We start from the raw sequence: 72,089 nt of genomic DNA, 5'->3' as shown, positions 1-72,089 counted from the left end.
AGAACCAAGTCTTCAGGTCCCTCCCTGATGTGAAGTGGCCAATCCAGGAGAATTCAGACTGGCTCTCTGCAGTCAGACCCCCACCTCCTCCAGCCCAGGGGCCACTCTCTTCCTTTTATCTCATGTCACTCACCAACTTCTCTGCCGGGAAACATGGGCACAAACTCAGGCCTATGATAAAGAGGACTTTATTCTCTATAACTCAGTTTGCTTTCTGACCTTGAGCCTTTTCCCATCCAGCTGAGGAAAAAACAGCCTCACACTCTTCTGGGATTCCAGGAACCTCCCAAGTGCCAAGACTCTGAGCAGAGGGGCCTGGGGCTGAGGACGGAGATCTCTGGCCCTGCTCCACACTGGTTGCTGCTGACTCTCTGTATGTTCCCTTCAAGTCCTCCAGCTCTCTGCTGCTTTTCTGTCCCAAATAGGATGTGGGAATCTTTGGCAAGGTTGCCTTTGAGCCTCTGTGTAGTCACAGACCTTTTCTCTCTGGGTTTGCTTTCCTTGGGACTGACTGCATTGCCAAGCCAGGCAGGATCCTTTCTGCTTCTGGAACGCACGATCTCTCTTTTCCCCCTCTTTATTCCCACCTATGGAAAACTCTTTCCAGTCTGGGAATGACTCAAATGCTCTACCTTTAATCTCCTCCACAGTGCCCCAAACCTAGGATTCCCTGTGGGTTTAAGCTTTTGGAACAAGGAGCAGAACCACTTCCAAGCTACATCTGTTTTCTTCCTTGATACATTTCTTCTCCAAGGTAAGGGAGCCAGAGCCTTCCAGGAGAGAAGGCGCATTATAGAGAGAAAAAGGAAAAAACATATTTCAAAATATTATTTGGCCATATATTCTACAGTTAATCTTATGTATCCGTAGCCTCTGCATCTACAGATTCAATCAACCACAGATGGAAAAGTAGTTAGGTCTGTAATAGTTGCCTCTGTATTGGACACATACTAACTTCTTTCCTTGTCATTATTTCCTGAACAATACAGAATAACAACTATTCACATAGCATTACAGTGTGTAGGTGTCGTGAGCAGCTGCATGGTGCACATGTCACACCATTTTATAAGGGACTTGAGCATCTGTGGGTTTCAGTATCTACTCGGGTCCTGGAACCAACCCTCATGGATCCCGAGGGACAACTGCATTTGTATGTGGGTCTTATCTTCCCTGTATATTTTAAGTTGCAGGATTTGTTTCTCAGTTGAGTGGCATCTGAGGGTGTGTTTCCCTGACGGTTTCTGGTGGTTCTCCCTGACATCATGGCCAGTTTTGAGGAAAGCTGGAACCCATCCTGCCGGTCACAGTGGCCGTATCTCTGCTGCAAAGGCCTAATCCCTTCCCAGGGGTTGCCAACTCTTACGTTTTTGTTCACCTTTGGGGGACGCTGGATACCCCTGAACACAGTTCACCAGAGTGGATGGAATTTTTAAATAGTTTTTCACCCACTGGAAAGATTTCAGTTCAATTCATTCAAGAGAATGGTAAATATAATTAATCACATTCCTCTAAAGAGGAAGGTGAAGGGGATAGAAACTTTGATACTTTGTGTCTTCTTCCCCCAAATGCCATGGTGCTCATCCAGGATTCACCCATCTGATGCTCCTTGAGCTGACCCTAAGTCCCATCTTAAAATGTAAAAGTGCTATTTTCTGATCTCCTTAGATTACCTTGATATTTACTGAGCAGAGGAAAAACCCTGAAAGAATGAGACAGTGGGTAGGTAAGTTTGGGTGGAAGCAGGTGGAATGGGGAAAGAATAAAGCCATTACTTCCCTGGGCAAGTGGGAGGAGAAAGGAGATATGAGACTGTCTCATAAGCCCATCCAGAAGTTTATCATTTGCCTAAGATGAGCCATGCTTCTGTGGAAAGGGAAGTGTGTGAACCCATCACATTATTTTTAGTAAGTTGTCCCAGGAGACCCTTATTCACTCTCTACTCAACTGGGCAGGGAGCCCAGGGCTGTGTCTTTTTCCTGGTATTTAGCTCCCCAGGGTTTCCGCTCATCCTGCAGGCCAGAGTCCCAGGGCCAAAGTTGGTGGCCCACCACCAGGAGGCACCACTTCGATGGATTTGGAGGACTCTCCCTCGTGGCTCCAGCCACCCAGTCTCCCCACCACTCCTCTCGTCTCCACTGCCCAAGGCTGAAGGTGTTCTTCAGCTCCCAGTAACCTTAGGATCACTAATTCTTCTAAACCTTCTAGCATTTCCTGTCTAAAGAGGGGATGGTGTCATTTTGACCTCACAGCTGGGCCTAGACAAGCTATTTGGGGGCTTGTCTTCTGTTGCCTGCTGAGAAGAGAAACAGAGCAGTTGGAGAGAGTTTTATTTCTCCATCACCTCCTCAGGGGTGAGCCCTGATCTCAAAATGTGGTGACAACCAGTTATGGAGGCTCTGCTGGGACATCCTAGTGTAGGGTGAACTTACACACTTATGGCTTTATTCTTTTTTTTTTTTTTTTAGTACTGGGGAGTGAATACACTTAACCACTGAGCCACATCCCCAGCCATTTTTTTTTTTTTTTTCTTTTTTGTATTCTATTTAGAGACAGGGTCTTCCTTGAGTTATTTAAGGCCTCAGCTAAGTTGCTGAGGCTGGCTTTGAACTTGAGATTCTCCTGCTTCAGCTTCCTGAGCCACTGGGATTACAGGAGCATGCCACCACACCTGGCCTGGCTTTATTCTTTTTAGTAAAGAAGGCCATGACCCTGGTTCCAACCCATCTGAGTTTCTGCTTGATCCTTAATCTGAGTTCAATTCTGAAGGTGCCTCCAGACCTGGCAAGCAATTGTTACGATACTAGGCAGGAAACATGGCCTTTGGGAGCTCAGCTAAAATGCTGAGTTCGGATGCTGAGGGAACCACTCTACCAAGAGCTTTGTTCCTCCCTCCCCGTACCCAGTGTCCAGTCGCTGGTCTGCCACCTGGGCAGTCATTCTGTCATGTTTACTGTTTGGAAAAGAAGTTGCATTCAGTCTTCATTTGTATAATTTTGGTCTATCTTACTAAACTTTAATATTCCCAAATAAGTCTTAGGCTCTGAAAAAGTCTAATTTTACTAAATGACTAATTTTACTAAGTGACTAATTTTACTAAATGACTGAATGGCCTTGAAGTTCCTAATGCTTTGCTGTGGATTTCTTCTTGCTCCCCACTCCCTCAGGCGTGTAGGAGTACATAGTGCAAAGGAATAAAGTGGAGAGAACCCTTCTATGCTTATTACCAGAGCAGATACTCATGTGCTTTTATGGAAGAAGTATTTCCTGTCAGAACTGGACGACATAGTGGATTCCTTATGAGAGAGGATGAAAGGAATGATGATGTTGGCTGGAGCAGGAATACCAAAGCTTCTTTCTTCCCCCTGGCCAGCTGCGTGGCTCCTTTCTGCCTGCCCCTGATATGTAGACCTGCCCCTGCTGTGGCTTTCCCCTAAGACAATGCAAGGCAAGTTTCCTAATTATTATCCTGGTTTAGACTCGGTTGAGCCCATCCACAAGGTCTCTTAGGTTGCTACAGCTGTTTTAGTTTTAGACATAGTCTATGACTTTTTTAGCTAATTGTAGAGTCTCCAACTACTAATGGGGTTTTCAGTCATTAACCCCACACAGCTCCCAATTGTTATTGTAAGTGCAATAAACTATGTCAAAAGACAAAATTACAAATTATGAATTTAATTTAAGGATCTAATTGGCTGGCATTTGTTATTCAAGAAATTGGGTGATACTGAAATAGATCCCCTTTGAAATTAAAACTTCCAAATTGCTTTTTCTGGTTGTGTGTGTGTGTGTGTTTGCTTCGTTTTTGTCTTTGTGGTACGAGGATGGAACCCAGGTCTTGCATATGCTCAGCAAGTGTTCTACCATAGCTATATCCCTGACCCTTTTTCATTTTTTATTTTGAGACAGGGCTTAACTAAGCTGCTGAAGCTGACCTTGAACTTGTGATCCTCCTGTCTCAGCCTCCCCAGTCGCTGCGAATACAGGTGTGTACCACCATTCAGTTTGTTTTAAGTTTCCAACTTCCTCATACTGAGAATGTAGGCAGAGGAGCTGTGACTTGTTCCCAATCAATACAGCCTACCTAAGTCTACATATGTATATTTCCTGCTTTTTATCATACTCTGCCTCCTTTCTTTTAATAGAAACTTTCCTTGCCCCTGAGTCCTTGAAAATGGAGATGTGAGAAAGAAAAAGACCTCCTCTATCTTCCTTCCTTGAATAAAATGTTTTCCCTCACTAGTCTGACTCCTGAGTTTGAATGGAGCATAACAAGTAGTAAAGTCTTTCCTTCCTGGTTACAACATCTCATTCTGTTTGATGCCGGGCATGACAGAATGGATGGTTTTTGTAAGATGGGAACAAGGAAATAGAACCATTAAAAAGTCAAGAAAATCCTGGCTTTCTCGTAAGGATTGAGGCAGAGGGAATTTCCTTATTGTGCTGACTCAGGTAGATGGGACTTCTTCTGGCTGGTTGCTGTTCTCAGAAAAAGCCTCCTGTTTTCAGGAGGATCTGGTCTATTTGGAGATTTATCTGCTTCTCTTAGCATGAGTGCCTCCATTTTGGCTTGGTCTGGTCTCTGCAGCTAGCCTAAGAGGCTAGTCTAAAACAGTGGCATTCCATAAACTCTGCTTAACACCTAATTGAAAAGGAATTGAATTCTCTAAACCTGAAAAAGATGGCAGATGGTTTCTGTCTAACCTTGTGGTGTACACATGGCAAGTTTTTTTTTTTTGAATCCCAAACAGGATGCATTTGGGCCATAAGAAAAAAGATTAGAAATCTGGGGCGTCCTGGGAATTGGTCATGTGGTCACTTTATGTGTATTACATAGTATTTGGACAAATACATTGTTTTCCTAATCTTATTTGGCTCGGACAGATGATTGCTTGTGTTCTTTAATTCTTACTGGTTTGAAAGTGGTGCCATCCAGTGAAGGTAAAGGGGGAAAGCAGGAAAAAACGGGTTCTTATATTCTACCTATGTGTTTCAGAGATACGGGTGCTACTGATCTAAAATTAGTTGTATTGATGTGTTTTATTGTCCATGGAAATCCGTTCGGTAAATAAAACAGGTTGTGCTGAGATGGTTCGTCACGTGGTGAAACGGTTGCATCCTGGTCACTTCAGTTTTAGAGGCAGACAGCTTTGCTGGTGGGGGCTTTAGTTTACCTTGCTATTGCCCCTCATTTTGCCTTTGTGAGAGGTCATATGAGCCACCTATTACCATATAATAAACTAACCTAAAACAGAGTGGCTTAAAATGGAAAGTATTTATGATCTCAGTTTCCATGGGCTGGGCATCTGGGTGCAGCTTCTGTGGTGCGTGACTTCTGGCTGGCTGTGAGCCAGAGACTTCCCTGGGTTCTTTGGCATGTGGGATGGGCCACAGGGCAGCTCACACACAGCAGCAGGCTCCCTCCAGTGAGTCTGAGACTGAGCAAGAGAGGGCAAGAGAGAAGTCAAAGTCTTTTTGTGACTTAATCTTGGAAGCAACGTTCCATCACTTTGACATAATGTATGTGTTAGAAGTGAGTCATTGGGTCTAGCCCACAACCAAAGGGAGGAAAAGACATAGGAGCATGAGTCTGGAGATAGAGAACATTGGCTCCATCTTAGATGCTTACCTACCACAGTTAAAGAGAGATAAGTAACCATCCTGGGACAACTGGGAGCGCCGTAAAGGAGGCCACTCGGCACAGTGCTGGGACTCGGAGCAACCACTGGGGCTCCGGCGGCTGCCCAGGGGAAGAGTGGCGAGGAGAGCTGTGTGGACTCAGGACACTGGGGCCTGCCCTGAGGAGGAGGAGGAGGAACGTGGCCGCGTGGACTCGGAATGACTGCACCAGAGCTGCAGGCGGTTGCCAGAGGAGGGGCTGCGTGGCGAGCTGTTTGGACTCAGACCACTTCTGAACCCCGGGGCCTGCCCGGAGGAGTAGGAGGAGGAGGAGGAGGAGCGCGGCGGGTCGTGTGGACTCGCAGTGACTGCATTAGCGCTCCAGGCGGCTGCTCAGAGGAGAAGGCGAGTGGTGAGTTGTTTGGACTTAAAGTGACAGCTCCTGAACACAGGGGGGCTGCCTGGAGGAGAAGCGTGGTGGGACGCTTGGTCTTGAGTGGCCGCACCAGAGCTCCGGGCGGTTGCCCAGAGGACCCGTGCTGCGGGTCACGTGGACTCAGAGCCACTCAGAGCGACCGCTCTAGAACACCCGGGGGGTTATCTGGAGAAGGAGGAGGAACGGGGAGGGTCACTTCGACTCGGAGTGATTGATTGCCCAGGGCTACGGGTGGTTGGTGGGAGGAGGAGGCACACAGTGAGTTTCTTGGACTCCTAGTGACCGCACCGGAATACTGGGCGGCTGTCTGGAGGAAGAGGCGTGTGGCAGGTCTCTGGGACTCAGAGCGATTGTACGGGACCCCAGGTGGCTGCTCAGAGGAGGGGCCGCATAGCCAGGCGATTAGGTGCAGAGCAGGGTCCCAGGATCTAGGAGGCTTCTGGGTGGAAGAGCCGCACAGAGACAGGCTTAGGGCGGAGCGAAGGTTCCAGGCCTGCGGGCAGATTCTCTGAGGAGGGGCAGCCTAAGGTGATTCATCTGCAAAGGGTGAGGCTCCCAGGCCCAGGAGGTAGGGCCAGGCCCCTGGGAACTTTGCAGAGGAAGGCAGCCCAGCCCAGGCGGTAGCTGTAAATTGAGGGGAACCTCTAGGAGGGAACTGACCAGCGAGACCTCCCCACCGGGTGAGTCTTTCCTGCTGGGTGAGGTTTCCCCACAAGGACGGTAAAACCAGAGACTCAGGCCCAAACAGGCCTTGCCTCAGCCCGCAGCCTAGGTCCCCTTTGGATGACCATTGGTCAACAAGTGGAGGCACCTCTGCCCACTAGCAGGGATTATACCCCACCTGAAGGCCACCACTCCTAGAGAGGCAGCTTCCTTGTGGAGCACCGCATTATCAACTTCCTCCAAGACTTCAGCCTACTGAAGGCTAAGGGGGGATATATATAGAAATCTTCAGGGACATTGTAAGTCAATAGAGGAAATCTGCAATATCTCAGCGGTCCTCTGATACCTGAACAATATGAGAAAACAAGGAAAGAAAATGCTGCAAACAAATCTAAATGTTACATCAATAAAACCCAATGACAGCATGGCAGAAGAAATGACAGAAAAGGAGTTCAGAATGTACATAATTAAAATGATCAGAGAAGCAAATGATGAGATGAAAGAGCAAATGCAAGCATTGATTGATCGCACCAATCGACAGTTAAAAGAGCAAATACAGGAAGCAAAAGATCATTTCAATAAAGAGTTAGAGATATTGATAAAAAACCAAACAGAAATCCTTGACATGAAGGAAACAATAAACCAAATTAAGAACTCCATAGAAAGCATATCCAGTAGGATAGAACACCTGGAAGACAGAACCTCAGACATTGAAGACAAAATATTTAACCTTGAAAACAAAGTTGAACAAACAGAGAAGATGGTAAGAAATCATGAACAGAATCTCCAAGAACTATGGGATATCATGAAAAGGCCAAATTTAAGAATTATTGGGATTGAGGAAGGCCTAGAGAAACAAGCCAAAGGAATGAACAATTTATTCAATGAAATAATATCAGAAAATTTCCCAAATCTGAAGAATGAAATGGAAAATCAAGTTCAAGAGGCTTATAGGACTCCAAATACACAAAATTACAACAGACTCACACCAAGGCACATTATAATGAAATACCGAACATACAAAATAAAGACAGAATTTTAAAGGCTGTGAGAGAAAAGAACCAAATTACATTCAGGGGGAAACCAATACGGATATCAGCAGATTTTTCAATCCAGACCCTAAAAGCTAGAAGGGCCTGGAACAACATTTTTCAAGCCCTGAAAGAAAATGGATGCCAACCAAGAATCTTATACCCAGCAAAACTTACCTTCAAATTTGACGATGAAATAAAATCCTTCCATGATAAACAAAAGCTAAAAGAATTTACAAAAAGAAAGCCAGCATTACAGAACATTCTCAGCAAAATATTCCATGAGGAAGAGATGAAAAACAAAGAAGCAAATCAGCAAAGGGAGGAATTATCCTAAAGGAATTGTCAAATAAAGGAGGAAACAAGTTGTGTCAAACAAATAAATAAATAAAATTTTTTAAAATGAACCAAATGACCGGGAAACCAAATCATATCTCTATAATAACCCTGAATGTTAATGGCCTGAATTCATCAATCAAAAGACATAGACTGGCAGATTGGATTAAAAAGAAAGATCCAACAATATGTTGCCTGCAAGAGACTCACCTCATAGAAAAAGATACCCATAGACTAAAGGTGAAAGGATGGGGAAAAACATACCATGCACATGGACTCAGCAAAAAAGCTGGAGTATCCATCCTCATTTCCGATAATGTGGACTTCAAGCCAAAGTTAGTCAGAAGGGATAAAGAAGGTCATTTCATACTGCTTAAGGGAAGCATAAATCAGCAAGATATAACAATCATAAATATCTATGCCCCAAACAGTGGCTCATCCATGTATGTCAAACAAATCCTTCTCAATTTCAGAAACCAAATAGACCATAACACAATAATACTAGGTGATTTTAACACGCCTCTCTCACCACTCGACAGATCTTCCAAACAAAAATTGAACAAAGAAACCATAGATCTCAATAACACAATCAATAATTTAGACTTAACAGACATTTATAGAATATACCATCCAACCAAGAGTGAATACACTTTCTTCTCAGCAGCACATGGATCCTTCTCTAAAATAGACCATATATTATGCCACAAAGCTAATGTTAGCAAATACAAGAAGATAGAGACACTACCTTGTATTCTATCAGATCATAATGGATTGAAGTTAGAAATAAATGAAAGAGTAAAACACAGAAACTATTCCAACATCTGGAGATTAAACAATATGCTATTATATGATGAATGGATAACAGAAGATATTAGGAAGGAAATTAAAAAATTCTTAGAGGTAAATGAGAACAAAGAAACATCATATCAAAATCTCTGGGACACTATGAAAGCAGTACTTAGAGGGAAATTTATTTCATGGAGCGCATTTAATAAAAGAAGTAAAACTCAACAAATAAACGACCTAACACTACAGCTCAAAGCCCTAGAAAAAGAAGAACAGAACAGCACCAAAAGTAGTAGAAGACAGGAAATAGTTAAACTCAGAGCTGAAATCAATGAAATTGAAACAAAAGAAACAATACAAAAAATTGACAAAATAAATAGTTGGTTCTTCGAAAAAATAAACAAAATTGATAAACCTTTAGCCACACTAACAAAGAGAAGACGAGAGAAAATCCAAATCACTAAAATTCGGAATGAACAAGGAAATATCACAACAGACAGGATTGAAATACAAAACATAATTAGAAGCTATTTTGAAAATCTATACTCCAACAAAATAGAAAATTTCGAAGACATCAACAGGTTTCTAGAGACATATGAATTGCCTAAACTGAACGAGGAGGACATAAACAATTTAAATAGACCAATTTCAAGTACTGAAATAGAAGAAGTCATCAAAAGCCTACCAACAAAGAAAAGTCCAGGACCAGATGGGTTCTTAGCCGAGTTCTACAAAACCTTTAAAGAAGAGCTCATTCCAATACTTCTCAAAGTATTCCATAAAATAGAAGAGGAGGGAACCCTCCCAAACTCATTCTATGAAGCCAATATCACACTGATACCTAAACCAGACAGAGACTCATCAAGGAAAGAAAATTTCAGACCAATATCCTTAATGAACATCGATGCAAAAATTCTCAACAAAATTTTAGCAAATCGCATACAAAAACATATTAAAAAGATACTGCACCATGATCAAGTGGGTTTCATCCCAGGGATGCAAGGTTGGTTCAACATCAGGAAATCAATAAACGTAATTCATCATATTAATAGACTTAAAGTCAAGAATCACATGATTATTTCAATAGATGCAGAAAAAGCATTTGATAAAATACAGCACCCCTTCATGCTCAAAACACTAGAAAAAATAGGGATAGTGGGAACATTCCTTAACATTGTAAAGGCCATCTATGCTAAGCCCATGGCTAATATCATTCTAAATGGTGAAAAACTGAAAGCATTCCCCCTAAAAACTGGAACAAAGCAGGGATGCCCTATTTCACCATTTCTATTCAACATCGTTCTTGAGACTCTGGCCAGAGCAATTAGACAAACCAAAGAAATTAAAGGGATACGATTGGAAAAGAAGAATTCAAACTATTCCTGTTCGCTGATGACATGATTATATATTTAGAGGAACCTGGAAATTCCACCAGAAAACTCTTAGAACTCATAAGTGAATTCAGTAAAGTAGCAGGTTACAAGATCAATGCCCATAAATCCAACGCATTTTTATATATAAGTGATGAATCTTCAGAAAGAGAAATTAGGAAAACTACCCCATTCACAAAAGCCTCGAAAAAAATAAAATACTTGGGAATCAATCTCACAAAAGAGGTGAAAGACCTCTACAATGAGAACTATACAACACTAAAGAAAGAAATTAAAGAATACCTTAGAAGATGGAAAGATCTTCGATGTTCTTGGATAGGAAGAATTAATATTGTCAAAATGGCCATACTACCTAAAGTGCTATACAAATTCAATGCAATTCCAATTAAAATCCCAATGACGTACCTTACAGAAATAGAGCAAGCAATTATGAAATTCATCTGGAAGAATAAGAAACCCAGAATAGCTAAAGCAATCCTTAGCAGGAAGAGTGAAACAGGGGGTATTGCAATACCAGATCTTCAAGTCTACTACAAAGCAATAGTAACAAAAACGGCATGGTATTGGTACCAAAATACAAAGGTAGATCAATGGTACAGAATAGAGGACACGGACACAAACCCAAATAAATACAATTTTCTCATACTAGAGAAAGGTGCCAAAAATATGCAATGGAGAAAAGATAGCCTCTTCAACAAATGGTGCTGGGAGAATTGGAAATCCATATGCAACAGAATGAAACTAAACCCATATCTCTCACCATGCACGAAACTAAACTCAAAATGGATTAAGGGCCTCGGAATCAGACCAGAGATCCTGCAGATTATAGAAGAAAAAGTAGGTCCAAATCTTCACCTTGTTGGTCTAGGATCAGACTTCCTTAACAGGACTCCCATAGCACAAGAAATAAAAGCTAGAATCAACCACTGGGATAGATTCAAACTAAAAAGCTTTCTCTCAGCAAAGGAAACTATCAGCAATGCGAAGAAAGAGCCTACAGAGTGGGAGAATATCTTTGCCAATCATACTTCAGATAGAGCACTAATCTCCAGAATCTATAAAGAACTCAAAAAACTCTACTCCAAGAATTCAAATAATCCAGTCGACAAATGGGCTAAGGAAATGAATAGACACTTCACAGAAGAAGATCTACAAGCAATCAAAAAACATATGGAAAAATGTTCAACATCTCTAGTAATAAGAGAAATGCAAATCAAAACCACCCTAAGATTCCATCTTACCCCAATTAGAATGGCGATTATCAAGAATACGAGCAACAACAGGTGTTGGTGAGGATGTGGGGAGAAAGGTACACTCATACATTGCTGGTGGGGCTGCAAATTAGTGCAGCCACTCTGGAAAGCAGTGTGGAGATTCCTTAGAAAACTTGGAATGGACCCTCCATTTGACCCAGCTATCCCACTCCTTGGCCTATACCCAAAGGACTTAAAATCAGCATACTACAGAGATACAGCCACATCAATGTTCATAGCTGCTCAATTCACAATAGCCAGACTGTGGAACCAACCTAGATGCCCTTCAATTGATGAGTGGATAAAGAAACTGTGGTATATATATACAATGAAATATTACTCAGCCATAAAGAATGACAAAATTATGGCATTTGCAGGGAAATGGATGAAATTGGAGAATATCATGCTAAGTGAGATAAGCCAATCTCAAAAAGCCAAAGGACGAATGATATCGCTAATAAGTGGAGGATGACACATAATGGGGGGGAGGGAAGGGTTAGTGTTAGGGTTAGAGTTAGGGTTAGGGAAGGGGGCAAGTATGGAGGAAGGAACTACTGTATAGAGGGTAAAGAGGGGTGGGAGGGGTGGGGGGAAGGGAAAAAATAACAGAATGAATCAAACAACATTACTCTATGTAAATTTATGATTACCCAAATGGTATGCCTTTACGCCATGTACAAACAGAGAAACAACATGTATCCCATTTGTTTACAATTAAAAAAAAAAGTGAAAAAGCAGGAAAAAAAAAAAAAAGTAACCATCCTATTTGTTATCAAAATTACTATGACCTACCTAGGATACCAAATACATAAGCAAGGAAGGAAAAATGACAAATTATACTTCTTCAATACTAAAGACTTTTGTGCTTCAAAGGACAGTACCAAGAGAATGACAACCCATTAGAATGAAAGGAAATATTTGAAAATCATACAAGTGATAAGGGTGACTATCCTGAATATATAAAGAACACTTACAACTCAATAAAAAGACAGATAACCCCATTTAATAATTAAAAAAAGATTTGAAGAGGTATTTCTCTGAAGAAGATATAGGAATTGCCAATAAACACACAAAAATGTATTCAACATCATTAGTCATTAGAGAAATGCAAACCAAAACCACAATGAATACCACTTCAGATTCATTGGGATGATTTTAATTAAAAAAAAAAAAAAAAGGAAAATAACAAGTGTTTGCAAAGATGTGTGAAAAATGGAATTCTCATGAAATGGGGCCTGCCAAAGGATTGGCAGACTCGAGAAGCTGCAAAGATGGGGGAGCGAGGCAGGTCCTGACCATCTGGCCATCTGGTCTCTGGGCCCAGGGCAGGCAAGCCCCGGGAGATCGAGTGCATCTGCAGGACCATGGAAGGATCTTTATTACACAGGAACAATATTTTTTTGACATTTAGGTGCTTTTATATTCATGTCAAAACAAAATTTAAATTTAGGATATGGCAGGTATTTTTTGGTGCTGGGGATTGAACCCTGGGCCTTAGTACATGTGAGACAAGCACTCTACCAACTGACCTACATCCCAAGTGTCTGGTCCTGCTTCTTTTATCCAGTCATTTTCCTTTTTGAAAAGTGTATTTCTTTCTACCCATACCACCATGGTTTGGAATGGAAAAGACTGCTTTTATTTTTGTTCCAACTTGCCGACTTCTCCAGAAAGAAAAAAAGCAACTGACATGGGTCTTCTGCTGCAGTTTGCTTGATTATCAAGAAATATTTTGCAAGCTGAAGGCTGATGTTTAATTTGAAATAGGTGCTTAGGTGTGGTATTTATGAATTCTTTGCCTTTTGTTATAAGAAGACTAAATAAATGGCAAGCATGGATGACTTCAGGGTTTTTAAAAATGTCTTCTAGTTTCAGGCACTATATAATAAGCACAGTTGAGACTGCAGCAGTAAATTCCAAATATTTGTAATTTAAAAAGAAAGAGATGTTAAAGAGTTAAATATGTCTCTAAATCCTGGTTCATCTTGTGATGGATTTACTGGACAAAAGCAAAGGTCCAGTTTTGCATTTAACCCTGTGATGTGATAAACAAGTGTATTGACAAGATGTCAAGACTAATTTCACATCTGAACAAACAATCACAATTTATGTACAAACACACATTTTTACATGTGTAAATGCACGTTTTGGGATGAAAGGAGGAATTTTTATCCTGGAGGAGGAAGTTGTTGTTGACTTTTCAAAAGTCTTGGGACATTTGCTATTTTTAAATTTTTTCATTCTTCCACGGAAGGACCAGATTGTGCAGCAGCTAACCCTGTGCATGCATGCTTACATTTAGTGGAAAGAATGGTAAAAGCAAACAGCACAGTATGCGTCCAGCGATGGAATCTTCTTCACCTCCCTAAGATGAGAGGCTGCTGTTACTGTCGTTTTCATCTTTTTTTTTGTGGAGTCATAGAGCACATAAGACTGTTTTCCATGTGGCCATGGCCAAAAGAAAAGTAACATCTTTTAGTTAAGAAGATGTAATGAAGTCTAAAATATAATCTGCTTTCAACTTTAGACATAGAGAAATGGAAGAAAAAATTGAGAAGTTTCCGTAAAACTCATTTCTCCTAACAAAAAGCAACAAAAATATCTTATGCAGTATCACCTGATTTTTTTGGAATTTATTATATAATTCCATTTTTTATAAAAAACATAAATAACTCTTTTCCTTAAAAAAATAAAAAGCATAGACAGTGGAAAATAGCTTGATGATTCCTCAGAAAGTTAAAAATAGAATTACTACATGACCCAGCAATCTTAATCTTAGATTATATGCCCAAGAGTTGAAGTATGCATTAAAAAAAAATTGTATGAAATGTTCACAGACAACACAAATCCATCAACTGATGAACAGACAAAATGTGACAAGTCATACATCGGAATATTTCTCAGCCACACAAAGAAAAGAAGTATTGATACCTGCTGCAACAAGGATGAACCTTGAAAATATTATACTAAGCTCACGGGAGATCACATAACATACTATGCTGTTTATATGAAATACCAAGAAAAGGCCAATTCACAAAGGCAGAAAGTAAGATTGGTGGTGGCCAGAGACCAAGGGGAAGAGAGAATGGAGACTGATTACCAGTAAGTACAGGTTTGCTTTGGGGGTTGTTTTAATCTAGGTCATGTAACAAATTTCCACAGATTGGTGTTTAAACAAATGAACGCTGTTTCTCTGTTCTGGAAAGCCCAGGACCAAGGTGCTGACAGCTTCTTGTCTGGTGAGGGCCCAATTCCTGGTTTGCAAATGGCTGTCTTCATTATTCCTTCATACGGCGTAGAGCAGAGAATTCCTGTGTCTCTTCTTGTAAGAGCACTAATTCCATGTATGAGGCTCCATCCTCATGACCTACTCACCTCCCAAAAGCACCACCTCCATACTACCACGCTAGGGGTTAGGATTTCAACATATAAATATTGGGAGGACAGTCTGTAACAGGGTGACGAAAATGTTCTTGAGGTTGATAGTAGTGATGATTATGCAATATAAGAAACAGATGAGAAACCACTAAATCATATTTTTAAATGGTGAATTTATGATGTGTGAAATATATCTCAATTTAAAAATTTAAAAATTGCTATTGCCAGTACAACAAATATTTCTTGAGGGTTTAGTTGCCTTTAGGGTACCCTGCAGAGTCTAGAACAAGTGGTTCTCAATTTTGCTCCTTAAAATCACAGATGCACACCCTAGAGCAGCAAAAGCAGAATCTCTGGGGGAGCTCCAGGCTGCAGTGATTTTTAAAGCTCCCCAGGTAATTCCAATGTGCAGTCATGGGGGAGGGGGGGGGAACCACTGGCTTTGAGTGTGACCTTTCAGCAGGTTGGGTCCACTTGGGGAGCGATGCCTCTGTGCTCCCTATTCTTTCCGTGCACAGCAGTCCAGCAAAGATAGCTGAACGTCCTCAGGGACAGACACCTCCTGGAGTCAGGAGGCCGCCTTAGTATCTCCCAATTCACCCATCTTTCACTTTTATGGGTGACTCAGTAGTTCAGAAGGGCTGCATTTTATGCTTTCCTTTTTCTTTCTCATTTTGGATTAGATTGCTGTGATTCAAATGCAGGCAGAGATGTATTTATTCCATTTTGGAACAAAAATCAGATTCCGTCCAAATGTGTTGGCACCTTGCTCTGAAAAATCTAGAGTTTATAGTTTGTGAAGTTCTGAGCAGAAAATTAAGTTACAAGGAGCTAAACATGTGAGAATTTTGACCCACGCCTGTGCTAATTATCATCCGACTGTAAAACTCCAGTCTCGTTAAACATCTGAAATCCTGGCCTTGGGGAGCCTTGGCCTATGGTGTTCCGCACCCTCCTTTGCCAGAGGCTCACCAAGTTGCTTGGCCGCCACAGCCACCCCGTTTGCCAGACCTATCTGTGGTGGTGTCCAAAACCACAGTGGTCCTAACTGAATCCAGTAACCAAAATGTATTACCTTTTTAAAAATTCATTCCCAGAAGATGGAGGTGAAAAAGATGGAAATGAAGAAAGCAATAGAACTTGGAAGATCTTAAAAAGCCATAAAGAAAGAAGTGGCAATAGCAACTCTGGTGTCTAGAAGGGCCAAGCTTGTGAGAATCTAGGTAGTGATGCACCCTGGGCTCCCCTGGGCACTTGCCTCGGATGGTTAAGGGTTAGGCACAGAGCATCAGTATTGGTGCCACTCACAGCCACAGCAGTGGAAGAACACTCTAGAAGGGAGACTGAGCAGAGACTGGTGGCCGCAGGAAATGTCTGGCAAATAAGAAGACAAAAATTGTCGGGGCCTGTGGAGTGCAGGAAACCCAGACAAGGAAGGGAGGGAAGTACTGGCACGTGGAGCTGTCTTTTGATATTGGTGAGTCCAGCCACCTGCCTGGAATTAAAGTAAAATAAACAAATCTTATGTGCACACAGCTCAATAATTGTTACCCATATGCACCTGTGAAAGGTTTAGGACATTTCCATCTTCCCAGAAAATCCTCTTGTTATCCAGGTTTCTGGACCTCTCCCCTTTTCTAGAAGTATCTTCCATTCTTATGTCATTACAGATTCGTCTTGCCTTTTCTTAAACTTCTTATGAATGGAGTCATAAAGCATTTATTCACTTGTGAATGGCATGTTTTTGAGGTCTCTCCATATTGTCATGACTATTTCTTCTTATTGCTACATGGTATTTCATGGTATAAATATGTCATGTTTATCCATTCTCCTGTTAATGGACAAAACCCAAATATTGGAGGTTTTGTTTGTTTGTTTTGTTTTTTTTGCAGTACTGGAATTGAACCCAGAGGTGCTCTACCACTGAGTTACATCCTCAGCCCTTTTTCGTATTTTATTTACACACAGCGTTTTGCTGAGTTGTTTAGGGCCTTGCTAAGTTGCTGAAGCTGGCTTTGAACTTGGGATCCTCCTACCTCAGCCTCCTGAGCTGCTGGGATTTCAGGCGTGCACCCTGCCATTGGCCATCCCCAGTCCTTCTTATGTCTTATTTTGAGACAGGGTCTTGCCAAGTTCCTGAAGCTGGCCTTGAACTTGTTATCCTCCTGCTTTAGCTTCCTGAATCACTGGTATTACAGGTGTGCACCACCATGCCTATATCCCAAAAGACTGAGTTTGTGGCTACTACGAATGAAGTGGCTATGAGCGTGGGTGTCCATGCCTTTTTGTGGATATTCCCATTCATTCTCCTTGGGTATATACCTAGGAGCCAAATCACTGGGTCAAAGTAGTATATATTTAACTTCAGTAGCTACTGTCAAACAGTTTTTCAAAGTGGTTGAATAATTTCACACTTTCACCAATAATATGAATTCTAGTGGTCATTTTCGAGATGAAAAGGAAGTCAGCAACTACTTTAACCTTGACCAAGCTCCTGGCAGCATAAAATTTGCAAGTATTTGGGAGATATGGTCCCAGCAGTTTACACATGACTGATGAAAGACAAACTCTAAAACAGGTCAGAGGGCTAGCATGTTACTGTCCTGTGCCCATTAGTGACTGGAGGAAGGAAATCAAGAACTATTTTTAGGTTGGTTCCTAGCATGGACATTAGGGAATGGAAAGAAAATGGAACCTAGTAGAATAAAAGATGCCTAAATTATTTCTGATTAATGTGTTGATAAATAATAATACAAAAAATAGGCAGGGTAGGTGGTTATATGTCTCAGACTTCATCAATCAGAAGAATGTTTTGGGCAACTGGCTATGAACACAGATTCCCAAGTCCCATCAGTAGAGATTCTATTTCAACAGAATTAATTCTAATCAATAGAATGAGGATAGTGGGATGTAGTAATATGCTTTTTTTTTTTTTCCTTTCTTGTACCAGGGATTGAACCCAGAGGTGCTTAACCACTGAGACACATTTCCCAGTCCTTTTTTATTTTTTTAAATTTTGAGACAGGCTCTTGTTAAGTAGCTTAGGGCTTTGCTAAATTGCTGAGTCTGGCCTTGACTTGCAATCCTCCTGCCTCAGCCTCCTGAGCTCCCTGGGATTATAGCCGTGTGCCACCATGCCTGGAGCAGGACTATGCATTTTTTAAAGACAGACCCCAGATGATTATTATGTGATATCTTGGCAAACATCTATTAAGAAACCCTGTGTAGAGATGCAGCAGTTCTTGCTGCTGGAGATAATGGCAAAGACGGTTCTATCTTAACTGATTTTACATTTTAGCACCTTGTTGACTGGCATTACTTTTATTTTTTTAAGTCTTAAACATTTTGTTGAGTGCCCAATCACAGTTGTGGATCTAACCCAGGGCTCTGAGCATACTGGGCAATACTTTTACCACTAAGTTACATCTCCAGTCCTTTTAAACTCACAAAAATTGAGGGAAAGTTTCTGCCCTTCACTTTTGTCCTCTGCAATTCTCCTTCGCGCTTATACAGGTTAAAAAGTGGGATGCAGCTCTCCTCCTCCCTTCCTTGATGACAAGGAGGACAGTCACCGGAGGCAACCCTCGTCTCCGGATTCGAAGGGATTTTCTGGTAGGCGACTGGGTAGTTTCTATGGTTAGACCTGGAAGTGACCCACGTCACTTAACCCAAGTTCCATGACGACCCTCACTCACAAAGTTCACCCACCTGCAAAGTGGGGCAGGAAACGTACCCATGGGCACAGAAAGAAAGGAACAGGATTTGGTTAAACACATGAACGCCTCTACTACAGGGGTGAAGAAGAGACAGGGAGATATAAGCCAGCATGCTAAGTAACTCAGGGAGGGAAAGAGTACAGGAAAGACACTAACCAAGATTGGGCTTGGGCAGACGAACATCTGAAGAAACAGAGGTCTAAACTGGTGGGGTGGGGGTGGAGTTCATTCTCCTTAGAATACAGCAACTTGTTCACTAGTGAGAGTCTTTCTCCTCTGAACAATTTTTTAAACACTCAAACAACTTCTTCTTCTTCTTCTTCTTCTTCCTCTTCCTCTTCCTCTTCTTCCTCTTCCTCCTCCTCTTCTTCTTCTTCTTCTTCTTCTTCTTCTTCTTCTTCTTCCTCTTCCTCTTCCTCTTCCTCTTCCTCTTCCTCTTCTTCTTCTTCCTCTTCCTCTTCCTCTTCCTCTTCCTCTTCTTCCTCTTCCTCTTCCTCTTCCTCTTCTTCCTCTTCCTCTTCCTCTTCCTCTTCTTCTTCTTCTTCTTCTTCCTCCTCCTCCTCTTCTTCTTCTTCTTCTTCTTCTTCTTCCTCTTCCTCTTCCTCTTCCTCTTCCTCTTCTTCCTCTTCCTCTTCCTCTTCTTCTTCTTCTTCTTCTTCTTCTTCTTCTTCTTCTTCTTCTTCTTCCTCTTCCTCTTCCTCTTCCTCTTCTTCTTCTTCCTCTTCCTCTTCCTCTTCCTCTTCCTCTTCTTCCTCTTCCTCTTCCTCTTCCTCTTCTTCTTCTTCTTCTTCTTCTTCCTCTTCCTCTTCCTCTTCCTCTTCTTCTTCTTCTTCTTCTTCCTCTTCCTCTTCTTCTTCTTCTTCTTCTTCTTCTTCTTCTCCTTCTCCTCCTCCTCCTCCTCCTCCTCTTCCTCCTCCTCCTCCTCCTCCTTCTTCTTCTTCTTTTAAATAATATAGCCATTGGGAGACAAGTATCCCTTTACTGAGCCACTGCTGTTCCCTGCTTTAAGAATAAATAGCATAATTTGGCATATACCTACTATTGAGTGACTGCCCCAAAGTCACTCCTTTCTTCTCTCTTGATAAGAAAATGCCAATTTTCTTTAGAAACAATGTTTTCTAGGAAAATGGGCACAAGGAATGGGCTGCAGTTGGTCTGAGCCAACCATGGTGATTCAATTCACCCTTTGTTCATTCAACAAGTATTTAGTACGCTCCTGCTATGTGCCAGTCTGTTTTAACTGCTGGCTGTATTTTTTTTTTTTTTTTTGGCAGAGGGAGGGTAGCAGGGATTGAGCCCAGGGACACTTAACCACTGAGCCACATCCCCAGTCTTTTTTATTTTTTATTTTGAGATAGGGTCTTGCTAAGTTGCTTAAGGCCTTGCTAAATTGCTGAGTTTAAACTTGCCATCCTCCTGCCTCAGTCTCCTGAGCCGCTGGGATTACAGGTGAGTCCTCACACCACGGTGTGCTGGCTGTCTTTACCAGTTATCAACATAGAGTTGGGCCACAAGCCCACTCCAGACAAGTGAGAAGGAAGGGGAACACTGCTGGGAGCTTCTGGGAAGAAGCCTTTCCTCCTGATAAAATATGATGAGAAATTCCCTGTGAGAAAGCTGGGCTTTTTCTTCCTGTGGTTGGATTGTGTCATTTGGGATGTGATGCCTGAGAATGGCACAGTTATCTAGGAGGAAGAGGACACTCCCAGAAAAGATGACTGGGAGCTCTGGCCTACTTAACTAACCAAACCTGGAATCACACCTTTGTCATACAGGAAAATAGAAACCTGATCATCCATTTTCAATAGAATATTCAGTAACTTGCAACCAAAAGCTCCCTAACAAATGTATGTTATTTGGTTTTTCTTGTTTTTTTCTTTTTGGCTAAGAATGGGTAAATATTTTAATAAATGGATAAAGAATCTGACTTTTCCCATTTTCTTCCCAGCTCTGTTGTTTAATCTTGGAGGGATTTCCATCCCAGATATATGTGGACAAAAATCATGTTCCAAGAACTGTGTGTACTCCTTGTGGCCTGTGAGATTTTTGGAGGCCTTCCTGAAGCTTGTTCAAACAAAAACCTGGCAAACTCCGTATTCTAATTCAGAGCTTCCTGACTTCTGATTCAGTGAAACCCCAGTTAATGAATTAAGTTGGAAAGTCAATGATATTTGAAAGAAAAATGGAAATATTTGGGAATAAGCATTAATTTTGGAATAAGTAGTTCAGATAATTTTTTACTGGAATGATTTGGCCTGAGGTCACAAATATTTCATATATCACTTGACTTTTCACTAACATAATGGTGACAAAGAAGCAAAGATCTCTCTCACGCACTCTACAATTTTGGTGCTAAAACATGTTGTCTCTGATTATTACACAGTTGATCCAAAAGACATTCATTTCTGCCCAGTTCTCAAGTTGCTCATTGTTTTGACTAATTGCTATCATTTGAGTGAGAAGTATTGCACTGGTCTGGGTATCAATGGGAAATACATGGCAGAGGTAACCAAAGATAACTTTAATGAAGTACTTTACAAAGGCGTGGAGAACATTAAGGGAAACCAACAAGGGACAGTGAGGGACTGGGGCTAAGGACAGTTACCACTCCTAGACTTAGGATGGGTCATGGAGGGAGACATTACTGGAAGCTGGAGAGACCTGTGGCTGTGGAGAGGGCCTCCTGCTTGCACTGTGGCCTTGGGCAGAAGAACACAGCCACTGTTAAGCCACAACTCTGGAGGCACAAAGCCAGAGGGAAAATACTTGACATTTCTTTATGCTTATCCTATGATCTGCTGGTGCCTCTCACTGGCTAAATCCAACCAGAAGTGAGAGGGTCCGGGATCCTGGCTGACACCATCTGTAATGGCATCCTCCTTGGTCATAGGGTAGGAGGAAAAAGAATGGAGAGTGGACCTGAAAGGACAAATGGAGACTGTTTATGTGCCTCTGTTTTTCCTTGTCAATAATTTAGGGCCACTAAGCAGGTAGGCTGGGCCTAGACCCATTCTTTGATAGATAGATGCCTTTATTACTTAGGGTCAATAACAAGAAGCCCCTAAACACTGCAACTTAACTAAGATAAAATTTATTTCTGTATCCAGGTATTTCCTAGAGTAGAGCCCAGGACTGGTGTATTGACCTGATAATGCTGAATTCCTGGGTAGATTTTAGTTCTGCTGAAAAAGTATTTCCAGTTCTTTATTCTCCAGAAATAAGGGAGGATTGTACTTCTCTGCCCCCTTGGGGTTAGATATGGTCATGCAACTTGCTGTGGCCAATGAAATGTGTGTGTGACGTGTGTCACAGTAGTTAGTTGTCAGTGCAAGGCTCTCACTCTCTTTTCCCCTTGACTGAAATTTATGGGAGCACTATCAATATACAGAACAGTTATCCTAAAACTTTCCCAGAGCTTCAGCAAATTGGTGGGAGTGAGAAATAACATCATTGCTTTTAAACCACTGAGAATGGAGGTTTTTGTCTGTGCGAATAAACCTAGTATTTCCTGCCTAATACAGAGACCCAGGCTCTTTCTCTATGATTATTCTACGGTCCTAAGGCATTGCTGTCATCCACATGATCTAAGATGACTCATCACCACCTAAAAGGGTTGCATGCTAGCTCAGGATGTGGGAAGGAAGAGAAGAGCGCACACTTACTCTTTTTAGGGACATGATGCACAAATGCCACCGATTACTTCCTCAGTTACATTTAGTTTTGACTTTTTATTGCTGCATAACACATTGCCCCAGAGCTTAGCAGATTAAAACAACAAACGTTTATTACATCAAACAATTTCAGGAGCAGCATAGGGGAGTGGGTGTGGCTAAGGGGCTGCGGTTATCTGACACAGGCCAGAGGCTGTGCTTCCAATCGCACTTGCATGGTTGGCAGACAGTTCCTCACTTGCTGTCATCACGAGGCTTCCGTTCTTTGCTATGTGGGCCTCTCTGTAGGTTGCTCCGCATGGCTTCCACCAGAGCAAAACATCTCAGAGGGAGGGAGGGTGGGGTGGGCCCAGAAGAGGCCAGAGTGTTTTTTGGGAACTAATCTCAGAAATGATGCCCATAATTTCTGCTGTATTTTATTAGTCACACAGACTGTTGTGGTCTGAATATTATTTGTCCTCTCTGTAACTCACATTGAAATATGACTGCCATTGTGGTGCTGTTGGAGGTGGGGGTCTTTAAGAGGAGATTAGGTGATTGTTAAGAGGGCTTAATAACTTTCTTGTGGGACTGAGTTAATTCTGGTGGGATTGGATGGGTTGCTATGCCAGCAGGCAGTTATAAAGTAAGGCCCCCCCTCATGTTTCACTTCTGCACACGCTGGCTTGCCCCTCTGACTTCTGTCATGTTATAAAGCAGCCTTCACTAGATGTGGCTGCCCAATCTTGGACTTTCCAGTCTCCAGAATCAAGAGCCTAAATAAACTACTATTTTTTTTTTTTTTTTTTTTAAATAAATCACTCTAAGACATCTGTATAGCAACACAAAATGGATCAAGACACAGACCAAGCCTGGTGTGGTGTGGGAGGAGACTATGCAAAGTTGTGAATACTCAGAGGCAGAGATCCTTGGGGGCATCTTGGAGGCTGGCTGAAAAACCAAACCACAAGAAAAGTGAGAAAACTTAGTCTTCAGCTGGATTACCATCTCCCAGATGAAACCCAAGAAGAGAAGAAGGGCTAAGGGAACAACCAGGACTGCCTCAGCCGTCCCTTCTGGCCATTCAAACACATATTCACACTCCCTTTCTTGGAAATCAATCCAGGTTCTGTATCCTGAACACACTCTCTGCTTTGGGTTGGTAGTTCTTATGCTCCTGAGGATTCTTATTCCTAGGGTTACTATCTCCAGAAATTTACATTCGCTACTCCCAGAAGATGCCAAATTCCCATTTAGAAAGCTTTTTAAAACAGGAGTGGGAAGAAGAAGAAAGAAAATCCTTCAGCATTGCTAATCTGGAATTCTTAGGATGATTCATACGAACTGAGTCAGTTCATTATTGTATTTAAGTAGTTGGATGAGTTACCTAAGTTGAGATTCAAACCAATGTCTCTCATGTTTTTCTAAGTTTAGGGGGAAAAACTCTTATAAGAAGCCACATCGATATTTGTTTACAGGAGCACATTCCTCATACAGCAGTACTTGCACGTCTGTGATAGTGAGCTGGGATGGGAGGGTGAGGGTGAAGGAGTAGGAAGAGGTCTCTAGGAACCTTGGCTTCATCAGTCCTATGCTTGTGTAAAGAGCACAAAGGCACAGCACCAGCCTTCATAAAAAAAAAAAAAAAAACACAAAAAATCTCATTATCTCATTCTCCTGCTTTGCCAACATAAGCAGTGGCAGGTGTCCTACGTCCTTGCCTGACTAGCGAGTAGACACGTGACTCCCTTTCAGCGCTTCCATCATGGGAAAAGAATGCAGCTTCAAGTTATTTTTATTATGATCATTATTGTTAGTCACTTTGGTACGGAGTATAGGCAGAGATACATCTCAACAGTTGGTATGAGGTTTTGAAATGACAGTAATATACGTGGGACAAGATTTATACGTGGAAGGCAAAGGTTGAAAAAAAGTAGCAAAATACACCCAAGAAGGTGACAGAATCTAGTCTACCACACTTTTGTATTTACTTCAAAACAGAACACAACTTGGATTCTGTAAATGTTCTATTTGTTGATGATCATCTTTTACCTTAATATAGAAAAATATTGTTTTTCTCAATTTCCCATTGACTAAGAACAGTCTGGTGCTCTGCCCAATTGTTTTCAAGGTTTGTTGACCGCTTCTCCTGGGTTCTGAGTTATCCTCGTGGCTGATACTCCTCCTTCCATGACTTCTCTCTCTCCCTTCCTTCATTCTGCCATTAGTCAGGACTCATTTTATTTTGAATGACAAATATACACCATGAAGGGGATTCACTCGTTCATAGAGATAAGACGGCTTGGGTAGACCAAGGGAAGAATGAGAACCAGAGCCATAGGTCTCTCTCTCTCTCTCTCTCTCTCACTCTCTCTCTCTCTCTCTCTCACTCCCTCTCCCTCTTTCTCTGTCTCTCTAACTCCCATCTCTGGCTACCTCTATCCTTTCCCATTACAGAGTGGCTGGAAGATGGCTTCCAGCAATGGGTCTATCCTCAGGACTTTCCTTGTAAGAGGGCAATTAAGAACTACATCTTCAGGTCAATTGGGGAAATTCTGGTAAAGGTCTTTGATCTCTTTGATTGTCTCGTCTTTGATCAGGAGCCTGTGCATTGGTTCAGGGTCTGGCCAGCCTGATCACGTGTCTACCTATCATGGGGTGGGTTATTTAGGACACTGGAATTAACTGCTCTACCAGGATTGTGTGAAGTGGGAGGAGTTCCTGAAATGGAAAGATACCAGAAGAGAGGCAGAAAGGAACAGTTCCCAAGCCAAGCTCACCAGCCTCTCAAAGGTCCTCTTCCTGGTCAACTGCCATGTGGCTAGAGCCTGCTCCCCCTTACAGATTTTTTCCTCAGTCTTGTTCAAATGCCAAAAGTTCCCAAATATTCTTCTACCTGAGTTTCCATGGGACAAAGTACTACATTTATACTTTTTTAAAAATTGAGCATAGTCACTGAATTTTTCCCCTCTAGATCTATATTCTAGACAAACATATCAAGATGTTTTCCTAAATAAAAAAAAAACATTTTCCCCCCCTCAGGGAGAAGCTTTTCATTCTCTCAGGCAATCAAAGTCTAAAATATTGAGTATCTTCTCCTTGATCCCTGTGTACTTATACATAGAAAGTATTCCTCCCCTTCAATATGATAATCCATAATGCTATGCTAATTATGGTAATCCATAATCCATAATCCATAACAAGTGGTTACCTCTGGGTGGTGTGATTTCTGGGTAATTTTTATGGGTTTTGTTGGTTGTATGGTATGTTGCTTTTTTGATTATCTCTGTTTCTACAGTTAACAAATGAAACTGGTTCAAGGCAAGATAGGAGAAAAGGACAGCGGCCTACTTTGTGTGTACTTTTAATCAAGAAATACAAAAATGAGAACTGGAGACTATCATGCTAAGTAAATAAACCAATCTGAATGTTCTCTCTGATATGCGGTTGCTGACACACAATAAGGTTTGGGGAGGGAAGAATAGAAGTTCATTGGATTAGACAAAGGGGAATGAAGGGAAAGGAGGGGGATGAGAACAGGAAAGACAGTAGAATGAATCAGATACAACTTTCCTATGTTCATGTATGAATACATGACCAGTGTAACTACACATCATGTACACTACAGAATGGAAAGTTATACTCCCTGTGTGTATGATATGCCAAAATATACTCTACTGTCATGTATATCTAAAAAGAGCAAAAAAAAAAAAAAAGAATTGCAAAAAATGCAGCCCAGTATGCCATGGGCCCTGGGTTCAATTCCCAGCACTGCAAAAACTAAAATAAGAAGTGCAAAAATGCTCCTTCAGGGGCTGGCTATTGGCTCAGTGGTAGAGCGCTTGCCTAGCATGTGTGAGGCACTGGGTTACATTCTCAGCAACACATATAAATAAATGAATAAAATAAAGATCTATTAACATCTAAAAAATACTAAAAACAAAAAAAACAAAACAAAACAACGACAAAATACTCCTTCAAGCCCCACTCCCAGTCTTCAATTTAAGCCTCATTGGGTAGACAGTGTCATAGGACCACAACCACTTCAAGAGAGAGAGGGCTCATGTAGTTTTTCTCAGTCTAGGGAGGGTATTATCACTTTGGTGTGTGACCCTGGGTGTCCAGTAGGGACTCCAGATAAACCTTGGAGCTCTGGCTTCTCATGAAGACTTATGGATCAAAATAAGCCCGACTATGTCCTCCAGTACCTTGTAGCAATGGTAATTATTGCATCCTCACAAAGAGGTTCTTTTTTAGTAAAGTGTAACAATCTTTGCTTTATAGTTTTAAAAAAACTAAACACAAGGAGATTAGTATTGGTAACAAATTCACATCTCAAAGAACACCGAATCCCCTTTTCCTCTCAGCTTGGGCCACTCAAGGACTCTAGATCTCCCTCAAGGGATGCGAGACTTCTGCCCACAGGTTAACTCTTCTTGTCCTGGATTGTTCTTGAATCATGGAGCCAATGTGCTGGAAAGACTTCTGACCTGGGTCTTAGACTTGGTTCAGCATCTCTCTCATTGCAGTATGAGCAAATCTGTGCTCTGTCACTTGCCCCTCCCAACATGTTAGCCGGTATGTGTGAGAATGCTTCAAAAAGTTAAAAAATGCTCTCTATGAGCAGGTATTAATGTATATCCATACTTCTGCCTAGTCCCCACCTTTACCCTTCTTTTTTTCAAGAAAAAAGTCAGCATCCAGCCCTGTGGCTGGCAGATGCTCAGACCATCACTAATTAGGTTGAGGGAGGACGCCAAGATGAGGCTATTCTGTTCGGGCCCTGGCTCACTGTCTATTTGTTTAAATGTTTTAAGGTAGGGGGAGAGGAAGCTTGCCAAGGATGTTTAATCGGCTCTTGTAAACAGTTGTATTCAGAACAATCCTTAGTGTTTTTACTGCTGGGCTCTTTCTTTAAAGAATTGGAAAATTGAGCCAGCATTGTAGGTAAGAGGTCAGAAGCATTCACCAGCATTGTTCCTGGCTAGACTGATAGACGTTGTTAGTGGCCTTTCCAATATCCATCCTTCCTTCGTGTGTGTGTGTGTGTGTGTGTTTTACTAGGATTGAATGCTGGGGCACTTGAATCACCAAGTACATCCATAACCTTTTAAATTAAAAAATTTTGAGACAGAGTCTTGTTAAGTTGCCCAACCTGGCCTCAAATTTGTGATCTCTCTGCTTCAGCCTTCCAAATTACTAGGATTACAAACGTGCTCCACCATACCTAGCTCCTTCTTCTTGCTTTTTTTGTTGGTTTATTTTTGCAAGTGCCAGGGATAAACCCAGGGCCTCAGGTCCAGGAGGCAAGCACCCTCCCACTGAGCTACATCTCCAGCCCCTTTCCTTCTTAGCAACTGTATCCCAATTTCGCTCAAGTAGCAATAGGCCCAATTACAAATGTTCGCCTTCCCAGACTCCCTTGCAGGTAGGGTTGCTGTGTGACCCACTCTGGCCAATGAGATGTAGATGAAAACTGCTAGGTGGGGAGTTCCAGGCAATCTGTGTGTGTGTGTGTGTGTGTGTGTGTGTGTGTAAACCTTTTTTAAAGGGAAAGTCTTGGCTGGCATTTGCCCTTTGCTTGAGCACTTGCACTCTCCCCCTCCCCTCTCATTGAAATGCAGATTTAGCCCCAGCATCCCTGCACACTGGAGCCAAGTGCTAAAGATAGCAAAGTGAGTACAAAAGGACCCTAAACCCTTGACAACTTTAGGGAACTACTCTAACAGCCCAGGATTACCTACCTATTGACATTTTATGTAAAAATGATCAGTTAAGCAAGTACGCAAACAAAAATGCCTATTTGGTTAATCTATTCCATGCAATCTGACACCATCTGGAGAGACCATTAAGACATTGAATGTGCTACCATAGTAAATGGATGCAAATTGACAGTGGTGTCCTTTGAAACAGTGCTGCTTAAACTTTCCTTTACATACAAACCATTTGGGGAAACTTGCGGGAAGCCATCTATGTGCCATGTGTAAAATGACCAGCATTGGAGCCCCGTTTTATGGGAATTCCCAGGCAGAAAACCCCTGGTGTGCGAATGCCCATCTCAAGCTGGGACCCTGTTCTAGCTCACAGTTCAAGTTCTAATACAGCCCGGGGATTGGAGTAACTCAGTAAGAACCAAACGCCAAACAACCTGTTTACTGCAAGACCCTGCCACACTGGGAAGCAAGCACCAAAACAAGACTTCTCCCACTCTGAAACCTTTTACCTACTGATGATCCCCTTTGATCTGTATCGCTGTAAATAAAGTGAGTGCAAGTTTCTTTTTTTAAAATATTTTTAGTTGTAGATGGACACAATACCTTTATATTATTTTGTGGATTTGCATGTGGTGCTGAGGATCAAACACAATGCCTCATGCGTATGAGGCAAGCACTCTACCACTGAGTCACAACCCCGGCCTGCAAATTTCTTCGTTGTTACAGCCAGACCTTTCTGGATGGCTCAACCAGTTATGTCCATTTTAAAAATATTCTTGCCTTTTGTCTTGATATATAAATTTCATAGCTTTTATTTTGCAGCCAGCACATCCCTCCAACAGGTACCCACTCCCTGGTCCGCATGGGCTGTGAATCAGAGAACCTCAGTAGGAATGTGGAATCTGATTGCATATCTGGATTGGGGTCTGAGGTTCTGCTTATCTCACAGGCTCACCACTAATGCTGATGACTGGCCTTGGACCACACTTTGAAAAGCAAGAGCTTGGAAAATGACAACTCTCAGCTCCTGGGAGGAACTCTTCTGTTTCTCTTTGATATGTTTCTTATTAGGTTAAAAAATCTGCAAAGGACTCAGTGTATTTTCAACAAAAAGTTAAGGTTTTATTTAGAATATCATTTTAAAGACAAAAAGCAGTTCATTATATTTAGCAAAATAAACTTAACAAATGCATTAAATAAGGTAAATTCAAGACTTTTTGAGTTTTTGGAGTTGCATTTTGGTTAAAGTTTCTTCTAACCTAACTGGGTTCTTTTCAAATTAATACAGGTGTATGCCAAGGAACTGTTTTATAAAATTTGAACGACTCAAATACACCTCTGTCTTCTCACTCAATCATCAATGTTTAAATGAAACATAAGGAGAAAAACTTAGGTAAGGAGATTCAGAAGGAAATGCTTTTCCCCCTCCGTCATGTTATCTTTTCAACAGAGGCCTTGCTTGTTTTGAAATGGATGGTAAAAGCAAATTGTCATTGGGAGGTAAGGGTCAAAAGCAAACTTAGATGGCATTCACACCATCTAACATTCAACCCGGAGGGAAATGCAAGCCACACCATGTTCCCAGCCAAGCCACTGCTTTACACGGAAGCTGTGGTTAGCTTCCGGTTGTTATTTTCTTGTTATGTACACCTAACAAAACACAACATTGTGTTAAATAGCAGGATAGCTAACAAAGGAACATACAACGTTACACTGAAAAATCAAAACGGCGTGATGCAGTGGAGAATCAGCAGCTGGACCTCATGGAGGTAAGCTGCCGGTGCCTGCTACCTCCTTAGTCTGTGACAGATCTGCACTCCGAGGGCAGGCCTTCCGACTGCCGCCACTGGGCCAGGCGCTGTTTAAACCATTTCTGGAAGAAAGAAATGTGCAAAATTATCCATCACATACTGAGAAACTGAAAAGCCTGTTTAATTTCTAAAACACAGCCTTGTGGCCCAGTTGGGAAGGAGGGAAGCAAGGGATGGGCCCATGGGGATGTTTTTCACTGTGGCACCAAACTTCTGTCTCCGGACCTTTGCATAGTCATTCCCTATGTTTAGAATGGGCTGTATTCTTTATATGATGATCTCTTTGTGATGTACAGTTTCCAGCTTGCGTAGAACCTTCTTGATGAAGTCTTCCTGACCACTCTTATCAAAAGTAGGTTCTCCTTATGTATTTTAGTACTTTGTTACCTTCACAGAACTTTTAATGTTTTATTTTTATTTTTTGCTTGTGGATTCACTTTTTTTGTTTGTTTATTATTTGTTTTTGGTTCTCAGGATTGAACCAGTGGAGTTTTCTGCCACTGAGTTACTTCCCCAGCCCTTTTTATTTTTTGTTTTGAGATAGGGTCTTACAAGTTGCTGAGGCTGATCTTAAACTTGCCATCCTCCTGCCTTGGCTTGCTGAGTCACTGGGATTATGAACGTGTGACACAGTGCCTGGCTTATTCACTTTTTTTTTTAGTCTACACACTCACCCGTATCATCACCATTGCATCTTAGCCCCAACGAAGTCTCAAGAGTTAGAGATTACTCAATGTTTGTTGAATGAATAAAAGGAATTAAAGACCTTCTTTGATGCCCAGATAGATCTCTATGGTTGATCTTACTGTGGGATTTGCTCATTGATAGCTAACTAGTAAGAATTTTTTTGCATGTCTATTTTTTATTTTTACTTTTCTGTAGTTATTTTCATAGTTTATATATTTCAGTTGCTATCAATTCAAAGCAAACAATGTGTTGTTCAATTACACTACACCCAATTCAGCTCACCAATTCCCAATCATTAGTGACTCATTTGTTTTCTTTGGGCTGTCGGTATGACACTGAATACCATATCTTTATTTTTATTGATTGATTCATTATCCTTAGTGTAACTGATTTCATACCAAGTAAACCGAGTAATTAATTAGTAATAATCTGATGAATAAAATGAATGGTAACTGAGCACTAGACAACCTGGGAGCACTCAGGAATATGGGGAGTGGGTCAGCCCCATCTTTCCTGATCCAGGGCCCCTGAGCAGTGAGAGAAGGTGGAGAAGACCTAGCAGATTACTAGAACCTTCCAGTTCTGTATGACCCACATATTCATACTTCACAGAAGTGACCATGATCAGAGAAGCTCCCGGATGGGATGCTTCTAGACCTAGTACATGGGAAGACATTTTTATGTGTTATAATGCATTATGTTACACTCTCAGCCAGTAGCTGCCTTTGTTATGCAATGGAGTGGGTGAGAGGTTAGGAGAAGCATGCTGGGGAATAAAGCTGGGGTCTGAACCAGGTTGATCAGGAGGAAATTGGGATTTTAAGAAAACAAATGTGCCAGGAAATGGTGGTGCATGCCTGTCATTCCAGTTACTTGGAGGCTGAGGCAGGAGGATTACAAGTTGGAGGCCAGTCAGGCAACTTAGTGAGATCTTATCTCAAAAATGAAAAAATAAAAAGGGTTGGGAGTGTAGCTCAGTGGTAGAGCCTTTGCCTAGCAGGCATGAATGCCTGGGTTCAATCCCTAATACTGCCAACAAACAAACAAAAAAACCTTTGAAGCAGGAGTAGCGAGGAAACAGAGCAGCAAGCTGATCCACACTGGAGAGAAGTTAGCTCGATAAGGAAGTCGGTTCCCCGTGCTCTGCTCTCCTTTGTGCTTCCCAGCCGCTCACATGTCAGGGCACACTGTGAGAATGACGGTGGTGCCTGTCACACTGGTGTAAACAGGGAGCTGCCTGGGGAGGTGGCCACCCAGGGCTCTGCAGCACTGGGCTCTGCCACCAGGAAGCTCTGTTGTAACTATTTAGTTTTGAAAACTTGAAAAAAGTCCCTAAAAATAGACCATCAGTCAGCTCTTCTATAAATGAAACAAGTTTAGGGGGTTCCTACTGTCTCTTCAGAGCTCTCTGGGCCTTCCAGGGGCAAGCGGATGAAGGACAGCAAAGAAACAGAAACAGCCCAGCTCCCAGACACCAGACCTGCCATGTGCTAACAGAGGCGGTGCAGAGGGAAGCATCTAGAGGGGCTCATGCTTAGCGCTACCTGATGGCTGCTCAGGTGCAGTTTCAACCCCAGAACCAATGGGCCAGGCTCTCGGGCCAAACCAGAGAAGATCTCATCTCTGCAGAGACCTAGGGAACTGAAAGGGAGTTTAGTGTAAGCCCAAGATCAGAAGAGAGGGTGAAAACCCACAGAAGCAGAAGTGCTTCTAAGGAGCAAGTCCTGGAGGACAGGCTGTAGCACTAGAAAGGGTGAGGCCCCAGGATGGTTTAGGGCTCCGTGTCAGTGCTAAGTGGCTGAACATCACAGGGCCACACCTCAACTCCCGCTGCACTGCCACACACAGCTGCCAAGTTCAGGTGCCTATCCTTTACACTGGAGGGTGGCTGCAGAGAAAAGGAATCTAAAGTCAGAGCAGAGGCCAGCAAGGAGGAAAGGGAAGCCTTTTCTTTGGGTGTTGCTCCCTGGATGTCATATTTCGCTCCTGGGAATCACTAATCTTGAGACGAGAGCTCACATAACTTTGGTGCTTTCAACCCAAGTTCTGTGAAAGGTGGGCACATTTTCTTCTGGAATCCATATGTGTGTTCAGTTAACTCTGGGTTCTGGCCTGAGCACAACGCGACAACAGCTTCATTAATGAGGTAGCCCTGTGGGGGTTTTCGAGGCTACAAGTGCTGATTAAATAGGATTTCCAGTGACTAGAGCTGAATAAATCACAGCATTTTAAAGACTGACTAATTAAAACCTAGAGGACGAAAATCTTACTCTATCAGGACTCATTTAAGACAAAATGGTTGAGCTGGCCCCATTCAAAGGAATCACCCACATCTTTACACTATGGAGCAAAGTAGAATATTGATGGCATTACTGAAAATTGCTTCACCCTGGACCACGTTTGTGAATTTGCTGTGAATTTGCAAATTGGCATCCAAATGCTTAACCAATTGAGCCCCAGCACTGCGGGATGGGAGGATTTGCCAGAAAAGCTCAACTGATTTCTGAAGATATAGATTTTAAAATCAGATATATACAGGAAAATTTAACAAACCAGGTGCTGTCCAAAAAAAACCATTAAATCCTTCATTTGCTCCCCCCACCTCAGCTGAATCTTATTGTGTCTGAGATATCAGTGCTGATTTTCCACCTGGCTTTGTCCTTCTCGCCTTTGTTTCTGCCATCCCCTGGGAAAGATATTCAGCCCTTGCTTGCTTATAAATGCATGCCCTCATTACCCTCGCCCACTGATGGAGATTTATTTACTCTGAGTGAACAGATGATAATGAGACATTGGGATGGGAGGGGTTAGGGCAAAATAACATTGTTCCTGTCCTTTTCTCTAGCAACTAACATTTCATTCTTTTCACTGGGAGACCTTTAGAGGTCTTTATTCAACAGATAAAACATCCAACAACTAAAAACCACTGGGTTCTGGGAACAAACCCAAAACATCAAGAGGAGATAAAGAATACTGGAAACTTCTCCAAGAACCAATGCCAACTACACTGCGCTTGAATTGTATGGTTGTATGTGTGTGTGTGTGTGTGTGTGTGTGAAATAGAGAACACTAGATCATCCTAGACTCCCAGGGGGCTGATGAAAGAGCTTTCCCAGTTCCTTCTAACACTGACTTCAAAATAATAAAAAAGAGGTGTTTGGATGCTGTAAGGTTTCAAGTAACTTAAATGTAGGTGGTGTTTAGGTTATTCTCTAGAGGAGGAAAAAATCATTCTAGGATCCCTGTAAATGCAACTTAAAAAATTAAAGCACCCTTCATGTTGCTCTGAATTACTGCAGGTTCCCCCCCCAACCCCCATAGCAGAGAATTTTGTCCTCAATGGGACAGCTATAAAGAGAGCTGCAGGTTCTTTTGTGGTTGGTTCATAAGTGTGATGACTGGGTTTTCTCGCCATTGTGAGAGATGTACCTCCCTCAAACCTTGTTAGGATGTCAGTATATTACTAGACTTATCCAAGAGGAGGGGGTGGAGGAAAAAAACAAAAAAGAAGTCCACAAAACCCCTAGTCAGAGAATGTTTCCACCTTTCAGCTCCTCTTGCCCCTGTCAAAGCATCAGCAGTGAGTCATTACAGGAACTGTCTCACAAGAGTATCTAATGCATATTTTTATTGTTCTAAAGTATTACTTGTTCTAGGAAAATTAAGTACAATTCTATCTCTGGAGGTCCTTGGTACTAGGGTAGTGTGAAGATCCAGGCCTTTGTGATGAATATTATCTTGGCTTTGGACCTTGCATGGAAAAGGGCTACACTGCTGAAGAAGAGAGACAGGGATGTGGGGATACTGATCCTGCTTATATGTAGGTGCGGTGGGCCGTGGCCTCCATGGAGCTATTCCAAGGTCCCTGAAAGAACTGCTACAAATAAAAATAATTTCATGAATGTCTAAAAGTTCATCCTTAGACATTATATCTCCAAAAGATGCTTTTCTTTTTGTAGAAGACACCTTAAAAAATGTATATATTGTTTGAGGAGATTAAAGAACCATTCTCATCTACCCGTACTCATGAAGATGGTAGGGTTGGGGGGCAGAAGGATTGGGAAGATGAGACCCCATCCAGTAAGGAGTGACCAAGGACAGGTGGCCTGAGGTACCTAGGGATCTTCTTTCCTGAAACTTGCAAAACTGTCTCTTTCTGAGCTCTGTATTCCAGATGCTTCCCTGCAGGTCTAGGCAGGAAGACAGAGGCAGGCTGAGCTGTGGTAGCCGCAGGGAGGAAGAAGGTGTTGGCCCCATGGCAGGAAGAGGAAGCCAAGGGGCCCCTGCTATGGGCTGACTCATCCGCACCCACTCCATGTCAGGGCTGGGTCTACCATTTGTTGATTTGAGGATGGCAGAAGAGAGGGAGTAGAGAAAAGGCCGCCTGAGAGGGGCAGATGAATCTAATGTGCAGGTGTCTGCACTGTGGACCTCAACCACAGAAAGAAGCAGGTGTTCTTGCTTCCTGTCCCTATCCAGATTTAGTTTTAATTCCCTAATTTTAGGTGGCTCTGGAGGAATGGTTGACTATGACTATGGCCTAGAGTGATCTTTTTTAATGCATGAATTTTTTTCCAGAAAGAAATATGACTTTTCAGTCCTTCCCTCCGACTCACCCAGTTGTTTCCATCCCTCCTCTGTGGAGACAACACAGCATGGTGGTCAAGAGTCTGGATTGTGGAACCCGACTTCCAGGGTTTAAGTCCTAACTTGGCTGCCCCCTAACTGTGATCTAGGGCAAGTTCTTAACCTTTCTAAGCCTCAGTTCTCTTATCTAGATAATTGGGCTAACAGTACCTACCCTTATGGTAATGTAGAAAATAACTTAATACTTAGAGGATTCCTCCAACAACACATGGCAAGTATTATCCATTCCAAAGATCCACATATGGCTGGGGGTGTAGTTCAGTGGTAGAATAGAGTGCAAGTTTAAAATGCCTGAGGCCCTGGATTTGATACCTAGTTTGATACCTAGCATCCATCTCTCTCTCTCTCTCTCTCTCTCTCTCTCTCACACACACACACACACAAATATGAACAACAAATATTAACAAAATTATTCTGCTTTACAGATACAGGGATTGATGCTAACTTGCTGCGGGAGAATCAGATGCTGAGAAGGGGTTACCATCCCTTGTTAGTACTGTCCCCACAGAATACTACAGCCATAAAAGATGAGTTGTCTTTATGATCATTCCTCTTTTCTAAATATAGCATGGGGTTTTAAATGCTTAAACTTCAGCAGCCTGCCTCCTCAGGGGGTTCCAAGAAACATGAGTTGTTAGAGTTGGGTTACAATATAAATCACCTTCCACTTAGTTCTGGTTCTGGTTAGTCAGACAGCTGTTCCATTTGCTAGAAACAGATATGTCTGCCTTTCTACTTGATCTGTGAAGGAGAGGATTAACCATGGGCAAATTTTCCAAAGTGCCTCTGGCTTAATTAGCAGAAATCATTTTGGATTTGGGGTCCAGGGTCTTGGTCCTAGGATCCCGGGAGCATCTATTATAAGGTTTAAGTTTCAAATGAGCATGGTGAAGAGAGGACAGAATCCCTGGTGCTCTAGAAAATGGGAAGAATAAGAGTGTCTTTGCTTTAGCTTTGAGATTAGAGGCGTCAAGTGCTTTGGGTTCCCACAAGTGATGCTAGCTCAGTTCCAAGTAATTTATCATCCGTAACAAATTGTCTTTTCATGACCAAAGGGAAAATAGAAGCCAGAGTGTAGACAGGGTTAAAAAAAAAAAAAAAAAAGTCAGCTAAAGGCCCCAACACTGCATATTCAAGTGTTGCATTCTCTAATCAATTTGGGGGATAAGAGACTTCTTAAAAATATCAGAGCACTTAAGGGGATATGTGCTGCCATTCCCTGCAGCTATGATGTCAAATGTCTACATTCCTGGAAAACTTCAGAGAAAGACTCAAAACCTCAGAACCAGGGATTTTTTTTTTATCTGAGCCAGATCTGCCTGGCTAGGTACAATTTGAGTTTTGCCGCTAAGGGGAAGCCGGGCGAGCTGCAGTGGAGAGAACACGCTTAACGACCCATGCCATCCTAACAACTTCCTCTCCTCTGGGCCTCAGTTTCCTCATTTGCCAAATCTGAGGACTGAATTGAAAGCTGAATTCTAAGGTTCCTTCTAACTGTGACGTCCCCTTTGAAAATAGATGTTCCTGAAGGTCTCGAGCAACACCCTGGAGGGGAATAGCGAGCCGGGGAAATCGAAACAAGAGCAGGCGACCAATGCTGCCCCCAACCCCGAGGGAGGACAGAATTTATCCCGGGCTGTGGGAGAGACTGGAAAAGCCAGGGGACCTAAAGGTGGACGGTGCCTTCGCAGATCCGAGGGCAGCCACCACGGGCTGAGCGTACAGGGCAGACGGGGAACCCTTGGGAACCAGGGAGCTGCGCTTGCGGTGGTGGGAGCGATGCAGGAGCTGGGCTCTAAACCACCGGCCAGCGGGCGAGGGCGCGAGAATGGAGGCCACCGGGACCGCTCCGGCCTGGCAGGGCCGGCGCCCCGGGCACATGCGGCGCTCACCTGGGTCTCCTCCTCGGAAAGGCCGGCCTCGGCCGCGATGAGGCACAGCGTGGTGGGGTCCGGGTGCTTGTTGACCTTGTTGAAGTTGTACTCCAGGATCTCCACCTGGTCCTCGGTGGGGCCGCTGGCGGTCTCCGCTGACATGGTCCCGGTGCGGCTGCGGGGAAGGGGGAAGCGGCTGCCGTGAGCGGGGCCGCGGGCACGGAGCACCGCAGGGGCCGAGCTTCTTCGGGTCGCGGCTGGACCCCTGGCCCCGCTGTCCCCTCCCTCTGCCCGGCCGCACGAGTGCCCCGTGGCCACAGGCAGCAGCGGGAGCTCGCGGGCGCCCTCCCCGGGGCCGCCCTCCCCGGGAGCCCAAGGGGTCCTACGGCTGCGCGGCGCGTCCTCCTGCCTCCCCGGACTTCCCTCGGCGACTTCCCCGACCCTGCCGAGGCTGGTGCCGAGAAGATGACACCGCGCCCTCCCCTCCCGCCCTCTCCGAGGAAGAAGCGGAGGAGCGCAGAGGTGCTTTTGAAAAATCGTCTTAAGAGCTCTCTCCCGGGAGGGGGAGCTCCCCGGGGAACGAGGACAGACGCGGGGTGGGTGGGTTTCCCGAGTCCGCGGCGGCCACGCCTCCCCGCGCGGTCTGGGCGCACCCGCACTTCCTCCAGGAAAACTTCCCATACCACAGGGGCTACCTCGAAAGTGGAGATGCGCTTTTAAGATCTTTCCATTTTAGAGATGAAGACGAGTTTATAGAGGAGCGGGGATTTAGGATGGGAGACTGAGCCACCTGCGGGGCTTGCCTGGGTCACTCTGCACCCTGCAACCTCCTCCTCCAACTGTCCCGCCCGCTCTAGCGCGCGATCCGTGAGTCCCAGGACTGCAGTCGCCAGGCCAGTACCTCACAATAAATGGTAAAGAGCTCACCTCATTTACCGCCCACCCCACCCGCCTCTGTGATGACTTCCAAGATGAAGCAGGCACCCAGAAGGATCAAAGTCAACTGTCATTTAAAACCTCAGACTTCCTTTGTGATGGTAGTATAGACTCATTATAAAGTCAGGAAAATAGGTTCACGGTAAATGACATTACACCCTTCTTTTAAAGCCAATCATTACCCAGGTTTGGGACAACCTTCTTTCCATACCTAAGCAGCCTTCAAATTGGGACAAAGAAAATTGGCAGATGTGCCCCCTTTTCCAATTTAAGATGTACCCAGGTGTAGAAAGTGAGCCTATAAGATATTCTTGACTTGTCAGGATTTGTCGGTTGCTGACGGTAAAAGACAAACAGAAGTGTGGGAATCACAGAATCACGTTGGTTTGTTGTTTTAACAAACAATTGCAAAATCATCCAGCACAATCCTGAGTAGGTTTTGATGTGGTTTGTGCCTGGGGATGAGCCACACTCCACTAATCTGCCTGCATCATGCACCCAGTACTGTTACAACCTTTTCTGTGACCTGCATCTTCTTCCTAAATAAATTCATTTTCCTCTCTTCTAGGTCACCTGAAGGGACTTCAGGCAAGGCAAGAAGCTGTAACACTGTGAGCCAGTCACATTGAAATCACTTACTTCCTCACTGAGAAATCATGAGTTTTAGTGAACTGTGCTCCCCGACCCCAGCAATTCCTGTCTTAGTGCTGAGGCAGGAGGGAGTCGAGCCTCCTCAGAAACAGCACCTCCCATTTGCACCCAGTTCTCAGTTATCTTCAACACACAACTTCAGAGCTGGAAAGAGCTTCAAAATTACCTCCTGCAGGTCTCTCCTGTCACAGTCCAGAGGAATGAGATACAGGATGGCTAACTTTCCCAACACTGCCCAATTAGTGACCAGCACACTAGAAAGGAAAGCCTTAGCTTTGGATTTAGCCCATGTTTGGCTCACCCCTTCTCAGCAGGCCAGTCTGTCTTCAGTTCGGTGGGGGGAAAAAGAAAAAAGAAAAAAATCAAGAGACCAACAGTCTAAATGCAGGCGGGGGCTTGTCATTGTGAATGGGCACAAACTGTCCCATTCACTGTTTCAGCGGCCCACTGAAACCACCTACACTGCTTATTTTGACTAAAAGAGCACAGAACAGGGAGACTGCTGCCTCTAATTTTATTTCTTGCTCCAGAAAGTTTCCATCTAATTCCACTTGACACTGTCGTTGGCTCTGCCACGAGGATCTTTACTGCTTCTTTGTAGAATCCTCAGTTCAGAAATACTAGATTTCAAAACTGGATTCAGATTTAAGGGCTGTCCTGCAGATACTTCTCCCATTCTTTTTGTTCCTGGTGTTATATAACTCAAGGACTGCTCATGTACATGGGGTCAGGTGCATTTTATTTTATTAGATTTCTGTGGCTTCCTGTTAGAGGACTTTGTTTGAGGTTTCATGGGGAGGTCCTGGTTGACTTTAAAGTATGCCTTGGGTTAGTTGGCAGTAGGCCATTGGCTTTGGTTGGCGGTTAAGATCTGTGGGAGGGCCATCTGACAGCACCTACTTCTCCAAGGTACACCAAAACAAACTTGCTTAGTTTCTAGAAATGTAGGCAAAAGATCTCGACCATCAGATATATTTGTTATTTCTCTGCAAAGCTCAATCTCTATTATTTCAGCTCTTGGTGATTGACAGATGTTTGCTCTTGCTTCGTTTCTTTTCTCTTTCCCTCTTACTGCATAAATCAAACTGGGTTGAATCCCCTGGTAACCTTGGCCTTATAAAGCTTCTCAACTGTTTCCAATAAGGAAACTGTTGAGAAGTTTCTTTTAAAGTAGTCTAAACAATTTCAGAAAAAAGAACTAAAAATATTTTAAAGCTATTTAAACTTTAATCTTAGCACAGGTTTTGTTTTTGTGGTTATTCACATCTTATGAAACATTCAAAGAGTAATTTGTCCTGTGATTGTATTTTTCTTTCATGATTTGGGCAAGTCATTGCATAAATATTGTAAAGTGGTTAATGGGTACAGTAGCATACATCTTTAATCCCAGTGACTTGGGAGGCTGAGGCAGGAGGATCACAAGTTTGAGTCTAGCCCCAGTAACTTAGGCTCTATGCAACTTAGTGAAATCCTGTGACAAAATAAAAAAAAAAAAAAAAAAAAAAGGGCTGGATATGAGGCTCAGTGGTAAAGTACCTCTGGGTCGAATCCCCAGTGCCGCGGGAAAAAAAAAAAAAAGAGAGAGGTTAGGTGAAAATTGCTGGGTTTTTCCTAATTTAATTCCAATGACAGAGTAGACTGTTGTGTCAACCTGACAACCTTATTTCTACCTTTATAAACTACCTCACAGAAAGTGCTACCAGCTGGTAATCTTTGGTTACCTTTTTCGATATCTTTTCCCAGCTAGTCTGACCTTTGTCATGCCACTAATATCAAACCAAGAAACAAAGATTATCTACACCTTCAACTTCTGGTTCTAGTAGTTAAATTTTGTGTTTAAAGAGTTCTGCAGTTATATGATCATGGAAGATGTAGGCCTACTGTGAATTGTCATTGTTTTTATCAACTGACATTATTTTGCATTTCAGTGCCCATTTACAAATTGGTTATAAACTATGGTTTGAAAATAATAAGCTTCTGATTCTTTAAATATAAATAAATAAAGATTATCAACAGTAGATACTCCCCCAAACAGAGGCTTATGGTGAACCAGTCCAAAGGGAAACACACAGATGGATGGTTCTTCAGGACCTTCTCCCAATTTTCTTTCGCCTATATTTCTTTTATGTTCACTGTGAACTCCCCGTAAGCAATGGGCTCTTGAAACATTTTGTATTTTCCTAAGTGAGAAAAATGATGTGTGGCCACTTCCCCAAAGTGGTGGGTCTTTGGAAGGGAAGAGGACTTCCCACTCATCACCTACTGGCCTGATCTGGAGAACTAGGAGGGGGGTCACCCAGGCTGTCAGTGTGTCTCAGAAATCGACAAAAAGAATGACTGGAGGTTGGGGCTCCGTGGCAGAGCACTTGTCTAGCATGCCAGAGGCCCTGGGTCGATCCTCAGCACCACATAAAAAAAAAAATAAATAAAGGTACTATGTCCACCTACAACTAAAATATATTTAAAAAGAAAAGAAAAGAATGGTAGATGTTTACAAGATGTGTAAATTCCCTCTTCTTGGGAATTTACCTATATCTTTGTTTGCACTCAGCAAATCTTGTCATGTAATCCTGATACCAGGAGTTAGTAAGTAGATACTAAGATTATCTTTGGTGAACCAGGTGTTTCTAGAGATGTGTAATTGTTTTATTTTCATTGATATTCCCATTTTTTTTTTCCCCTAAAAGCACTAGTAATAAAAAAACATTGAGCAGTTAAAAAAAATAAAAAGAATGGCTGGGACTGTAGCTCAGTGATGGAACCTTGCCCAGCATGCTACACCTGTGTTCTATCCCCAGCCCTGCCCAAAAAGAAAAGAAACATTTTTTGTCAAAAGGGGGTGCAACATTGATCTGTTTCCCCAGGCCGGCACAAAGGCTGGAGGTGGAAGGTGGAACTTTGTTCTTTTGAATATAAAACTGGTGGTTCGTGTCCTTAAGTTACTAAGAGCAGGAGATGGCCAGCCTGGACAGGCTTTAGAATTACCTGTGGAAAGGTGCAAGCCCACCACAGACCTCCCCAATCAGAATCACATGTTAGGAACCCAGTATCGGAGAAATGAAAAGTATTCCAGTTCTTACAAGGTTCTGCAATTTAATCATGAAAGTCAATTATAAATGTTTAGAAATTCTTATGCCTGATACCTGCTCTGATGTTGTATATCATTAATGTATATCATTAACATTTAAGGAGATGGTAAGTTGAGTATTTTTAAAGGAAAAAAGTTTTTAAAGTGCATATCAGAATGAAAAATTTGAGCATCACAATATTGATATTTTGTATATATGGTCAGAAATGGGAAAAAGTCCTTTAAACTTACATTAGCCAGAGAGATACTGCACTTTCAAAAATTCAGAAATAATATGTAACAACAAATCCCATCATTAGGTAGAACTATAATGCACCAACAAAAAATTGTGGAAAAAAAGAATTTAAAAGAGAAAACAATTTCAGAAATAAAACTTTTTTAAAACTATTACATTGAGATCAGAGTTTTAAAAAGCAGATCATCAAAAGAAAAACCCTATCCTATCACATTTATTTATTCTAATTGACGTAGAAGCTAAAAATTACAGTGGAAAAGATTTGGCAACCCTGAGTTTGACTGTCCCCCTTTAATGCCTTAAAATTTCCAATGAGTAAAATGCTAAAATTTAAGTTATACTTTATGTAGATAATGTGGTTAATAGAACTTAAAATTGAACATTCAACTCAAAATGCTTTATGTACACATAAGCATCATTACTGCCTTTAGGCAAGCAAGATTCTAAATCTAAGTAGGAAAATATATTTTGAAATGTTCTATTGAAGCCAGGAGTAGTGACCCTTGCCTATAATCATAGCAACTTGTGAGGCTGAGGCAGGAGGATAGCAAGTTTGAGGCCAGCCTGGGGAACTTAGCGAGACCCTGTCTCAAAATAAAATAATAATAATTAAAACGACTGGCGTTGTATCATAGTGAGAGAGTGTTAACCTAATGTGTGAGAAACTGGGTTCAGTCTCTAGTGTTGAAAAAAATTTTAAATGGTATATTGATTCCATCTTTACACCTAAAAAAATGGAGGAAATAAATAACAATATGTTAACAGTGGTTATATTGCACAACGATGAATGATCCAAGGAGTTTTCTTCTTTATACTTTTCTGCTTTTCCAAACTTTGTACTATATGCACTTATTACTTTAAAATTGAAAAAAAAGTTTTTCTTTTTCTTAAACACTTTTTTTTTTTTAAGATACTGATAGACCTTTATTTTATTCACTTATTTATATGTGGGGCTGACAGTCAAACCCAGTGCCTCACACATGCCAGACGAGCGCTCCACCACTGAGCCGCAACCCCAGCCCCTTAATGAAACATATTCTTGATCATACCAGAGATCCACTGTGCCCTGAGGTTTATTATTAGTACCAAATAATATATTGAGGAGGAGTATGGTAATCGTTTCTTTTTTTTTTTTTTTTTTTAACACAATGTTGATTCCTTTAAGTCTAATGCACTCATAAGGGGTTGACACTTTAAATGTTTCATTTCCGCCAACTGCAGCCTTATCTAAGTACACCAAAATAAGCACTTTTGTCATAGATGTAAACCAATGATTAGCAATACTTTTTTTTTTTAAAAGGACCTAAACTTCCTGCAAATTTCAGCATAGTTTTATTGTATGTTTCTTTTAGAAGTTGATTTTTACAAACTACGTAAATATATTATACCAGTTATCAATCTACCAAATCAAAAACTGAATAATAAGCTACAAAGAAATAATAATCCTGGCTTGTATAGAAATGTGCAGTGTTTTCAGTGTTTTCAAAGCTCTGAACAGTTGCCTGCTAATTAAATCCCCAAAGCTTAGAGTTAGAAGATGAGTGTCACAGTAATGTAATTTTAACTTCCATTTACATTCATTTTAATATATTACTAAGTGGTAATTGTTTCTCAAATCTAGTTAGAGACATAGACATTTTCATTTTCCACTCAAACATCATTAGTATAGAGGCGTACCTGGAACCTGCCTCTAATCCGAGCCTCTCAGGAGGCTGAGGAAGGAGGATCCAAGCTGCCAGCCTGAACAACTTAGAGACCCTATCTCAAAAAATAAAAAGGACTAGGGGTGTAGTTTGGTGGTAGAGCACCCCTGGGTCCAATCCCTAGTACTATAGAAGAAAAGAAAAGGAAAGGACATACATTATGCACATACAAATTATGAAGCATAAATTAAGTAAACACTAGTTTTGTGAACCCTGGCCTAAAAATTAAAGCTACCTGTATTCTCCCTCAACTCCATCCCCTTGCTGACCTTTCCCCAGAGGAAATGACAATTCTGAATTTTGTATTACTTATTCTTTTGCTTTTAAGATTAGTTCTAGCTGAGCTCAGTGGAGCACGGCTATAATCCCGGGCACTCAACCACTGAGCCACATCCCCAGGCCTTTTAAATATTTTGTTTAGAGACAGGGTCTCACTGAGTTGCTTAGGGCCTCCCTAAGTTGCTGAGGCTGACTTTGAACTTGTGATTCTCCTGCCTCAGCTTCCTGGGCCGCTGGGATTACAAGCATGCACCACTGCTCCCAGCTTCTAAAAAAAATTTTTTTAAAGTTTTGTTTGTTATTGAATCGTATAAAAATGGTCTTATACCTTTTATTTCTTTCTCTTGCCCATTAATCTGGTTAAAATTTCTAGAACTATATTGAATAAGAGTGATGAGAGTGGATACCCTTGTCTTGTGCCTTTGCTTAGAGGAAACACTTCTTAGTTTTTCTTCATTTAGTATGATGTTGGCTATGGGTTTGTCATGCATAGCCTTTACTATATTGAGATAGATCCTAATTTGATCAGAGCATTTTTCATGAAAGAATGTTGAATTTTATCAAAGGATTTTTTTCATCTATTGAGGTGATACGCGATTTTTATCCTTGATTCTATTTGTGATATATTGTTTATTAATTTGTGTATGTTGAACCATCCTTGCTTCCCTGGATTGAAACCAACTTGATCATGTTATATGATCTTTTTTAATGTGCTGTTAAATTCAGTTGGCAAGTATTTTGTTGAGGATTAATTTGTACAATTAATATGCATTAAGAATTATAATTACAAAAATTATTACCCTAGGTAAATATATGATTACACAAACGGTATCCCTCTACTTCATGTACAGAGAAACAAGATGCATCCCATTTGTTTACAATAAAAATAAATTAAAAAAGAATTATAATTAAAAGTGATATCATGCTATATATAATATTTTGGGGAATTGCTTCTTTCACTCAGCATGTTTCCAAGATCCATCCATTCATGATGTTCATTCATGTTCACTGCTAATTCCATTTTATGAATACATCACGACTGATTGACATCTTCTTATACCAATGGATACTTGGATTGTTTCTTGGTTTGCTGTTATTAACACTGTGTCCCTGAACAACTTTTTTTTTTTTTTTTGAAGTGTTGGAGATCAAACCCAGAGTCTCACACATGCCAGGCAAGTGTTCTACCACAGAGCTACATCTCCAGTCCTTTTGAATTTTATTTTGAGGCAAGTTCTAAGTTGCCCAGGCTGGCCTTGAACTTGTATGGAAGGATGGTTCCAAGGTCTGTTTGGGATTACAGGTGTGTGCCACTGTGCTTTGAACATTCTTGTCTCATCCTCCCTATTAGGAGTTCTCTGGGGTCTTGCTAGGTCCAAAACTACAGGCTTATATTACAGGGGTTTGGCTCTTTAACTTTACCACATATTATCAACTCATTTTCCAAGTTGAATAAAACTACCCTTCCACCTACTGCATTTCTTTTTCTCCACATCCTCATCAACACTTGTATTGTCAATCTTAGTTTTTGCCAAAGTTACTGTGTATTCTTTTTATGCACAAATAGTATCTAAGCCTTGTTGAAGCTATTTATATTTTCAGCTTGCATGACCACTTGGGGTTAAAAGGTTCCATATGTTTACTATTTACTCTGCAAAAGTATTTCCTGTTCTAGCCCAGAAGGGGATTTGAGTTTTTTTTTTTTTTTTTTTTTTTTTTTTTAGAATTCTGTCTCCAGGCTACTTTAGTTATTTTCACTGGTCACCATGAACAATACCAAAAAAAAAAAAAAAAAAAAAAAAAAAAAAGGGCATGGAAAACTAATTACCAGGACCTTTCATTTGGATCATATCTAGAAGTGTTACTGGTTTTGCTAGGTGTGCTAGTGCATGCCTGTAATTGCAGCAATTCAAGAAGTTGAGGCAGGAGGATCATGAGTTTGAGGCCAGCCTCAGAAATTTAGTAAGGTCCTAAGCAACCTAAAGAGACCCTGTCCCTGTCTCTAAATAAAATACAAAAAGGGCTGGGGATGTGACTCACTAGTTAAGTGCCCCTCAGTTCAATCCCTAGTACCAAAAGAAAAGAAAAAAAGAGTTACCAGTTTTGCTTCCATACAACTCTGGGAATCAGGACTTGATTATGTACTTTAAAAATGCATTAATCTGCCGGGTATAGTGGCGCACGCCTTAATCTCAGTGGCTTGGAAGGCTGAGGCAGGAGGATGGAGAGTTCAAAGTCAGCCTCTGTAACTTAGTGAGACCCTAAGCAACTCAGTGAGACCTTGTCTTTAGGGATGGGGATGTGGCTTAGTGGTTAAGCACCCCTGCATTCTATCCATGGTATGAAAAAAAAAAAAATGTGTTAACCTGTTAGTTCCCCCCAGAGTAAATATCAAAGTCTTCAATTGAAGATCATAGAGGTGGGTTTATTTTTTTCTTTTTTTTTGGTGCTGGGGATCGAACCCAGGGCCTTGTGCTTACAAGGCAAGCACTCTACCGACTGAGCTATCTCCCCAGCCCCGAGGTGGGTTTAAAATGACTGAATAAAGAGAAAGTGATGCAGAGATGAACAGAAAGTACAAAAAAGAGATACTATTAGGCTGTGAGTTTAAACTAGGACGTATGTGTACACTCAGTGTGCTCAAATGTTTGGATGCAGAATCATTAATTACCACAGTGCATTGAGCTCCAGTCCACAAGCAGGTCGATATTAGCCATTTCAGTTTCTCTCACATTTTCTCTTAGAAGTGAAAGTGAAATTAGTCCTCTTTTACAGTCAAGAGAGGTTAACTAACTTTTCTACACGTCAGGGAATCTACCTTTTATTCTGGCTATGGTAATAAAGGTAACTTGTGACTTCATGAACATCAAGATTGGTTTATGCCTCCACATACATTCTCCATATGCTGTACTGAGGTCAGAAATCCTAAGCTATAGGTGAATCCATTTGTGGATCTTTGAGCTCTAACATGGTCATTGTCATTTTATTATTATTACTATTATTATTGGTACCTGGGTTTAAACTCAGGGACACTTAACAATGGAGCTACCTTCCCAGTCCTTTTTATTTTTATTTTTTCCTTTTTATGTTTTATTTTGAGACAGGTTCTCACTAAATTGCTGAGGCTGGACTTGAAATTGCAATTCTTTTGCCTCAGCCTCCAGAGTCACTGGGATTTAAAGGCATGTACCATCTCCTTCAGCTTCCTCTGTCATCTTAGTGAAGAACTGGGTGCAGGTGGTACCAGTGTGGGCTGGGTGGTTGCTGGCTGGCTGTGGCCTCTCCAGCGTCCCTCTCAGCTTCTCAGCAAGTAGTCTTACCAACTTCCACACTTCTCTTGGCATCAGACAGCAAAGGTCACGGACTCTCCCTTTCAAGTTTTGTTCTGACTCCATTTTACAGATGAAGAAACTGAGGTACAGATAACTTGGGGAGATTGTTCAAGTTTGTTCTGTCTGTACTTTTAACTTTAGGCTAGATAGAGGCTCAGGCAGAACCATGGTAATTCACAAGTGGAGCAGGCTGTCCTTCTGGGACCATCTGTGTTTGATCATGACGTAGGAAGACTAAAATGCCTACTATACTTAATTAATGCCACTCCAATGGGTTACCAGTGACCAGACCCTCCCCAGGACCTTATTCCTGCAAGGTCTGTCAGGCAAGGGTAGGTTCAGGTTTTCTTTTGGATGTTTCAGTCTGGCTATGGATTGTATATCTTAGTTGTTAATTTGTATCTTAAAAATATGAAGTACTTCCTTTTAAAAAATGTATACACCTGCATTTCTGATGCTTTTTATAGGTGCCCTGTCTAGTTGCTAATTCACCTTGCTGTTTTCCTGTTCTCCTCTTTAAATTAACTTTTCTCTTGCCTCAGAGACCCCCTTGTTCGAAGACACACAGTAGAATTAAGAACAAAACAAAATGTGAGTTAATATAGTGTTTTTATCTTACCTGACCTTTTGGTCAAATATTTAGAAGTCCCGAGGACTAATCAATTGAATCATCATTTGCTGAGCTTCCATTTCTCTCATGTAAAGAAGGGATATAGTAACTCATACCTTCACCCAGCTTACAACTTTGTTGTGGAATTCACATGATGTTATTATGGGGACATTTCTCTAAACTGTAAAGTGCTTTCTGATAGAGTATTTTTTTTTTGGGGGGGGGGGTGCTAGGGATTGAACCCAGGGCCTTGTGCTTACAAGGTAAGCACTCTACCGACTGAGTTATCTCCTCAGCCCCTAGAGTATTGTTTTTTCACCCCCTTCAGGACCAAGGACAAAACTCAGGGCCTTGCTTGTGTTAGGCAAGGACTCCGCCACTGAGCTAAATCCCCAACCCAGGTTATTGTTCTTTAAATGCTGTGAGCTAAATGTCAAGTGAAGTATCTCCAGGCTGGGAAGCTGGTAAGAACAGTTTCTAAGTTTCACTTATGGCCTCTTTTTAATCCTTCTGGAATGGTAAAGCACAATGATTGAAATTAGAACGTTGTTTAAAAAAAAAAAATCAAATGCTGTGTATATTGCTTCCTTACACAGTGCATGCCTGGGGGAAGTTCTCCATGCTGACAGGTGGGTGCGGGGAACAGGGATGTCTGTCTTCAGCATCTCTTCTCTACATGGTGCCTCGGTTATATTTCACCGTTGGGATTTTCACTAAAATAACAATTTCTTGACACATTCCTCACCACTACTCCCTAATTTCTCTATTTCTTTATCCTATTTACAAGGAGGCATTAATAAGGCAGGAGTAGTAAGGAAGACAATAGTAATAATAATCAGGAACAAATATTCTATGAATCAGTGAGTTGAGAACCTTTCTGAAGGTCTCCTGGCCTTGGAGAGTAATGATCACACTAAAATTGTTTTGAAATAACTTGTCTGTGGGTCTGTTTTCCCCACCAAGTTTTATACTCTTCCATGGAGGATGCATTCTCTTTTCTCATTTGTGTCTCCTCAGCATTCATTAAGAGTATCTGGCCAGGTGTGGTGGTGCACACCTGTGATCCTAGCAGCTCAGGAGGCTGAGGCAGGAGGATCGTGAGTTCAAAGTCAACCTTAGCAACTTAGGGAGGCCCTAAGCTGCACAGTGAGAACCAGTCTCTAACTAAAATACAAAAAAGGGCTGGGGACATGACTCAGTGGTTAAGTGCCCCTGGATTCAGTCTTTGGTACAAAAAAAAAAGTATCTGGCATTTAATAGGTGCTCTTTAGGTGCCTGCTGAACAGAGCTTAAACAATGGCATTTTATGTGCCTTGAATGGGATATAACTTAGGAAAAGACTGCTCTGCATTTTCAACAACCAGGACTAGCCAAAGCATAAACATAGAAAGGACTAACTTTATAGATTTTGATATCTTTCCATTCTCAGAGCCCCCAACAATGTAGAGCTGATTCCTATTGTTGAATTATGTACTGAAATCCCACCCCTGTTTTTACAACATGGCAACAACAAAGTTATTAATTACTATGTGCTGGGCACTGTCCTAAGTACCTTTGCTGTATTAATTCTCTTAATCCTCGGAGGAACAGCGACTCTCTGTGACAGGCACTCCCATCTGCATTTTACACACAAGCAAACTGATGCAGATGGAAATTATGCACCTTACTCCAGGAGATGCATACAACTTCCTCCAAATCACAAATCTAGTAAGTGAAAGAGTAAAGATTCAAACCCAGTGAGTCTGACTTCTGCATCTACTTTTCTTAAACACTACACCGTATTTCCTCTTTGTACTGAGCAGCTATGTAGATGAAGATCCTTGTTGGGTGATTGTGGTTAAAGGGACAGCAGAGCTGGGTGGTGCCATCAGGGCCAGGAGCAAGGCAGTGCCCTGGCTCCCCTGGGGTTGGCACCAGACTGGGAGCAATACTTCCTTTCTGTGGCATATTTCTCAATTTTGGTGACCCAGCTCAATAGTTCAGCTAGTAATTTCCATTGATACCACCAGCACCACTGACTTGGCTGGCTTTCTTTCCTCTCACACTCCTCTTTCATTGGTACAGATACAGTCGAAAGAGCACATTAGGGAATCATATGATACACAAATGAGAAAAAGTTAAAGGATCCTCTGGAATGGAATAGAAGGTTAATAACTTCAACCACACCAGCAGGAGCTTAGTGACTATTGCTACCACTTAATCCCTAGATGGGCAGAGTTTTATTGAATTTGATTAAGGATCCTCCTACAACAAGTCTCCCAGTGACCTAGACTTTCTATATGCCCTTCCGAAAATAGGAAGGTACTATAAAAAAATTACTGGAGGGCTGGGGAGATAGCTCAGCTGGTAGAGTGCTTGCCTCGCAAGCACAAGGCCCTGAGTTCAATCCCCAGTAACAAAAAAAAAAAAAAAAAAAAAAAAAAAAAAAAAAATTACTGGAGGGGAGAGTGTCTGTGAATGACTTCCAATCGTGAACTCGTCATTGATTAACTCTGAATCCTTTGCATACACACTGGGTTCTTCTCATGGATAACACAACTCCTGTCTTAATCTTGTATGTGACAACATAGGAAAATGGTGGCAGAGAGTAACAAAGGTTTAGTTTCTTCTTTGAGCATGCTGTGAAATAATCAGGGCACCTAGCCCGCCTTCTTAGAAATAAATGGGTACATGAAGGAGGGCAATGCTGTTTCTGTAATCCCCTTGGAGGAGATCTCCATTTTGTAAAAATGTTGCTTTTCCCAAAGTCCATGAATTCAGGAAAGCTTTTCTTCATAAAGAATATTATAAGTGTCGATAGAATCCAAGGCTAACACCCACAAAGCCAGGGGATGGGGATTACTACATATTAGTAACTATAAAAGAAAATAATCCTGTTAAAATATCCTAGTGAGATTTAAAAAGAAGTTATTTATTTGGAAGCAGATACTTTTGGAAAAGCTGTTTTAGTTCAAACCTGGCTTAGAAAAATGCGGTTTTGATGCAGGTATTGATGGGACTTTCAGGGGTTTTTGAAGATATTAGACACTTGCAGCACAATTCTGCTGTATGTCATGTCTTCAGAACAGTTCCTCAAACATTGATTACCAAGTACTTACTGAATTCATGCTGATTAGAGCATATTTTCCCCTCAAGAAGTAGGATTTTTCCTCATCTTGATATAAAAGCATAATAATTAGAGCTGTACTTGTGTCAGACAGGAAGGAAGAGAGCGAGACAGGGACCGTGAGCGAGACTGTTGAGTGTTGATGTGAGACAGAGGTTGTCTAAGATATGATTAATGATGCTCACTGTGGGCGATAAAGAAAACACCAGTTACTCTGCATCCTCCTCTGCTCTTCATCCTTCCACCCAAGATGCCTCAAGGAAGAGAGTAGGAAAGATTTTTTTGGGTCACATTTCCTGAGTCAGACACCAAGTGGCACTGTCACACAAGGACAGTTTAGTTGCTGACCAGAGCTCAGGGCAGTTGGCAACTAGGGGCTTTTGGGTATGTGGCACTAGTCACAGAGGGCATGTCTGTGTGTCTGTAATGGATAGTGATACGCAGGGGATACATTTAAATCCTCACTAATGAGAGCATTAAACTGTGTGGAGTAACGGAAGCAGGGGGCGAGGACTCAGCTGAATTTCAATTTTAACTCCTCTACTTGGTCATCACGTGATCTCGGCTGTGTCATTTAGCTTATTTAAACTTAGTTCTCCTGTAAAATATGGCTAGACACTTCCTTCCTTGCCTGTTTACTCCAGTAGTGATTCAGTGATGAATGCTAATGCAACAACTGAGAAAAGTGTAAAATGATACACATTGCTACAAGTATTATAATTACCTTTTTTTGTACCAGGGGTTGAACCCAGAGGTGCTTAACCACTAAGCCCTTTCTATTCTTTATTTAGAGACAGGATCTCACTAGGTTGCTTAGGCTGGCTTTGAACCTGTGATCCTCCTGCTTCAGCCTCCCAAATTCCTGGTAATACAAATGTGTGCAACAGTGTCTGGCAAATTACTTAATACAGAGAAGTGATGGTGTTGGGCCATGTGACAGCAATATCATTCCTCTTCTAAAATTCTGAGGATTGGTATAGCCTGGCTTCTAAATTATCATGTTCTTCCTCATCAATTTACTGATGTCATTGACTCAAGAAACTGAGTAGAGAGGCCTATTCTGAGCTTTATCCTTGGTGTGCTGAACACTTTGTGCCCAGTTCCTTCTTCAAAGGACAACTGAGGAGATGAAAAATTTTGACCCTTGTGTTTTTTAATATTCAGCATGTCTGTTAAATTAAGATGGCCATATAATTTGTCATCTAACCTAGAAGACTTACAAATAAATGGAACATTCTGAATACATGCGCCACTGTAACAGGCACACACCAGGAGCATCCCAGACGAGCCTAGACATTGAGTCCCCTTATTATGTACAAGATGCTAAATTCCTCACCTCAGTTTGGGATGGTAAAGATGCTCTGTTGAACTTGGGCATCTTTGCTGCTGTTATGAATCAGTAAAATTTGGACCTGTTAGACCCTTAGAGGACAGAATAATATATACTTCACCACAGTGATGAAGAGAAGGCTGTTTTTCAGTCTTAAGGAAAGACAACACTGCAGTTCTATGGTTAAAGGTAAGAGGATACAGCATAGCTCCAAATTTCCTGACCTTTCATTTATATTGCAAGGTAGGGTAGAAATTGCTTGGCAGGATGCATGATGCTTGGGCCTCTGCCTGCTGTGGGATTTTTTGTATGGTCCTGCTAATGTTTAGTAGGCGTGAATATCCATTACACCTTAAACAGAGTTCAGTCCTATGATCAAATATAAACAGGGACAAAAATGGTGTGTCCTAGAGATTTCTATGGGGCCCTGCCGTGTGTACAGGGCTTTTCAAACTAGATCACACAGAAGGGATGAGATTTGGGAAGTAAATTGAATGATCAAATCTCTGCTCTGAAAATGTCTGATGACCTAATGCACCAAGAAATTAGACAACTAGGTTTCTGCCCTGGGGGAAAATTCTCAGTATTTGCTTAAGAGAACCATCAACGCCAAAGAGAAACTTGCATGACTAAGTATGGAAGCAGATAACCAAAAGATCAACTTTTAAATAGTTTGGGGAGAGGAAAAATAGCCCAAATAATTAAAAATGGTAGCTAATAAATATACTTTTATGTTTTGGAGGATGTTATTAACTTTTGGTTACCCTTTGACTTCCTAATCTGTTTTATTTAGGAGAGCATTCAATAGATTAATTAGACCAACAGACTGCACGGTAGGGAGACGTATTTGTTGTATACTCAGAAACATAAATGCTAATGACAGAAATTAGCCTGGCATTTCAAAAGCATCTAATAAGGATAAGTCACAGCCAGACAGATAATAGAGAATAAATAGATAAACTTGTCTCATTGCTCTGTTGCCATCCAATCAGTCACCTTAGAATGTTAAAATTCAGTGCTTTTTTCCCAAAATGTTCTCATTCCCACTGCCTGACTTTGTAATTCTGGGAATGTGAAATCATGATTCATTTGTTTGAAAATCAAATGGGTTCTCCAGCATTTTTGCCCGAGCCCAAATAACATGGTAAGAAAGTTAGGGACATGTGTGATATTGCACATGCATCCACAGTAGGCCGTAAGGCTGCCGGGTGTGCCCTTCCTTAGGCCGTTGTACTCTGCCCGCAGTAAGCAGGCATAGCTTCCTCGGATGCTTTGTGCATTTTGAGAAGTCCAGAAGAGTCTCTGAAAGTATGGAATGGTAGCTTTGCACAAAAACTCTTTAATCGTTTTTTATGATCCAACTACCATTCTTATTTTATGACTACAATTAAGTAACGGATAAAGTGACACACAGCGGTACCCGATAGAACTCCAAATTGTGCCAAAGTCCAAACACCTGTCCTACTTGTTGCTACAATACTCAGCTATATAAATCTGATTTCTTCCTCCTAATTGAGCTATTTTTACAAACAAGGTAAACAAATAGAGGGTGCATAGCTTTAGCCTACTCATTAACATCACAAAATAACTGAAGAGGACAGACACACTAGAAGTCTGCTCAGAGCACAGTTCTGAACTCAACAGCTCAATCTCTAAGTATTAGACATGTTGCAGAAATAGACTAGATGGAGCTTCAGAAAACTGGAAACCTCCTTCCAGCTCTATTGCTTTCTAAGTGACTTTGAACAACTCAAAATTGCTTTGGAACTTCATTTCTTCACCTACCATTGTTATCATCCTACCCCACCTATTTCACTGCATTACTGTAGGATTCAATGAGGTGGGTTAAGTTTATGAGTGGAAGCATCAATTATAAACACTATATAAATACAACATACTAATCCAGCTTTCTCATTGACCTAGGACATAATACTGGGCAGGATGTAATATTAGGCAACTTGGACAACATCAAATTAGCAATCATTAAAATGGCAAAACATCTTAGAAACTGCTCAACCTCAGAAATAATATGATTTCTTAGACTATTTCATTTGATTTGTTCAAGTGAAATAGGACTTGTGATGTCACATCAGTACTTCATTGCTAAAGGACACACAGGCCATTTATCCCATGCTTTTCCGTCCCTGAGTCTCCCAACAGCCAGATCTGAAGGGCGATAAGCATGTTTGAGGATATGCATCATTTGTGGGAATCAGGGGCAGGAGAGATGGCCAACCCCAGAGGATAAGCTCTTCCTATTCCATAAATGACAGACTAATAATAAGTGGTGAAAAATAATTCATTAGAAATGTCAGTAACACGCATGGATCTCAAAAAATAGCACTAAGCTCAAAAGAGAGATGAAGGAGAAAAACAAGAATGAGATGCAAAACCTTGCAAATAATATGAATTAAGAAATGTGTTAATGTAAGCCTGGAGGTCAAAGCAAACAAAGAGTAAACAAAGGAACACAAAAAACACTTAACAATTAAAAGAGGAATGGATTGCCCCACCTTCCTGAGCTGGCCTGTATAATTCTTTCAACATGTTTTTTGCACAATGAGGGGATGCTTCCCGACTGCCTCAATGTCCCTGTGCTGCAGCACACACCCATCCCTGGGCTTGGTTTTTTTCCTTAAAGGACAAGGTAAAGAGAGCTGGCCATTGACCTCCATGCTTTTCAGCATCACCATTACATGGCCCTTTAGCTGTCTCTTGTCTATGCTGAGTCACACCAGGGCCTTGTGCCGCTCCTTCTAGATGTGCTTTTATTGCTGTGTAGTCATGGAGGAACTCTTTTGAACTAGTTCCAAGGACTCTCTTCCCTTTGCAGTTGTGGAACCCTGAACCAGGTGGATGAGCTAATCCAAGGGGGAGTGACCTCCTGCTGTCTTGCTGCTTCTTTATAAACCCTGGTTCTAGGCATCTCCAAAGGGTGAAGAATGAGAAGACTCGATAAGGTTACCATACTTCCAGTATTAGTTATTGAAATTTTCTATAAAACATATTTCTCCTAGGCACTAGTAGACTAGAAATTTGGAAAGGGCTGAGGGGATATAAGCACTAAGGAAGGTGGTTTATGTAAATTTCCTTAGGGAGAAGCCACACAGGAAGGAAAGGGAGATACATCAACAGAGACTACACTATGTAAGCAGATCTGTCACGATCTTAAGAATTCCAGGAAATTTCCATCTTGATCCCTCTAGATCCAATGGCTAGAATGACTGTCATTAGCTTCCTGCCCAGTATATACTAAGACAGAATGGATCAACACCTGCCTCAGGTTTTTTCTTTCTTTCCTTTTAACATACAAGGGCAGAATAGTTATTTGTAAATGATCTGGCAGTGTTTTCATGTTGGGTCACATTTTATCAAAACCACCAAAAGTATATTATAAGAAATTATGGGGGATAGATAAAAACTGACTTCCCTATCTTTAATAGAGCATCTAGTGCTACCCAAACATGTCTATGAGCTAATAAGAGCCTAAAGCAAACAGAGTAACTTGACCTTGTGATGAATAATTCCATGAGCCCCCACATTTACTCTGAACTTCTTGTTGATGAGCCAACATAAATAACCAGTTCTAATTTGGGCTGTACAGGTACAAGGCTTCCCACAGGGAACCTGAGCCACAGGAGGAGTCAACAACTTGACACACAGGCCAGATTGAGGTGTGGGAGCCTGGGTCCCAGAGCCAGCTCAACTGAATCCTACAATTCCAGGCAAGTCAGTGTGTTCTCTTGTACCTTCATGGATTGTATTCATAGGTGACCAGATTGTTTATTGGTCAGGCCAGGTGTTTTTGAGAGTGAAAGGAGGTACTATTAATAATCCCACTTGATCTTTTGGATTTCCTCCTACTTTACACTTCTATTGCAGATGAGAAAATAGCGCCCAGGCTCCTGAGCACCAGGCCAGTCCTCTGCTCCCTGAGCTGGTCTACCTTCTGCCAGGATAGCCTAAGCTGGAGACGTGGAGGATTGTGACCTGCAATGCTGAAAGACAGCACCTGCAAAGCACGGCCTGTCCTGCACTTGCTTGGTCGCACACTCACACACCCCAATCCCATGTGCGTTCAAAATCTACAGCACTGGAATACCAATCCACACCAGGGTCACTGAAAGCCAGGGCATCCTGATGAGCAGGGCCAGGAGGCAGCAGATGCACCCCCTGACTTAGGACACAGCCTCCTTCCACCTGCAGTGTGGGACTCAACGGCATCCCCACCTACATGCCTCAGGTAAGCAGGAGGGATGAATGCAACCCAGGAGGACAGGCACTGCCTGGGGACCCTCAGGGGTCAATTTTTCACTGGGCAGGTTAACGCTTTATCTATCCTTCCAGGCCACAGGACGCTTTTCTGTTGTCTGCCCCCACCCTCTTCACTTGGTATTTCAGATGCCTGAGGAAATCTCAACAACACTCACACCTTAATCCAGGTCAGGTCATAACACAGCCTGTTAAAAAAATGTCCAATGACCCTTTGAACTAAGCCATTTCACCCGGAGAGAATCTAAAAATAAAGAAGTGGGAATGTTGAAAGAAAAACCATCCAAGGTGGAAATTCTCCTTGGATACAAACCTATTTTATCAGCAACCTATCACTTGTTCTAAAAATTAATTTTTTTTCTGTGTGTGTGTGAAACTCTGAATGATAGGAAGTAGCATTTGACTTTTCCAACAGTAGCAGTAAACCAGGGTTGGCTACCACCCCAATGCCAAAGGCTAGTCCTTTCATGAGAGCGGAGTCTCCAGTCCACAGGGCTCAGGATGGAACTCACCTTCACCCTCCCCTCCCCAGGCCTGCTCTCCCTGTGGCATCCCTGGTTCCACCACACTCCTCTTCAAGGGCAGAACATTTCAAATGCAGCTGCCACTTGCTGTCCAGAGCTGAAGTAATCTGTTTCCCAATGGGATAAAAAGGGCTGTCATGGGTGGAGAGCCACATGGAGTGGGGTGGGTGGGAGGCGGAGGCCTACATTTCCCCAAGGAAGAAGGCTCCTGGTCACTACAAGTGGTTAAGCTGCTCTGCTGGTGCCTGCTTTCTGTTCCAGAGAAGGAATAGGAAATAGTTTTAAAACCCTATGCTGGACCCAGTGGTGCATACCTCTAATCCCAGTGGCTCTGGTGGTTGGGGCAGGAGAATTTCAAGTTCAAAGTCAGCCTCAGCAACTTAGCAAGTCCCCGAGCAACTTAGTGAGATCTTGTCTCAAAATGAAAAATAAAAAGGGCTAGGGATGTATGGTTCAGTGATTAAGTACCCCTGAGTTTAATCCCCAGTATAAACAAAACAGAATTTCTTGACATTTTGTCTCTACTCTGGAGACCTTAGGATGGACCCTTCATTTTTCAGAAATAGAAGTAAAATGAGTATAAATACATTTAACAAAGAGTGGTCTAATTCATTAAAAGAAATCTATCCACCGTCTAGAGATGGTTGCATACAGGATGTTATTTGAAGAATTCTACTGAAAATCCCACTACCTGGGCATACTTTCTACCAGCAAGTTTTTGAAATTCTGACCTGTAGGGTTTATATATTTTACCTAAAACCAATTCTCCTGATGGCCCCATTTTAGAATTCAAATGGCAATCATGTTTACATAACATTCCAAAGAACTCCCCGATATGTTATCTGGATGGAACCTACTTAATATCCCAGGGGGGGCACCGCACATTAAGCAATTACTGTCTATTAACATTATGACTTTAATGAGTTTCCCAAAGATGGGTAGGTAAGGCCTGAGAGAATAAGACCTGAGAAATGGCACATTGAGATGAAGGGGGAGATGGGAAACCTCCAAAGCATGGCCAGCTGGCCAGGCAGGGCAGAGAGATGCTGTGTCCCCACACCCCAGCCCTACCAGCACCTGCACCCACACAAGTGCTGAGGAGCAGGTGAGGATCAGACAGGAAGGGTGCAAGTCACAAAGACAAACGTCGCCCACTCAGGCTTTTGCCCAGGGCTGCTCTGGAAATCCCAGTGGAAAGACCCTGTGCCAGACAGGCTCATCCCAATGCCGAGAACTCATGCCATTCCCTGAACCAGCAACTTGGCTATGCCCCAGAGCAGAGAGCCCCATGCTTCCGCAGAGATTCCTTTCAATAATTATTATCCCCTTGCTTAGATCAGATATTATGTAGGGAACAAAAAGAGGCTTTAGTTTTCAAACATCCCTTCTCACCCTCCCTTTTGACTCATTAGCACAATCCTTAAATAATGCACCTTTGAGGCTCAGAGTGGTTCCTGCAGTTTGCTGCCTGGAGCACTTCTGAGTTCCAAGAATTCTCTTGGAAGGAGCTGGGTACCCTAGCTAGAGCCGGAAGTGTGACTTTGAGGACCCAGAGCAGCCTCGTCCTCATCCTGTAAGCTCCCATTACTATGCTCCCTGGGCCTCCCAGCCCCCCTACCCTGGGACATAGTGGTGGTGGGGCTGGGGGGCATCCCTACCCTCTCAAGGTACAATAAAAGAGCTGGTGATGTGGCTGAGTGGTGAAGCGCTTGTCTAGCATGTGTGAAGCCCTGGGTTTCACCCGCTACCCAAACAAAAACCAAGAAAATAACCAAGGTCAGAGTTGTGACCAGAGAACTGCTGATTTAATTGCACTGGGGTGGAGCTGAGTCCTGATGTTTTTAAAAAGGTTCTCCAGATCCAATAATCTTTGGGATAGATGATCTCTAGAGACCTTTCTAGTCCTAAAAGGTCTATGATCCTGTCTTATCCCGTACTTAATTTCTTTATTTTTTTCCAATATTACTCCTTTTATTTTCATGTCACATAGGCTAATTTAATTATAAAAAGAACTATGTTGTTACAGTACTGCCACAGTATTGTCGAGCTATAATTGACATATAATTATGCATGTGTTCGTAGTATACAATGTGGTAAGTTTTCACAATAAGAAATGGTTACCATAGTCACAATGGTGAACAGATCCATCACCCCGCAAAAGTTCCTCTGCCTTTGGCAATCCCCATCTATCTTCCTGTACTACAGATGAATGTGTATCTTCTACAAATGGAATCGTGCAGTAAATACTGTTGCTTCTTAATATTATGTCCTTGGACTTTACATGTGAAAACCAGGAGCTGGAGGTATGGCTCAGTTGGTAGAGAACATGCTGCACATACACAAGGCCCTGGGTTCGATCCCTGGCACTATAAAAACAAAATATTTTAAGGCCAGGGTCCTTTTATTTCTTCTTTCCCTCCTCCCAGCCCCTGACTGATCTTTGCTCAGAGAAATACCTTAATCATTATTTATTGGATTGAAAAAAAGGCCTTTGTAAACTTACAATAGCTTTGGTTTAGTGACCAAGAAGTGCCCCTCTAGTTAAGAGTTTTAACTTCCCGCTACTTCTCTGCAGGCTCCTCAGTCAGCAGCTTTAACCCAGCTAAAAAATAAAGCATGATCTTAAACCAGTGCGTCTTAATTTAGGGTCTGTGAACTTCCAGAGGTCTAGAAAGTGAGCTTCAAGATGTGGGTTGAGGACAGGGAAGTGGCTGGGGGTGAATACATGGAAAAGATTCCTGACTTTCGCCCGTCCCTTAATCACTAGACTCTGGACCCAATCCACTGTCTTTCTTTATTGTCCTATATACATTTTATAAATATGATGTCTAGTTACAAATCCTCTGCAATCTGCTCCCTCTTTCTCCCTCCCCACCTCCCCAGTACCTGTATTTCTCTGCCTGCCCCGGTTATGCCAGGGTTAACCTCAGGGTGTGATAAACACTCCAGGTGCTGTCTGCTGCCCGGGAACTATTGGCACGCTTCTTCTCTTCAACAGCTTCTCACCTAAGCAGTGTGGCATGTTGAGTCCTTTTATTCAAGGGCTCTCCTTACACCTGAATACCCGAGTTAAAAAAATCACAAACCTCCATTTCCTCAAAACCCCAGATTCAGGATTTCTTTTCATCTTAAACAAGATCAGTGCTCTCATTGTTATTTAGAGAATGATAACAAGAAGTACAGTAAGTAACACTGCAAATTCATAATCAAGCCACCTCTACTCATTCCAGAGATGTCCCCTCTCCTTTACGTCCAACACAAAAAAAAATATTTTTAAACAATATTATGTCTGGTCTTAAAAAAGGCTGAAATGTATAGTAACAATTATCAGCTTCTAAACCACAAACTGTATGCATCTGGCACAGTTACACAAATGCTAGTTTCAAAGTGTCTTAATAGGAAGAGAGCAAAAAGAAAATACCTTGCCTGCTGACCAAAAGTCAACAAGGACTCCCTCTTGCTTCACCCAAATTCGGCTGGGTCTGGCGTCCTAAGCCCAGCAGCCTTCTCTGGCTCCCTGCTGTTACATTTTTATTCTCCCTTTCACCTCCACTGTTTTCCAACAGAAAAGCAATTGTCGTAACTATAGCATTTTGGTCTAGTTTCTATGCAAGTTCATTCTCTGCATTAAAGGCAGACCTTTGAGAGTTACTTACGTGCAAGTGGCCAAAGGGAGCCCAGAGCTGTGGGTTTGGAAGCTGCGTTTGCTGATGCCAGCCTGCTTAAATAGCTTGGCTGGCTGACGCAGGCTGCTGATAGCACTTTTGTTTACGCCCGCCCGAGAATGCACACTCAAGCAAGGACCTGAAAAACCTGCGGCGTGGGCAGGAGGGAAACAGAGAGTCTGCAGAGGGAGGTTACGTCTCTCCTGGTTATTCAGGTTTGATACCCAGGCGGTGACTTCTGAGAGTCCCGTGGAACTTCCCCTCCCACCCTCCTCATCCTTGTCCTCTTAGCCAAATAAGACTCTTCACCAAGATTGGATGGAAGATGCAGCTGCAGGAAGAAGGGGAAAAGAAATAGGACCCTGGACCCTTCCCCAACTTCCCTATTAGGAACAAGTTTCCACTTAGATGCTGCTTCATTTCGAAGTTTAGGTCTGGTGTTGACTTCACAGCTCTGCAGGCGGGATGCCCGGCTCAGTACCTGGACAATTGCCCAATTAATGAAAAGTGGTTTCCCCTCTGGACGCAGCATGTACAAATAAGGAACAATTAAAGGAGAGGGCAGCCAATATGAGACAATTCTATGTCCCCTTCGAACAGTGTTTTCTCCTGTCCCTGTCTGCACCTGTGCTTTGCTCCTCCCTCCCTACCCCTTCCTTTGCTAATGAAATTCCTATCTAAGAGTTGAAAGATTTCCCACAGGAACGCCAATCAAAAGGCAGTGTGTGAGCAAGGCTGTGGGAAGATGCACGGCAAGGGGGAGCAAGTGAGCTCAGGGTCTCCTGTGACCATCCCTGCAACTGTTTCTAAAGGTGAGGGTGTGTGGGGGTGTGAGGGCCCAGCTGGTGGATGTTTATCTTTTTTATTAGCTAGAAAGGCAGTTAATAGTCAATTACAGCACACTGAACACATGAAGCAGGCATGATTTGGAGGAGCTGAGGAAAGGCGACAGGCTTGGGTGAGATCATTTGTGGGGATATCTGGGTGTATGTGCTGGTATGAAGCACAAACCTGTAAGTGCCAACCCCAACAGACACACCCTACATTTTTCACTTCATGGGAGAAAGAAAAGCCCACTTGATTCTCTTGGGAAAGTAGCCTATGTGAAAGAAGAGCAGCAACTATTCAGAATATGTCTTTCCCCTCTTGCAAAAGAGGGTAGGTAATGGTCATAACGTGAATGGAGGAAGTACCCCACCTGGTCATCAGGAGATTCTTCGGTTCTGCCTGTTGGTCATGTGTCAACTGTTCTTTGGCCAGATCTGAATTCTTGCCCCCAGACTTCCTTCTTTCCTTGTGGTGCTGGGGATTGAACCCAGGGCCTTGTGCATGAAAGGCAAGCACTCTACCAACTGAGCTATATCCCCAGCCCTTGTGCCCAGATTTCTTGAGCAAGGGTCTATGCCTCACTCAACACCCACAGTGCCTGGCATAAGTTGTTATGATGATGATGATGATGATGATGATGATGATGATGATGACAGTCTAGAATCTAGAAGGACCATGTGCCAGGTTCTACCTGGAGCACTTCACGGAGAGTCTTTGCTTACCGACTCCTCACAAGTCTGTGAATTACTGTCTTGGTTATCAACATCTGGCCAACAAGAAACTGATACCCAGAAAGATTAAATAGCATTAAATAGAGTAAATGGTGGAGGTGGAATCTGAATACAGAGCTATCTAATCAGAGTCTGGGTTTACACTTAGACTATTTTAAGACAATATTTAGAAAGTCGGCTAAGAACGTTTCTACTCATCCTACTTATTTTTGTGCATCAGCTGTCTTCTAGAACATGACTTCCAGGATCACAATGACTCTGTCGGCTTTGTCCACTCTTGTAACCCCAGCATCCAGCACAGTACCTGGCATGTGGCAGATACTCATTGAATACATGCTATTTGCTCAGCTTCTAAATTCCTCTGGAGGCTGTGGAACTCAATAGAGGATTTGGCAACAACAGAGTTTCAGCTTGGTTCAGTCAGACACATTTCTTTTACTCCTGTACGATGTGATGCCTTCAAGCTATTTTCCTTTATCCAGCATATTACTGAGACGAAACCAAGAAACAGTTTGTACATGACCACGATTTTTCTCTTTCATTTTGTAGCAGCCCTCCGTGCAGCAGCATTGTCTTCCCTCATGGTGACAAGGTGGCTGCAATAGATATGAGCATCACATCCTTAAGCAAAAACATCCACAGGCAAGTAGGAAAGGGCATGGGCTTTCTCCTAAGTAACTTCTTTTGTCTGTTAAAGTTGAAAATCTTTTCAGAAACCATGTGCAGACTTCCACTTACATCTCATTTGACCTTGGGTCAAATGGTCACCGCATTGACTAACTCCATCATTTGCAAACAGGAAAGGAATCAGGCTGATGATACAGTTCCTCCCCTGGAAACAAGGGGAGGATTTACCTTTCCCAGACAAATAGCTCTGATATCTGAACAAAATCAGGATGCAATCAACAGGGAAGATGTAAAAAAAAGTGCTACCGAAAGTTCTGCCAATCCACAAAGTCATTTAAATGAGAACCAAAACTACTTTAGTGCCTGTTCAGGGCACAGTAATTTGGTTTCACTATATCAGTTTGGGCTTTTGTTTGTTTGTTTTTGTTTTTAACAAGAAAAACTTGCCTTGCCTTTCAGCAAAATTAAAACGATTTTGACGACTCACAAATGAGGGAAGTAACTGGCTTCAGAGGCATTTTTGTTGTTACTTTGGTGGTTTAGCCCCTAAACCTATATGTCACTACTGATTTCCAGAGACCAGCACAGACTCCATCAGTCTCTTGCTTCTGTACCAGATGGGATCAGTAATGTTGCTGGTTTCTTAGAAACATTGGTTCTAGTACTGCATATACTTATAGATAGCAACACAATCTTTAAGAATTCAGCACTCATTTGCCCAACTCCTCCTCTTGCCTATTTTATTTCAGTGGAATTTCCTAATCCACATGTTTGCATCTGCCGCTGCCTGAGAGCTCCAGCCACTGCCTGAAACATGCCAACTGGAAACATCTTTCTCACAGTTCCTCTCCTGGTGGACGACAAACTTCACATGGACACCTGCAAATAGTTCATGCTTTCCCTTCCATTTGCTGGTCTAGACTTTTTCCTGGGAATTCTAGAACAGTCCTTGGGCATTCTTTTCTCCATGGTCAAAGATCAAAAGAAACAGGAGAAAGGATGAGATAAGCAAGTTGTCAGGCTGCACAGGGGAGGAGCAGTTCCTGGGAAATGGCAGATACCTGGCACATGTTTGCTGAGCGCCTGGAAGAATGGTAGCAAGGAGACAGTGTGGGCTTTCAAAACACATAGGTTTGCATCCAGTTGCCCCACCTATGGGATCCAGGGCAACTTCTCTCAGCCTCAGTTTCCTCATGTGTAAAATGAGAGTAATGATATTTTTCTCAGAGGGATGTTGTAAAGATTAATGATAATATATACAAAGTACCTAACATTAATGCCTCAAACATAATATATGTGCAATAAAATGGTAACTACTGCTAATGGTTACAAACAGAAGCCCATGCCTAGTCTTCTTTGAGGAACCCACAAAAAAATTGGTAAAATCTAAAATCCTTTGTTGCTACAGCAATCAGCGGCATTGGTAGAGCCAGCGTACTAACCAACCACATCGCTGGTTAGTAGGAGCATCTAATCTCTTCCTACCAAAAATAGAGATCACTGAGGTGCAGGAAGCTAATTTATAATAGGTGGCACATGGAAATAACAATGTGGGAAGACAGACAGAAGCCATTCCTTGAGCGACAGAAAACTATTGACATTTAAGCAACTTTGCAGTAAAGTATATAATCTCCCAAGGTCAAAATCTGAGCTGCAGGGAAGCAAATGAGGGAGAGGTGCAGCCAGAGGACAGGCGCATCCCTACTCCAAATCTTGCCCTGGGATATGAACTTGCAGACCCAGAGGCTGAGAACTCTGCAGCCTGTGGAAGCTCTGACTCACTTAGGGCCTTTCCTGGCCTAACCTGGCTGGGACTGGAGGAGAGTAGGAAGCAGAAGGAGTGGCAGGAGACCAAGAACCCGGACAAAGAAGAGAATGCCAACCCACTGATGGAGGTTCCGTCACATCCTCCTGGTACAGGCGTTCTCGTGATCCCTGGTGATCAGGGAGTGAAAGTAGAACGCAATTACAGGCCTATTCTTGGTAGTTCGAGGTAGACCTCCTAATGATGAAGTCATCCTTTCGGTGAACTGTGCCCGCTTTATTGGAAGCACGGATTCCATCATCTCAGCTATCCCACTTTGTGCTCATGGAGCCCCAGTCAGTCAAGGCCTGGTGGATAGACCGGTGGCCCATGAGCAGTGCCCGTTGCAGAGGGGTGCCTGGGCAGGGCTGTTCCATCGGGGGTGACCCTAGTTGTGTTCACCTTTTTGTCTAAGAACCAAAATTTCTTCGAATTCCTCATTCAGGGTCTAATGAATGAGTGGGTTCCAGGCCTCCCGGGTTTCCTTGGTCATCCCATTCGCGTGACTGGCTGGAGGCGGAGCAGTCCTGGATAACCGGGAAGGGACATCACCCGGTCCGAGCACTGAGGGAGGGACGAGGCCTCTTTCTTCGCCCACGAATCCTGGCTCCCTTCCTCAACGCCACGGCTTCCCTGTGGCGGGCAGGAGCTGCCAAGAAGCAGCAGAGCGACATTCTCCAGGAGGCAGTGGCACTGCCTCACCTAAAAGGCCGCCCCTCAGAAGGTGCTGTGGTTTGGGGCCACCCAGCCGGTTATTCCCTAAAGCTCGGAGGAGGAGAGTCCCCGACACCCGCCCAGTGATGGGCCTTGTGCTTTGAGAAAGCAGCAGGTAGGGAGCCGGGGGAAGAACAGCAGAATCCTTTGGAAAAAGGCTCGCTCGGCGGAGCAGCAGACCTGGCCCCTCTGGTCCCTCGGGGTCCTGGTTCGCACTCCCAACCTCTGCGCCGCACAGCCTTTGCGGCCACTGCCAATGTGTCTCACCGAGCCCCAGGTGGAGAAGAACAGGCGTCGCCTCTGTCACATCAGGTGTCCAGGCCCCAAGTTCCATCGAAGACACTAGAATTCTACTAATGCTTGTACTTGGTCACAGAGAGGACAGGGAAAGGTAGACTGAGCTGACAAGCATATGAAGTTGAGAGAAAAGACAAGGCAAAAACTAAATAGTGTTTGGCACAGTAGAGAAAGAAAGGGTTGAAAAGTAGGCTGGTCAGGCCTGGTGCCACACACCTGTAATCCCAGCCTGTAATCCCAGGAACTAGCAGGGGGGCTCAGGCAGGAGGATTCCAAGTTCAGGGCTAGCCTCGGCAATTTGGTGAGACCCTCAGCAACTTAGCAAGACCTGGACTCAAAATAAAAAATAAGTACTTTGGAGATAACTCAACATCCCTCGGTTTAATATCCAGTACCAAACTTTTTTTTCTTTCTTTCTTTCTTTTCTTTCTTTCTTTCTTTCTTTCTTTCTTTCTTTCTTTCTTTCTTTCTTTCTTTCTTTCTTTCTTTTTCTTCTTCTTCTTCTTCTTCTTTTTTTAAATATTCAAGTTAAAATCATGGAGCAGCAGGCTGGAGAAGAGAGGATTTAAAAAATTTTATGTATGTATGTATGTATGTATATATACTGGGAATTGAACCCAGGGGCACTGTACCACTGACCTACATCTCTAATTTCTTTTTATTTTTATTTTGGAACGTGGTCTCAAAGTTGGGAGCCTCCAGCTTCAGACTCTGAAGTCTCTGGCATTAAAGGTGTATACCACCAGCAAAGGAGAGCTTTGACTAAAAGCCACGGGCCCTTTGCTTCCTCCCTCCTTCTCTACCCCAGAGGCACCAAGGTGGAGAGGCAGATGTCACTTTGAGAAGCTCACATCTGCTCTATACCCCGCATCCCCTCCTCTGTATTAAGGAGGAAGCAAACTAGATGTGCTCTCTGAGGTCCTTTCTGTTTTAACCTCCTGTCCTCCAAGAGAAGTATGCCTGGGGCAGGTGAATAAGGAGGAGGCCCCAGAGCTGTCACCAGGGGAGGGCAGCCCCCAGACTCAGGGCTGAGGGAGAGAAGGTCACAGAGCACAGTCTGGGCTCTACCAGCAGCTCTCTGCTCCCCTTCCATACCATAGGAGAAATAGCCTATCCCAAGCCTCCCTCTTGTCTCCCCAGTAGCTGGAGCTCCCCTGCAACCCCCCAAGCTTCCCAGACCCAGCATTAGAGGGTTAACAACTGGCATCGTGTATGCTCGTGTAGGGGATGACCAGCCAGGACTCTGCTCCAGATACATCCCTCATCCCGGGTTTGGTCAGTGCCTGGCTTTCCACTGAAGTCCATGGAGACATACGGAAAGAGAAACCCCTAGGTGGGAAAGAGGGGAAGGGAGGGAGGAAGGGAGGAGGAAGAAAGGAGAGAAGTTATATATGTCATCCTTGGAAAAGGTCTAAAGGTTCTGATTTCTGCTTTTGGAAAAAAATATGCTGTGGTCAGATTTTATTAACTAGTTAGGTACAATGCTGGTCTGCGCATTTTAGTAGAAATCTGCCTCCTCCATGGCTGTCTCTGAGATTTCTGCAACCAGGTCCTGGCAGAGCTGCTGGTGATGATTTATGGCCGTCTTCTGATGTGGCATATTACATAAATAATGGCGCACACTCATGCATCTAGCTTTCACCTCTCTAGAGCATCAGCTCCCCAACTAGACTTTCCAGTGGGTTGAGTAACCTGCGCGAGGGCCTGGTGTCCCAGTTTGACACACCTGACTTTGCCCTCTGACTCTTCCTTCTTCATGGGACTGCCAGTAGATGCCCTGACCCAAAGCTCAGGCTGAGAACAATTGAGGGTGATGTCAGGTTTCAGAGGAGAGGTTTTGGAGACAGTTTGGACTTGGTTCCCACGTGTGGTGTCCACCTTTCTGGTTTTCCAGAATTGTCCTCATTTTAGAACTGCCAAGTCCTATATCCCAGAAAAACCCTCAGTCCCAGGCAAACCAGGATGGTTGGCCAGTCTCTTCCTAGACCTCTCACTCCCGAGTCCTTAATTTAACTTCTTTGAGCCTTAGTTTCATTCAATGTGAAATGAGGATGGAGATAGCAATCTTATATGGTGTTTGAGGACTGGAGTTGATATGCATCCAAAAATTATTCAGGAAGGAAGTAGAGGCCCGGGTGACAAGAATCGAATCTTTCTGTCCCTGTTTGAAGAAGTAAATGTCTCCTTCCCCTTTTCCAAGTGTAGGTATGAGGGCAGCACTTAAGGATTCTAAGACAGGTTTCTGTCTTCAGAAAGCCTGCAGGCCCTAGGTAATGCAGAAGGGTGAATCAAGCGCTCTCACTCTTCCAGCCCTGTGATTATCTGATAAAGAGTAAATGGCTGCCTGCTTGCAGAAGTCACTTTTAGCAGCTACCATTTGGGAGTCACAAATAAGGGATTATGAAGCTTTTTCTTTTCAGCTGCTTTGTTGCCCCTCAGCTATTGTCTACAGAGATTCTAACCAAACAACCATGTTCTCAATGACTGTTTTCCAGTAACTACTGTTTCATGGCTCAAAAAGGAAAAGAAGTCAATGTTTTCTAAGGACTCCCTTGCAAGGCATTTGCAGTGCAAGGGTGAATTTCACAGGCATCTTAATTCCTGGCAGTAAATGCTGGAAGCTGTCTTGGAGACCAGAAGCAGCAGGCAAGAACTCCATTAACAAAAGAGGGGCAAGCAGATTATTAATTCAAATGCCCTGATAGAAGAAGGCCTAATCAAAGACACCATAGAAAACAAGCCACAGGCAGAGAGGGAAGATTTGGAACATGAGAGCGTCAAAGGGACCAGGCTTCTCTGACCGGAAGGAAATGACTGGGGAATGATCTTTCATAATTGAGCAGAGTTGGGTCAAAACTATATGCCCAGGGCTAGGATTATTTGATGTGTAAAGACCTCTACCATCCTGGCCCTCCCACCCCATCACAAATGAAGCAAGGATCATTTGAATTGGCACCAAATTCTGATTGAAATAGGGGTCTGCAAAAACTGGAAAATTCAACATGCAAGACTTCTGGCACCAGCGATAATGAACTTGTTCGAGTAAAGGCAGTTGGGGCCACAATTTTGCATAACTAGAATGTCTTTGGAAATAGAAAAAAGGGACTCTGCAATCTATATAAATTTACTGATTTACATAATCATTAGTGTGGTTAGTGGTTTCAACTCCTAAGGTAACTCCTTGACATTTATATTCTAAATTAAGGAAGGGGCAGAATGCTAAAACACCAAAGAGCAACACTGACTGCTTTTAGTGGCTCACTAAACTACCCCCAGACTCTGATGAATTATACAAAGGATGATGTTTCTAGGTTCCCACATTGTTTTTTCTCTTGTGCTTTCCATCCTTTCCCAAAGAAAATGAAATTTTGAAACACTTGATTTAAAAGTCAAGAAATTTGATTATCAGAGTAATGCATTCAGGCATGTCCATTATCCATTGCTACATAATCGATCAGCCCCAAAACCCAGTGACTTAAATGAGCAACAGTCATTTTGTGACCTCTTCTGTGGATCAGGAACTCAGAGAGGGCTCTGTAGGGAAATTTGACTTGGGATCAGACAAAGTTGGAGCCACAGTAGAAGAGGGACTGGAGTTCCTGTAGTCTCCCTGGGCATCTGTCTTCAGAGTCTCAGCAATTTCATTCCATGTGATTTCTCCATTAGAGTCAGGTTGAGCTTCCTCACAATATGGTGACCTCAAGGCAGCTAAATGCTCCAGTGCAAGCACCCCACTCCCAAGACAAGACTGCATCAACTTTTATGGCTGACCTTAGAAATGTAGCATCCTTTCTACAACATTCTGTTGATTACAAGTGAGTCATAACCCATCTACATTTAGAAGGAGGGAAATCAGGACATTACCTCCTAATTGAGAAACAGCAAGTTTCTAGAAGAGCAATCAATGTATGTGAGAGCTAGCGTGGCCATCTCTGGAAAAGACAATGTAACATCTGTCATAAATAACTAACGACCATAGACTTTTAAGAAAATATTTGTATTTGAAGAAAATAACATACTAACCGAAATAAATTTTTAATAAATAGAAAAAGTATTGAAGAACTTGTGTTAGTCGATTTCAATCCCTTATTCTCCGAGTCACTCTCTGATTCTTCACAATAGAGCAGTTGAGTGTGATGTGTTCTCAGTTTCCTGAGCTGCCATAGCAAAGTGCCACCCACTGGGGGGACTTAGCATTAGGATGTAGTGTCTCAGATCTGGGGGCTAGAAGTCTGAGACTGTGCATCAGAGGTGGATTCTTTCTGGTCTGTGAGAGAGGACATGTCCCACACCTCTCCCCTATATCTAGCTGGCTGGGGGTCACCAGTGTTCCCTGATTGCAGATGCATAACCAGGTCACTGCCTTCATCTGCACCTGGCCAATGGCCAGTATGTCTGTGTCCAGAGTTCCCCCAAATCCAGTAGTAGCAGATTTGGGGCCCAGCCTACTCCAATGTGACCTCTTCTTGATGAATTGCCATCTGCATAGATTCTATTTCCAAATAAGGTCACATTCTGAGTTACTGAGACTTACAACTTCAACATATGAATTTGCCCAATTAGACCCTTAACATGTCTCTCATTTTCTGATACGGTCTCTGCAATATAACTAGAGATGTTTACATATTCTCATATGGATATTCTCCTAATACTTTTCATTATATAGCTTCAAGGTGCATAGGATTTGTCAAGAATTTATTGCCCTTTTAACCTGGGGCTCACCTATGCAAAAATTTTGTTGTAGGCTTAGGAGCATTTTATTGATTTGGGGGATTTAAGATTGTTCTCTCTCTCTCTCTCTCTCTCTCTCATTACAAGTATGTCTACTAGGCAGACATTTAAAAATTTATTTCCTTTTGATGTTTAAAGTGAAAAGAAAAAAAAGGCAGGCACATCCAATGGCCTTAGCAGGGAAGCCACAAATCTCTGGTTTTCCTGTCTGGGCACTTATCTTATACTTGATGCTTTCAAAATACCATCCGATCATTAAATAGCCCGTTCCCACTACATCTTTGTGAGATGTGAGAATTCTTGCCATTTTTAAGTAAAGGCATTTTAAGTAAACAAAAAGCACCAAGGTGACCTGTGCAAGGTCATATAACCAATACCAGACCCAGGTGATTGCCAGTTCGTGAACTGGAACTGTCCTGTGCAAGCCCAGGGCCAGAATCTCATGACCTGGTTCTTTTCTTTTCTTCCCAGATGCTAAATGTTCCCTTTCCCCTTTGTTCCACAATCATGGGGAAAGCCACATAGGGGGTTTGCAGATGCCAGTGCACCAGGGCACAGCCCAGCAGACACCCACTGGGAGCAAGCTTATTAGTATTGTAAAACACCCACAAGAGTCCCTGGAGTCTTAAGGGGACCCTCTAGGATGTGAAACTCCAAGTCTTCAGGTGGACACGATGGTGCAGTACCTTTTGTACCTCCAGAGTGCGGACATCTGGTAAATTTAGATGGCAAGGACAGCAATGAAAATGATGTGGAAGTTACGCCTTCTAGTCCTAAGACACTGTAAGCTTTTTGAGAAATTTTTTTTTTTTTTTTCACTAGGGATTCAACCCAGGGGCATTTAACCCCTGAGTTACATTCCCAGTCCTTTTTATTTTGTTATTTTGAGACAGGGTCTCACTAAGTTGCTTAAGACCTCAGTAAGTTGCTGAGGCTGGCTTTGAACTCATGATCCTCCTGTCTTAGCCTCCTGAGTCAATGGGATTACAGCCATACACCATCATGCCCTTTGAACATGAGTTCTTAATAAATATCATAGCAAACTTTATGGACTTTTCTTCATTCTAGAAATGTGCTGCAGGAAAGAACCAGAGACAAGTTATGTGGTCTGGGAGACAACACAACACCTCTAGAATGTATGAAATTCTCTAATCAGCTCTTCCTGCCTATGCCTGGGTGGAGAGAAATCAAATTATCTTACTTAAAGTGTCCATGTGGACCAACATTTTACTCTTAGGTCATTGAAGCAAAAGGCATGCTGGAAATTACATTCTCCTCTCCTGATGCCCAGCTTTTTTCTCTGCTTTTCTCCTTAGTCATTCACTTCAAAACTGATTGACTTTTCACTGGCAGAAGTCTGGTTGCAGAGGTGGGTTTGCCTCTGATTGTGTGGTACTCCTGTGGAGTAGCATGTGAAGTGGGCCTTTTCCTGAATAAGAATGTTGATTTTCACATCAAAATGACATCTTGAGCCTCACACTTAAATCCTAAGCATAGGGTTCTAAGAATTTAGGTCTGTTTTCATAATCCATAGGAAACTCACCCTATTTATCATTTTATCTTAGCCACTAGAAATCTCAAAGTCAAATTTAGAGCTCTTTTTCACTATGCATTCTCGAGTTATGTTTTTAGGTGTA

The 72,089-nt window shown here is 42.5% G+C and overlaps 1 protein-coding gene and 1 long non-coding RNA gene across 3 annotated transcripts; one reads left to right on the top strand and one right to left on the bottom strand.

Annotated features, from left to right (window-relative positions):
• Window positions 1–29,068: 29,068 nt before the first annotated feature.
• On the bottom strand, window positions 29,069–60,840 carry HOPX (HOP homeobox). 2 transcript variants are annotated; one of them, XM_079154776.1, is made up of 3 exons: window positions 60,712–60,840; window positions 37,008–37,164; window positions 29,069–29,843 (listed from the first exon to the last, which is right to left on the bottom strand). In XM_079154776.1, the coding sequence occupies exons 2-3, from the start codon at window positions 37,149–37,151 to the stop codon at window positions 29,766–29,768; spliced, it is 222 nt and encodes a 73-aa protein (XP_079010902.1). In that variant the 5' UTR covers window positions 37,152–37,164; window positions 60,712–60,840; the 3' UTR covers window positions 29,069–29,765. The 2 variants fall into 2 exon arrangements, with proteins under 2 accessions (XP_079010902.1, XP_079010901.1); XM_079154775.1 differs by lacking the exon at window positions 60,712–60,840 and adding an exon at window positions 37,376–37,497.
• On the top strand, window positions 37,674–38,914 carry LOC306670177. Its single transcript, XR_013766341.1, has 2 exons — window positions 37,674–37,903; window positions 38,494–38,914. It is a non-coding gene; the product is annotated as an uncharacterized lncRNA (long non-coding RNA).
• Window positions 60,841–72,089: the final 11,249 nt, after the last annotated feature.

Source organism: Sciurus vulgaris (assembly GCF_902686455.1).
Source record: "Sciurus vulgaris genome assembly, chromosome: 9".
Taxonomy (NCBI): Eukaryota; Metazoa; Chordata; class Mammalia; order Rodentia; family Sciuridae; genus Sciurus; species Sciurus vulgaris.
This window is presented reverse-complemented; position numbering and strand designations above follow the sequence as displayed.

What these genes read in the sequence shown, in the direction of transcription:
- HOPX (XM_079154776.1), bottom strand. Translation starts at nt 37,151, where the DNA reads ATGTCAGCGGAGACCGCCAGCGGCCCCACCGAGGACCAGGTGGAGATC. An exon ending in TTTCCGAGGAGGAGACCCAG is followed by an intron (nt 29,844 to 37,007) that starts GTGAGCGCCGCA and finishes TCTTTCTTCCAG; the next exon opens with AAATGGTTTAAACAGCGCCT.